The sequence below is a fragment of the Pseudochaenichthys georgianus genome, chromosome 18 (genome assembly GCF_902827115.2).
Source record: "Pseudochaenichthys georgianus chromosome 18, fPseGeo1.2, whole genome shotgun sequence".
NCBI classification, from domain to species: domain Eukaryota; kingdom Metazoa; phylum Chordata; class Actinopteri; order Perciformes; family Channichthyidae; genus Pseudochaenichthys; species Pseudochaenichthys georgianus.
This window is the reverse complement of record NC_047520.1, coordinates 3971484-4043572: the sequence shown is the minus strand read 5'-3', so window position 1 is coordinate 4043572 and position 72089 is coordinate 3971484. Positions and strand designations below refer to the sequence as shown.

At 39.3% G+C, this 72089-nt stretch overlaps 5 protein-coding genes across 6 annotated transcripts in view; 3 read left to right on the top strand and 2 right to left on the bottom strand.

Annotated features, from left to right (window-relative positions):
* The window catches only part of LOC117463675 (E3 ubiquitin-protein ligase TRIM39-like), a 14002-nt gene extending 10340 nt beyond the window's left edge, over window positions 1-3662 (bottom strand). Inside the window, exons 1-2 of one of the 2 annotated variants that reach the window (XM_034106046.1) lie at window positions 3596-3662; window positions 2225-2459 (exon numbers count right to left, since the gene is read on the bottom strand). In XM_034106046.1, coding sequence (XP_033961937.1) covers window positions 2225-2451 — 227 coding nt within the window. In that variant the 5' untranslated portion in view covers window positions 2452-2459; window positions 3596-3662. Of the gene's footprint in view, window positions 1-2224; window positions 2460-3230; window positions 3563-3595 lie in introns of those variants that run through there. The other variant, XM_034106045.2, reaches the window with a different exon arrangement.
* A 9817-nt stretch (window positions 3663-13479) lies between these two features.
* LOC117463676 (E3 ubiquitin-protein ligase TRIM39-like) lies at window positions 13480-18631 on the top strand. The gene is made up of 7 exons (XM_034106047.2): window positions 13480-14049; window positions 15778-15873; window positions 15981-16214; window positions 16311-16458; window positions 16578-16604; window positions 17276-17451; window positions 17707-18631. The coding sequence occupies exons 1-7, from the start codon at window positions 13480-13482 to the stop codon at window positions 18076-18078; spliced, it is 1623 nt and encodes a 540-aa protein (XP_033961938.1). The 3' UTR covers window positions 18079-18631.
* A 6521-nt stretch (window positions 18632-25152) lies between these two features.
* vbp1 (von Hippel-Lindau binding protein 1) lies at window positions 25153-29119 on the top strand. The gene is made up of 6 exons (XM_034106474.2): window positions 25153-25262; window positions 26309-26433; window positions 26547-26613; window positions 27069-27167; window positions 27335-27473; window positions 28773-29119. Exons 1-6 carry the CDS (start codon window positions 25182-25184, stop codon window positions 28847-28849), a joined length of 588 nt encoding a protein of 195 aa, XP_033962365.1. The 5' UTR covers window positions 25153-25181; the 3' UTR covers window positions 28850-29119.
* A 1841-nt stretch (window positions 29120-30960) lies between these two features.
* LOC117463514 (ras-related protein Rab-39B) lies at window positions 30961-43813 on the bottom strand. Its single transcript, XM_034105775.2, has 3 exons — window positions 43370-43813; window positions 36163-36343; window positions 30961-34967 (listed from the first exon to the last, which is right to left on the bottom strand). The coding sequence occupies exons 1-3, from the start codon at window positions 43582-43584 to the stop codon at window positions 34722-34724; spliced, it is 642 nt and encodes a 213-aa protein (XP_033961666.1). The 5' UTR covers window positions 43585-43813; the 3' UTR covers window positions 30961-34721.
* Window positions 43814-48389: 4576 nt separating this feature from the next.
* On the top strand, window positions 48390-55803 carry LOC117463513 (ras-related protein Rab-38). Its single transcript, XM_034105774.2, has 4 exons — window positions 48390-48981; window positions 50609-50739; window positions 52123-52272; window positions 55211-55803. Exons 1-4 carry the CDS (start codon window positions 48789-48791, stop codon window positions 55406-55408), a joined length of 672 nt encoding a protein of 223 aa, XP_033961665.1. The 5' UTR covers window positions 48390-48788; the 3' UTR covers window positions 55409-55803.
* Window positions 55804-72089: the final 16286 nt, after the last annotated feature.

Below are 72089 nucleotides of genomic sequence, written 5' to 3'. Positions count from 1 at the left end.
ATTCAGCAGCAGCAGGCCATTCTCTTTGATTTGATCCCGTTATAAATGTCATCATTTCGACAATAAATAAATGCTACATAAACGTTATCTTCCACATTTTATCTAACCATCTCTGTTTCTAACTTTCAATATATTTTAAAAGAGATCTCTCTCTCTCACCTGCGTGCGGGGGCGGGGCCTCACAGACACGCTGCATCTCTCTCTCGCTCACAGACATGCTGCAGCGCTGTGCAGTGTGCACACAGTGCTGCCGGTAATGAATATGACATGTTGTGAGGGAACTTTTCCACCAATAATTCCAATAAGTATTCCAAAATGTATTCACTTTACGAAAGTAACTGTAATCAGATTACTCGTTTCTCAAATGTAACGCCAGCAGAATACAGTTAACCTACTTGATTTTTGTATTCTGATTACATAACGCCGTTACATCGGGGATCGGAGCCGTACTTTCTACTTCTTACATGTTGAACCCAAATACCTGTACTTTCTACTTCTTACATGTTGAACTCAAATACCTGTACTTTCTACTTCTCACATGTTGAACACAAATACCTGTACTTTCTACTTCTTACATGTTGAACTCAAATACTTGTACTTTCTACTTATTACATGTTGAACCCAAATACCTGTACTTTCTACTTCTCATATGTTGAACTCAAATACCTGTACTTTCTACTTCTTACATGTTGAACTCAAATACTTGTACTTTCTACTTATTACATGTTGAACCCAAATACCTGTACTTTCTACTTCTTACATGTTGAACCCAAATACCTGTACTTTCTACTTCTTACATGTTGAACTCAAATACCTGTACTTTCTACTTCTTACATGTTGAACACAAATACCTGTACTTTCTACTTCTCATATGTTGAACTCAAATACCTGTACTTTCTACTTCTCACATGTTGAACTCAAATACCTGTACTTTCTACTTCTCACATGTTGAACACAAATACCTGTACTTTCTACTTCTTACATGTGTTACTCAAATACTTGTACTTTCTACTTATTACATGTTGAACCCAAATACCTGTACTTTCTACTTCTTACATGTTGAACACTAATACCTGTACTTTCTACTTCTTACATGTTGAACACTAATACCTGTACTTTCTACTTCTCACATGTTGAACTCAAATACCTGTACTTTCTACTTCTTACATGTTGAACACTAATACCTGTACTTTCTACTTCTTACATGTTGAACTCAAATACTTGTACTTTCTACTTATTACATGTTGAACCCAAATACCTGTACTTTCTACTTCTTACATGTTGAACTCAAATACTTGTACTTTCTACTTATTACATGTTGAACTCAAATACTTGTACTTTCTACTTATTACATGTTGAACCCAAATACCTGTACTTTCTACTTCTTACATGTTGAACTCAAATACTTGTACTTTCTACTTATTACATGTTGAACTCAAATACCTGTACTTTCTACTTCTTACATGTTGAACTCAAATACTTGTACTTTCTACTTCTTACATGTTGAACTCAAATACTTGTACTTTCTACTTCTCACATGTTGAACTCAAATACCTGTACTTTCTACTTATTACATGTTGAACTCAAATACCTGTACTTTCTACTTATTACATGTTGAACCCAAATACCTGTACTTTCTACTTCTTACATGTTGAACTCAAATACCTGTACTTTCTACTTCTCACATGTTGAACTCAAATACCTGTACTTTCTACTTCTCACATGTTGAACTCAAATACCTGTACTTTCTACTTCTCACATGTTGAACTCAAATACCTGTACTTTCTACTTCTCTCATTTCCCAAACAGCTGGTTCCTTTAGTCTGAATGTGTGTTGGTGCATGATCATTATTCTTCAGAGTCACTGCGTGCCTATTGGTTGGAACACGATCCGTGTATCCATCACTTCCTGGTCTTCTCTAAAGAAGAGGGACCAATGGAAACGTTGTCATGTTGCCGTTGTTCAGCATGGAATCATTCATTAGCTAACAATGACATGTTCTATTAATATAAAGGGAGGTCAGGTACTCTTTAAAACAGCTGCTAGTTATGGGTACTTTTTACTGAAGGACACTTCACAGCCTCTTTACTTTCACTTGAGTAAAGAAGTTTAGTCAGTACTTCTACTTTCACCAGAGTATTTTTAAACAGGAGTATCTGTACTTCTACTTGAGTAAAGGATGTGTGTACTTTTGCCATCTATTCATAAAAAATGTGCACATACTTTTTAAATTGATCGGTGATGTCTCTCAAGCCTACGTTGACCCTGAGATCTGGACGGGTTTTGAAGTCTTCTTTGCACAGAGGACACTCAAACTTCTGCTTCGTGTCCCAGAAGCGTTTGATGCAGCCCAGGCAGTAGTTGTGTCCACATGGGATGGAGACGGGGTTTCGGAACATATCCAGACAGATGCTGCACTGAAACTGATCCTCGGACAACGCAAAGGCCATGTTTCTGACTGGAGAATAACATTATTTTACTCACACAAGCTGGAACAACACTTATGTTATAATGTAAACAACGTTGCTTAAAGTTGAGTTTTAACCTAAAGGTGTTGGGAATGTGAGAAAAGTACAAATTAATTTTCTGTAGATACTTTATGCAGACTTCGCTTTAAAAATCAACATCATCCAAAGCAGCTATTTAGATCAACTAAATTGTGTCTTCACATTAAAAATACTCAAAGTGAAAGCGGTGGTTGTTAGCTAGCTACACGTGGATTAAACACACAGAGGTGGAGCATGTTCCTGCTCAGGACGTCATTTCTTCACTGGTACTTTATCAGAATCTATTTAAGAAATGTTACAGGAAAGGGACGGCGCAGATAAAAGTACTAGATATATATTACATAAAGAGGCAATAACCTTTAAAGTAGGTGAAAGGGTTTTGTTAAAAAGCACCTCACTTAAAAAATGTATTAACCTTTGGTTCGTGTCTTTTACAGATTAAATCCGTAAACACTGGTTAAAAGAGCATTTTTGTTTTATTTCAAAGTTAGTGCCTCATATGAAATCCACTTAAATTACACTTAGCCTTTTTTGGTTCATCGTAATGCAATCTTTATAATATCCACTTTGACGTTTCTAGCTGCGAAGCAAATTGTCTTTTAAAAACATTCATGAAAATGTTAGCATTCACGACAATAATGTGTTCAAACTAAAGCATAGACTGGCGATATATATTGTCGTATGCTAATACTCTGTACTCTATGCTTAATATAATGTTTTACCTGTGTGTGTCGACGAACAGATGCTCCTTAAGTGTGTTGCTAGCAGTGTGGATGCAGTCAAAACACATCTCTTAAAATAAACACTGGGTCAAAGATCCTCCCACATTTGTCAAAACGTGTAATTCTGGTTCTCCTTCTCAGCCCTAACGAGGATTCACTTGTTATTGTCTTTAACTTTTTTCCCTAAATACAAATGAGCACTATATTAGCTGCATGTTCCTAAGAGTTTGTTTTAGCAAGCTAACAAGAGCATCAGCAGAACCATGTTTTAATTAGTCAATTATTTTTTACGGAAATGTGAAAAGCTGGCATGAAGTTATTTCTGGCTTGTTGAGTAAATCACGTTGGGAAACAACATGACTCACCTTCATGTTTCTATCAACAGCCACATGACAAAGTAGAATGTGGTTGATTGTTGGATGCGGATCAGAATAGTTTTTAACCCTGGATTAGTGTAAATCTCTCTCTCTCTCTCTCGTTAGAAGGCGCAGCTGGTTCACAATGAGCAGCACCTGTTCTCATCTAATCAACTCCTCCATAAAACCCTGGTCATGTTCACACTCCAGTGCCAGATATTATCTGGCAGATAATTCCGTCTCACTCGTGTCTGCGCGAGCCAGCCTGAGTCCCGCCAGCGTGAACTAGATCCACCTTCATGTTGTGGATTGTTTTTTCCTTTATTAAACTTTGTTAAAAGATTGCATCCATCTGGTCTCTGCCATTGCAGGTCCTGAACTTTTGACCCGGCCCTAACAAATAAAGAATACTTCAATATGTGGAGGATTGCTGTATCACACATACATATAGCTTTTAACCCTGAATTTGTGTAAAAGTAAACAAAATATTTCTTATGTATGCTGATCTTTCTGAACTAACGTATACGCCATTTGTCTGTTATCCCATTAAACCAAATGAAACATAATTCAATATGTTGAGGATGGCTGAATCAAACATAATAGGTTACAAAAAGAAAAACTTAATTGGAAAACTTCCGTAAAGACAGTTTCCAAGTGTTGTCGGTGTGTGGTTCTTTGCATGTTAATGTCCTTTGAATTGTTGACCTATGGAGCCGTTAGAGATTCTGCACCTCTCTCTCTCTATCCTGAAATATTCCTCTTTTGTGATTGGCTGGGCAAAATGCTCCAGACTATCATTATCTTTTATAGTTTCATCTAAATGTAATGTACTTCAAGATGGCAACACCCTGTTTTCTCTGATTTATCACAGAGAGAAAGAAAGATTGTATTCTGAGTTATAAAATCTATGAGAATACCTCCACATTCAGCAACAAATCTAATTTAACTAACATTTTTGTAAATTGTGTAATGTTGTATCTTTAATGTATAAATGTGTGTATATGCATACTTGATGGTTAATATTAAGCTGTCTTTGGCTCTATTCTGATTCTGACCTTTCTGCTTATGGTCGTGTTTGCTTATGTATTTAAAAGACACAATTATTGCTGTGGTACAGTAATTACATTTTTTAAGGTTGGGGGATTGTCCAATTAAGTTCAGAGCAAGTGCTTTTGAAAATTACTCAAAACGTCAAATGTAAAAACATCATTATTTCGATTCAATTGGAACATTTCGTTTGATAAAATCCCCATAGATTAGTCTTTCTTTTAGGGATTTCATACTGTAGTGTTGATATACCTTTTTTTGGCTATTTGCTACTGTGACTGAAGCTAAAATGATTAGGACAAAGGCTGCCAGCCCATTCCACCGTGGGGAAAAAATAATATGTTAGGCGTGTGGCGCAGTGGATAGAGCCTTGGTGCTGGGAACCCTACTGCAGGCAGCATGTCGTTGTGTCCCTGAGACGCTTCACCCCAAAATGCTCCTGTGGGGATTGCCCACAGTATTGAGTATGGAAGTCGCTTTGGATCAAAGCGTCAAGTGACATGGAATCATAATGTAATGTAATTTAATATTTGAGGCTTTGATCTGACTTTTAAAAAGCTTTTGTACGCTTTGTATGGTCGCATGCCAAAAGTCGGTCTGCCATCACATCCCATCTTCCTCTTTAGTGCTGAGTACAACCTGTACATTTCCACAAGTAGTGTGTGTGTGCGTGTGCGTGTGTGTGTGTGTGTGTGTGTGTGTGTGTGTGTGTGTGTGTGTGTGTGTGTGTGTGTGTGTGTGTGTGTCCTGATGGGGATGATAAACTGCGTAAATGACATTTCCTCTATTTTTCAAAAGACAACCCTTTCTCTGTTCTTTGTTCCTTTGCCAGGTTCTCATGAAAGTTGTGTAATACCTCCCTTTATCTTTTTGTGTGCCCACAGAATTCATTAGCTCTCTCTCTTCCTTGTATGCATCGGTGAGCAGAAGATGCGTCGCACTTCAATCCTCCAGTCATGTATCTCTGACTTTTATCTGTTGTTTATTTAGCCCTTTTCACCGGCATCCAAACAGTCCTGTTTATTAAGTGAGCTACAGCAGTTTCTGACTCCATCAGGCAGCCCAAAGTCATCCGATATCCACAAAGTGAGCACGCCTAAGAAGTCTAACTGCTGTCCAAATTCAAAGTGAAACCATGAAGTGTAAACTGTTATGGGTCTGTGTATAATATGTATCTGTTAACTGTGGCTAACTTTGGTCGGTTTGCCTTACAGCTCGGGCTTTTTTTCCCAATTGGACCTATTTTTCTTCAGCAATTTTGCCTTGCTTGTATTAGTAGTGCAATATTAGGGTCCATGTGTAACCCACCAGAGGTTTCCATGTCTTAGTTTGGGTTTATACTTGTTCTTCGGCTCAGTACTTGTGCTTTGAACTACTGGGTTAGCTTTCTGAACGAGAGTCATGTATAGATGGTAACCCTTGATTTACTAAACCTTGCGAATCTCATGCTGAACGAGAGACTTTGGAGGCGTCTCTCGAAAGTTGACCTTGGCTCTTATGCCTCTTCAACTTGTTCCTCTTTACTGCTCTTGATACACAAGTGAACACAACAATTGCTTCTGCAGTTGTGTGGATGATGTAATGGGAATTTATCGTTATTTTTGGTTCATTGTGTTTGAGATGTTTTGGCCACACCTTGTGAAAAGTGTCACCGGACTAATGCTTGTAAAATCTGTATGCTTGTTATTTTGCCAGGATGATTTAATTAAAGACAAAGGAGACACAGGAAGTCCCTAAATTATGCAAAAGTCAATTAGTGTGAACATGTGTGCACAATTGAATAGGGCTTTACAACATACTTTCTCTCACGCTCTCTTTACTTGCATATCCAAAGTATATTTTGTGTTGAATTCAACCACTAATTATGTATAATTATGAAAATATTCCCAGCCGTACCAGGATTGTGCACATGACATGTTAGATGTGAACTTAATGCAGTGTTATTCCCACCCATTACAACAAAAAGAAACGTCTGACTGAATTGTACTTTATTGCCACCGAGTGGAGCTGTCAGGAAGTGCTAAAATATCTATCGAATGCATTCATTTATTCAATTAACTTCTGATCCAGTAGCGGTTTTGAAATGATTATTATTGTTAAAATAAATACTTTGTGCAGCTGATACTTCTCATACTTTCATTTTGATTCACTTGTGGTTCTTTCTCATGAAATTCCTCATCAAAATGAGTCGATCATTTACAGAATATGCACTTGAATTTCATGATATGTGTCTCCAAATGATCTGTTATTAACAGGAACCCTAAACTATGAAAATATATTGAATTAAAGTAAGTAAGAAATAAGTTATTCTTTAACTTAAAAGCTTAAATCGAACCCCAACATAATACATGCAGCACTTAAAGGTGGGGTAGGTACATTTGAGAAACCGGCTCGAGATCGCTAGAATTTGAAAATACACAACCGGAGAAAATCTGCCACTTCCTCACAGAGCCCCTCCTCCAACACACACGAACGCGCACATGACCAATGAGGGCACGAGATCAGTTTGTGCCCCGATGGAAGGCTGACAGGCAGGTAGGCCATCGTTGTACTTTTTACAGTATTACGGCTTCTACAGATGACATTTTTTTATGGATTTTTTGTCAAAGCACTTCAGATATTCATTGCTATCGGGATGTTAAGAGCATTCCATGGAATATAACAAAAAGTGTATCTCGAGCCGGTTTCTGAAACTTACCTACCCCACCTTTAAGCACATCAACAAAGGTAATGCAGGACTTAATTAAGCACATGTTGTAGCTTATTGTGTATTTGTATCTCCTACTTATGTCACTTAAAGCAGATCTTGTTTGAACGTTATGGACTTTTTAAAGGTCCCATCACACACCTGTCACGTGATCTCTAATCTGTCAATGAGCAACTGTTTCCAAGCGGTTCCTTATAGGAGAACTCGTGCTTTGTTTTACATGTAATGATGTGTTTAGAGGCCTTAACCTAATCTGCTTTTCTTCTTGGTGTTGATTCAGGCATAAATAAGGAAGTATTTTACGAGTAACCGGCCGACTTACAGCATTCCTCAGTGCAGGCTGTGGTCGTGTAAACTGTGTTTCAGGTGTGTCATAACGTGGAAAATGTTAACCATTGGACTCAAACACCACACCCATGAGGCAAACACACAACTTCCCTGTGTGAGAGCCGCTATTACTGTATTTCCATGATCGTATATACACACACTGATGTCTTCCACAACATGGGAGCGTTGTAAAATACACTAACTAATGGAAGGTTGTGCCATAAATGCTGCTATTTAAAGAGTAGGTAGCGAACTGAGAGAGAAACCAGTGTTTTGCTCGGCAGAGGGAGGGTTGGGGCTGATGCATAATGTGTTGACGTTAGTTTCACAGCTGTCTTCATACTCATTGGTGAAGCAGGAGTGTCACCTGCTCCGTCACAGAGGACAAGAGAGACGGACCTTCTTCACGGGAGAAAAGCAGCTGTAAGTATGAGAGATATGAAATACTAGATCTGTTTGGTTGTTTAGTGGTTCATTTATATTCACTAATGTTAGGGTGCGCACAACAAAGAGACGTTTTTGTGTTTCTGTTTGTGGGGTGAAGATCTGGAACAATGTGAGTGAGGAGCCAAAGGGATGTCCAAACATCAAACTATTCAAAAAGAGGCATAAAGACACAATTCTCACAAGGTGCAGGGACTGCTAACCATGACTGTTTCTATTCGTGTTTTGTATTTTATTTATGAATTTGTGTTTGTATGAATTTGTGTATGTACATATGTATATATATATATAGAGAGACCATTCTCCTAACTTGCCTGTATATATTATATGAATGATTATATAAATTATTCAAGATTATAAGTATACATTGATATTGTATGTTAACATATGTTGTAATAAGATAACATAAGATGTTAAAAAAAGGGAGAAGGGGTCGGATTAAATAAGTGTAAACTTCTTCCGACCCCTTTTCGGACGTGTAATTGGCTAAAGCTTTGTTGTTTATTGATATCAGACAATGATACTACCGATTATTCAATTATTAATTAAATATTTCGTTTTGTTATTGCATTCATTTGTATAGTACTGTATCATGTCTGTATCATCTTTTGTTTCATTTGTATTTTCTTTGGTTTTACACGCTCGAAAAAATAAATAAAATAAACTAAAAATACAAGGCAAGGCAAGTTTATTTATATAGCACTTTTCAACACAAGGCCATTCAAAGTGCTTTACAAAAAATGAAAGACATTAAGCATTAAAAAAGAAAAGCTAATAAAATAAACATTAAAAGGAAAAATACATGGATAAAAGTTACAGTGAAGTTTAAGATATGAATAGTTCAATTAAAAGCAGCGACAAAAAGAAAAGTCTTCAGCCTGGATTTAAAAGTAGTCAGAGTTGCAGCGGACCTGCAGGTGAATAAAAGTTACTTAGGGAAGAGATGAATGGTTTAAGAGGGGGACCAGCGCTTTTATAGTCTGAAAACTGACAAATATGCCACTGTATGTTCACCATGATAATTGGTTGCTATGTAAGGTGTGTGCTTTGTCGTGGTTACCTTCAAAATGTTTAAATGATCCACAATGACAGTTTTGAACCAATAGTTAATTCATTTCATATTTCCTGATTATTGTGGGATTGAAGGATGAGAGGAGCTGCTTTTTAGGTTTGATGACTCAGGTCTGTGTAAATAAAGCCTTACTTTGTTTTAAATATGTGTGCACTAAGGGAATAGGCCTATTTAGATTCAAGATAAACGACTTGTTTTAAGTGTTTTAGTGTTTAATATATGCCTGCTATGTTATCAGTGTGTTTTAGATATCCTGCTAAGTGGATTATGTTTGCTTTAGGAGATAGCCAGGCCAGCTGTTTAAAGCCTTAATGTTAAGCTAAGCTAACGCGTTGCTAGCTGTGTAGCTTCATATTGAGTGGACAAAGCTATGCTAGCATGCTAACATGGGACCTGATTAGATTAACAATAAAAAGAGACATAACTAACCTGTAACACAAAATGCTGTTTAATCAGGATGGAATATTTTGAAGTAAATACTACAAAAAACATACCTCAAATAACAAAATATTACGATAATAATGTAGTGATCAGAAAGTGTTGGCTAGTTAGCATATTGGGTCTTCAGAACTGCATGAATACTACCAAATCTGAAATATATCTCTGTATGCATAAATCCTATAATTACCAGAGACTGGCATTTGAGTTTAAATAACCCTCTAAGCATTTCAGCAGTTTTATAGGCTACAACTTTAACACTATTTGTTGTACTTCCCATCAGTAATGTGGTGTTGATGCACTTAATTATGTGGATACTTTCTGTGGGAAGTGAGGGTGTGTCTGGTCTGTCGTGTGTATTTAACCTAGAAAACTATGACTAATAGTTGCAAACCAAACAGTGCAGGGTGTACAGTTTAAGTCCTGAATTTCAAGTCATGCATCGAAACTCAAAACAGAACACAGAACACACACAAAAGTATTGTGTTTGTTTTGAGGATATAAATCGTTGCATGCACTTCCTCTCTATCTGTTCCTGTGCACCTAACTTCCTATTCACAATATAGTACAAATACTTCGTTTCTGTACTTAAGTAAATTTTTCTGGTATCAGTACTTTACTCCACTACTTATTTTTCTGACGACTTTTTACTTTGACTTCTTACATGTTGAACACAAATATCTGTACTTTCTACTTCTTACATGTTGAACCCAAATACCTGTACTTTCTACTTCTTACATGTTGAACACAAATATCTGTACTTTCTACTTCTTACATGTTGAACCCAAATACCTGTACTTTCTACTTCTTACATGTTGAACTCAAATACCTGTACTTTCTACTTCTTACATGTTGAACACAAATACCTGAACTTTCTACTTCTCACATGTTGAACTCAAATACCTGTACCTTCTACTTCTTACATGTTGAACTCAAATACCTGAACTTTCTACTTCTCACATGTTGAACTCAAATACCTGTACTTTCTACTTCTTACATGTTGAACTCAAATACCTGTACTTTCTACTTCTTACATGTTGAACACAAATACCTGTACTTTCTACTTCTTCCATGTTGAACACAAATACCTGTACTTTCTACTTCTTCCATGTTGAACACAAATACCTGTACTTTCTACTTCTTCCATGTTGAACACAAATACCTGTACTTTCTACTTCTTACATGTTGAACACAAATACCTGTACTTTCTACTTCTCACATGTTGAACTCAAATACCTGTACTTTCTACTTCTCACATGTTGAACTCAAATACCTGTACTTTCTACTTCTTACATGTTGAACTCAAATACCTGTACTTTCTACTTCTTACATGTTGAACACAAATACCTGTACTTTCTACTTCTTACATGTTGAACTCAAATACCTGTACTTTCTACTTCTTACATGTTGAACCCAAATACCTGTACTTTCTACTTCTTACATGTTGAACACAAATACCTGTACTTTCTACTTCTTACATGTTGAACACAAATACCTGTACTTTCTACTTCTTACATGTTGAACCCAAATACCTGTACTTTCTACTTCTTACATGTTGAACACAAATACCTGTACTTTCTACTTCTTACATGTTGAACACAAATACCTGTACTTTCTACTTCTTACATGTTGAACTCAAATACCTGTACTTTCTACTTCTTACATGTTGAACCCAAATACCTGTACTTTCTACTTCTTACATGTTGAACTCAAATACCTGTACTTTCTACTTCTCACATGTTAAACTCAAATACCTGTATTTTCTACTTCTTACATGTTGATCACAAATACCTGTACTTTCTACTTCTTACATGTTGATCACAAATACCTGTACTTTTTACTTCTTACATGTTGAACCCAAATACCTGTACTTTCTACTTCTTACATGTTGAACTCAAATACCTGTACTTTCTACTTCTTACATGTTGATCACAAATACCTGTACTTTCTACTTCTTACATGTTGAACACAAATACCTGTACTTTCTACTTCTCACATGTTGAACACAAATACCTGTACTTTCTACTTCTTACATGTTGAACACAAATACCTGTACTTTCTACTTCTCACATGTTGAACTCAAATACCTGTACTTTCTACTTCTTACATGTTGAACACAAATACCTGTACTTTCTACTTCTCACATGTTGAACTCAAATACCTGTACTTTCTACTTCTTACATGTTGAACACAAATACCTGTACTTTCTACTTCTCACATGTTGAACTCAAATACCTGTACTTTCTACTTCTTACATGTTGAACACAAATACCTGTACTTTCTACTTCTCACATGTTGAACTCAAATACCTGTACTTTCTACTTCTTACATGTTGAACTCAAATACCTGTACTTTCTACTTCTTACATGTTGAACACAAATACCTGTACTTTCTACTTCTCACATGTTGAACTCAAATACCTGTACTTTCTACTTCTTACATATTGAACTCAAATACCTGTACTTTCTACTTCTTACATGTTGAACTCAAATACCTGTACTTTCTACTTCTTACATGTTGAACTCAAATACCTGTACTTTCTACTTCTTACATGTTGAACTCAAATACCTGTACTTTCTACTTCTTACATGTTGATCACAAATACCTGTACTTTTTACTTCTTACATGTTGAACCCAAATACCTGTACTTTCTACTTCTTACATGTTGAACTCAAATACCTGTACTTTCTACTTCTTACATGTTGATCACAAATACCTGTACTTTCTACTTCTTACATGTTGAACACAAATACCTGTACTTTCTACTTCTCACATGTTGAACACAAATACCTGTACTTTCTACTTCTTACATGTTGAACACAAATACCTGTACTTTCTACTTCTCACATGTTGAACTCAAATACCTGTACTTTCTACTTCTTACATGTTGAACACAAATACCTGTACTTTCTACTTCTCACATGTTGAACTCAAATACCTGTACTTTCTACTTCTTACATGTTGAACACAAATACCTGTACTTTCTACTTCTCACATGTTGAACTCAAATACCTGTACTTTCTACTTCTTACATGTTGAACACAAATACCTGTACTTTCTACTTCTCACATGTTGAACTCAAATACCTGTACTTTCTACTTCTTACATGTTGAACTCAAATACCTGTACTTTCTACTTCTTACATGTTGAACACAAATACCTGTACTTTCTACTTCTCACATGTTGAACTCAAATACCTGTACTTTCTACTTCTTACATATTGAACTCAAATACCTGTACTTTCTACTTCTTACATGTTGAACTCAAATACCTGTACTTTCTACTTCTTACATGTTGAACTCAAATACCTGTACTTTTTACTTCTTACATGTTGAACTCAAATACCTGTACTTTCTACTTCTTACATGTTGAACTCAAATACCTGTACTTTCTACTTCTTACATGTTGAACTCAAATACCTGTACTTTCTACTTCTCTCATGTTCCAAACAGCTGGTTCCTTTAGTCTGAATGTGTGTTTGGTGCGTGATCATTATTCTTTAGAGTCACTGCGTGCCTATTGGTTGGAACACGATCCGTGTATCCATCACTTCCTGGTCTTCTCTAAAGAAGAGGGACCAATGGAAACGTTGTCATGTTGCCGTTGTTCAGCATGGAAACATTCATTAGCTAACAATGACATTATTGTTCTATTGATATAAAGGGAGGTCAGGTACTCTTTAAAGCAGCTGCTAGCTATGGGTACTTTTTACCACATGTCGAAGCCCATACTTCTTTACTTTTACTTGAGTAAAGAAGTTTAGTCAGTACTTCTACTTAGTGTCTTTGAACACGAGTATCCGTCCTTCTACTTGAGTAAAGGATGTGTGTACTTTTGCCATCTCTGTCCTCAGGTAACATGTTACCAGAAAAGCAGTTCCAGTGTACCATCTGTCAGCAGCTGTTCACCGACCCCATCACCACTCCCTGCGGACACAACTTCTGCCAAACCTGCATCGAGAATGTTTGGGACAGCAGTGATGTCTGCCAGTGTCCCACCTGCAACAGAACCTTCCTCTCCCGTCCTGAAACAAGCGTCAACACCGCCTTCAAAGAGCTGGCGGACACATTGAGAAACATCATAGCGTGTAAGTCTGCTGCCCCGCCGTGTGCAGCCAAACCAGGCGAGGTGTTGTGTGATGTCTGCGCGGCCACCTCCGTGCAGGTGAAGGCGCTGAAGTCCTGCCTGGTGTGTCTGACGTCGTACTGTGAAACCCACCTGGAGCCTCACCAGAGAGTCGCCACCCTGAAGATCCACAAGCTGATCGATCCGGTGAAGAACCTGCAGGAGAGGATGTGCAAGAAACACGAGAGGCTGCTGGAGATGTTCTGCAGGGACGAACAGAAGTGCGTGTGCCAGTTCTGCACCGAGACCGAGCACAAAGGACACCAGGCCGTCAGGATAGAGGACGAGAGTGCGGAGAGGAAGGTGAACTGTTCAACGTAGACTGTGTGTTATTGATCAAGTTATAGAAAGTCAATGCAAAGACGCAAACCACGACAACACAGGCAAAGGTTATCCTGACCACAAGCAGAGGTGACTGTATTGTCTATTTTACTCTAAACTGTGACTAGGACTCTTATGGCGCGTTTCCACTGCAGCGGGTAGCTCGCTTTAAGCGTGCCGAGCCGTGCGGGGCCCGTTTTTGGTTGCGTTTTCACTTGGCCTAGTTTTGGCCCGGGGCTACTTTTTCACCTTTTTTCTGGCCCGACTAAATCGTGGTTCTAGGGCCAGGAACAACCGGGCCGAGTCGGGCTGAGTATGCTAAACTAGAGAGAGAATCGCTGGCAAGGGGGCTACAACTACAACAAGATGAACATATTTGACCGTGATTTAATTGTAATACACGTTTCAAAATGATGCCGAAGTAACAACATACTGATACCGGTTAGTAAAAACCATGAATTAATGCTGTGACAAGTCTGCAGACAGACGGCAGAGAAACACCTTTTAAAATGCGTGTTTTCTAAATGGAGCTTGGCTAAGCTAACGTTATATATGCTCCGACTGTCCACACTCCCAACAACGGCCTGCAGACATAAATAAACCAGCGACTGTATTCTCCATGACACAGGCAGTCTGTGGTTTGGACTTGTTTAACTTGTGTCTAGTTTCTGAACAGATATGAAGAGCTGTGAGCTCTGAGTGCTAAGAGCTAACGGCTGTGTTGTTTTTCTGGGGCTCTCATTGAAGATGACGTCACGGCTCCGCCTACACTGCGTTACTATAGTAACTGCCCCAGTTCCTAAACTGTAATGGAAGCGCAGCGTTAAAGTGAGCCGGGCCTAATAAGGCCAAACCAAACCGAGCGAGGCCTGCAGTGGAAACGCGCCATTACTTCTCTAAAAATGGACAACATGCTGGTTTGAAGAACTGTTCGAACAAGCTATAAAGACTATAAAGTCAAAAGGAAAATCTTTACTGTGGTAATAAATCAAGTGAGAAGTAGAGTCAGTTGCTCATAGACTTTTATACAATTGGACTTCATCCCCCTGATGGAGATAACGCAGAGTGACGCTTTGAGGCCTTCAGCATTGGCTCTACAGGCATCTAACTGAGGTACTGAAACGTGTTCGAACAGTCAGTCAGGACCTTTATCCTTGGTGATAGGAAATTAAATACACAACAAAACAAAGCACACGCATAATTCAGTTTAAAAGGATGTACAGAAACACTTTTTTGGAAAAATATGAGAATGAAGAAAGGTAATTGAAGATGAGAAATGATTGTATGTGTATGTATAAATGTAAATGTATGTAGGAATAACTTGCATAATGATTTAAAGGACAATCATTGATCAAGTAAGGGGTGGGAATTAATAAGCATTTGCTTCCTTCTACTCCCTTTCGGACACATATGATTTATTATTATTATTAATATGAAGAAATGTTTTTGTTTTTTTGTTGAATATACAAATATTACCATGAATATGGATAAATACTGTATTATAACAATACGGTATTCTGTTTTTCACATTTGTTATTTTTTAATCTGTTCGAAATAAAGACTGAAAGAAAGAAAGAAAGAAAGAAATTATTTATATTTACCTATTTCTGTTTTACATGTTTGTCCAATGGTCTCATTTGCTAGTTCTGTTGGTGAAAAACGTACTTTCTTTCGACTGAAAGTTTCAATTTCTGTTCTTCCTAAAAACAGGTAAAAATAAAGAATACTGAAGCAGATTTTCAGCAGATGATCCAGGAGCGCATGAGGAAAGTGGAGGAGATCAACAACTGTCTGAAGCTCAGCAACGTGAGTCGTAATCAAGTTAAATGCCTAAATATTTGTATTTTAACTGCACAATAACACTTTTTTTCAAATGTAACATATTAATGTTTCCATTTCTTATGCCGGTCCAGACGAGCGCAGAAAAGGAGCTGAAGGAGAGCGACCGTCTCTTCACGTCTCTGATTCGCTGCGTCCACGAGAGACAGACTGAAGTCGACACCGAGATCTCAGAGAAGCAGAAAGCAGCCGAGAGGAGAGCGGAGGAGCTCGTCGGTGATCTGAAACAGGAAGTCTCTGAACTGCAGAGGAGGAACGCTGAGCTGGAGGAGCTGAGGGACTCTGAGGACCATCTGCACGTCTTACAGGTTAACACTGGATCTTCAGGTTCCAGTTTAGGCTTCATAAACACCTTTGTCACCATGGTAACATTTACATTTCTTCACCGTGTTTCCCTCATATAGAGGTCACCCTCTCTTATGTCCTCTCCACCCACCAAAGAGTGGATGGAGATCGCTATTCACCCCGAACTCTGTGTGGGTACGGTGAGGGCAGCCATGTCTCAACTGGACAACACTCTGAGTAAAGAACTGAATAGTCTGAAGAAAGAAGGTAAAGTGTAGAAAAAGTCCTCACTGAAATTAAACATCATCCTTCTTATGTCTTCATTTAGCCTCTCTAAAGTTTTGTTTCAATTCCATATCTAAAATGTCTCATTGTCTTCTTGGCAGAGATGAAGAAGATGCACAGATATGCAGGTAGGACTTCACTTTAATCGATGTTTGCTTGCCATGTTTCGGTGAAACGCACATATTGGATTGCTATTGGTAGGTAAGGTAATATGGCAGGACTTTGCTGCCCACTTGTGGTTGTGTCACAGAATGACAGAAACCTGAGGAAACCGAGATAATAGGGCTGAAAGCAATCACTGAAACAGTCCCATTTTCCTACCAACTAACCATTATGGCACCGGAATAATTTCAAAGATACTTTAATTGCCTTAAACGTCTGAACATTATGTACAAGCATGGAGAAAAGTGGTAAATGACTCGTAGTGTAGAAGTGATCGCAGTGGCAATGGTACTATCCTGTTGGTTATTTGCCCCCAAGGTCAGTTCTTGATTGGCTGCTCAAAGGTATATTTGCGATGTAAACATTTTCCATGCCACCTTAACATGCATAATATTTGGTTTAGAACTCTATATTCAACTTAAGAGAAATAGCATTATGGGAGTGAAGTCAGAAATGCTCCGATTATTTATGAAAATCTGTACTATTGTTGTAAAAAGTCTGATCAGTCCGTGTTAGAGTAACTGCACTATATGTGTACAGAAACAGACTTAATCAGTAGCAGGAAGTGGATGCAGAAGAGATGTTTTTTTCAGTTTCCTTTCTATTAATTAAACGTTTCTCCATCTTATCTCCTTAGTTGATGTGGTTTTGGACCCAGAAACCGCCCATCCAAACATCGTCCTGTCAGCTGACGGGAAGCAGGCGGGTCGGGGCGAGCTTCTGCACATCGTCCCCGACAACCCCAAACGTTTCGACCCCGTTATCTGCGTTGTGAGCAAGAGAGGCTACCTGTCCGGGAGGTTCTACTTCGAGGTCAGGAACCTTTTGGTTGAATGAACCTTCAGAATCTTCTCTCAAGGACTCAAAGTCAAAGTCAACTTTATTGTCAATCTTCCAGTTTGTGTGTACAGACAGAGAGATTGAAATTCTGTTTATTTATTATGTCAATAGAAATAGTGCAAGGAGAGTCTATATACGAGTAATTGGAATATTGTTATATACAAGTTGCAGACAGATGGATGTTCTTTCAAAAGTTCAGGTGTTCAACAGTCTTGCTTTGACCATCAGGTTGCAGTTGGGCCAAAGACCTTCTGGGACCTTGGCGTGGTCAAAGAGTCGATCAACAGGAAGGGGATGATCACTTCCAAACCGGAGAACGGCTATTGGACGGTGCGTCTGAGGAACGGAGAAGAGTACCGAGCGTTGGACTCCCCCTCGGTGCTTCTCTCCCTGAAGAGGAAGCCTCAGACGGTGGGAGTGTTCACGGATTACGAAGAGGGAACCGTGTCGTTCTTCAACGTGGAGGCCGGGTCTCACATCTACACCTTCACCGGGTGTATGTTCTCCGAGAGGGTCTTCCCCTTCTTCAGCCCGGGGGTTTTTGATGATGGGAAGAATACAGCGCCATTGGTTATCAAAGCGGTAAATCATGAGACATAATGTCGAGGCTTTGAATGCTTTCTGGTGCTTCAAGAAACCAACTGAACGGATTGAGAATTCAACAGGTCTTGTTGTCTGGGTTTCTACTGTACGTACACCAACAGTTTCAATTAAGATCGTTATGAACCACAACCTCAATACAAGGACATTTGAACCTTAAGGCCTAATGGGAAATGTTTAACTGTTGCTACCGAACTATAGCCAAACTATTTCCTAGTTGGAGAGAAGATAGATCTCAAATGAAGGAAAAATAATATTCCAATCCAGGACAATTGTGCGCCATGTTGCCAAATGCCGAACCTAAACTAATCATCAAACTTGTGCTTGAATATAAATATAGTATAATAAAGGTTGTGTGGTGCTATGGACTCGACAGGCTTAGCATAGCATTGTTGTTTCACTGCAGCCTTTTGAGCGAATTATTTACATCTTTGACATTACAAAGACTATTGGGGACGCTGATTACAATTTAAGATACACAATGTAATGAGAATAATGCTACAGCTAGCATGTTTGGCTAGCATATTTGTTTGTGTCTTGTTTGTTTTGTGTGTCTCACCTGGTGATTCGTTTTTGAAATAAAAAAACTAGTTTAAATCCCAGAAACCTTTTATGTTTTGCAAAACCTTTGCATCCGTCCCGACAGAGCGACCCTGTTTCCATGTGCTTTGCATTGTTAGAGGACATACGCCTCATGCAAGGAGGATTAAGTAAGACGCATTCATTACATACAAATATAGAGCGCAGTATTCTTTTACTAAGTCAGTGTCTGTGCAGCTCTCACTGCTTTCTCTCTTGTAAAGACCGTCTGATTTCTTCATCACAGGTACGTTTTACCATCACAATTATATGATGTCATAGTTAATCATCCATTCATTTGTTTTGAAGATAATCAGTCTTGAACTTTCTTTCTGTGTGTTTTATTTTACTATAGAAATTTTAAACCATGGATAGAAGAATGTTTGGCATTTTGCTCTTCTCAGGTGAGGTGAAGAACATCTTGCTGTAACGCATGATTATTAACGGCCTAGAGATAGTCTTTTATCGACCTTTACCATACTTTTGCATTCTGCATTATACATCTATTGGGTACTTGTACTTTGACTTAACAGATAACGATACCTTAAAAACTAAGATTTCAAATAAAAGAACACATGATGAGTTTATAAAATACAATAATCTGTTAAAGATTAAACCAGGAGTTTCCAACATATTGGTTTGTGACCATGAATTCTCTGAAGGTCGTCTTGCCCTCTTTACTTCTAACATTGATCCAATTAAACACCTGTTTAAGGCTCAAAAGCTAAATAATCCAATATCTCTAGAAAAATAAGAGAAGTCCAAAGTAAAAATAAAATGTATCAAGCAGAACTTTTTTCTACTTTTCTAGGCCATACATGTTCTTAAAAAGACATTGGCGGGGAAACATTGTCTAAACATTGTTGTACTTATTAAGGGAATATCTATAGTTAAGTACATTTATTGGGTACTTGTACTTTGACTCAAGATACTTTTAAAACTAAGATTTCAAATAAAAGAACACATGATGAGTTTATAAAACACAATAATCTGTTAAAGATTAAACCAGGAGTTTCCAACATATTGGTTTGCGACCATGAATTGCAGTTTCTCTGAAGGCAGTCTCGCCCTCTTTACTTCTAACATTGCTTCAATTAAATACTTGTTGAAGGCTAAACAATTGATTCCAATATCTCTCAAAAAATAAGAAAAGTTAAAATAAAATAAAACTTTTCTAGGACATACATGTTCTTAAAAAAAGCATTGGCGGGGAAACATTGTTTATACATTGTTATAAAACGGACAAGTCAAATCAAGCAATCTGATTGGTTCTTAGCCGTGATATAATGAGGGTAGAATTGTAGTTACTTTTCACAACAAGTCAGTATCCCTCCGCGTCTGAGAAAAGCTACAACCGTTACAACTGTTACATTACGTCCGTTACGAAACTAACTAACTAACAAAACTTAAGATGGAAACATGTAAGGGATAATGTGCAGCAAGGACTTATTGACCGTTGTTAAGGACGCTCACATCTGCAGAGAGAAGTCCGGTCGCTTTGCGTCGGGCCGAACCACACCCTTAGCTGTGATATACCACGGCCTGTCGTGAGCTATTGCTTAATTGTACTGGCCATCAAGCTCTAACTCTTCACCCTTCAGAAGGGAACTGAGAACTTCCACACCACCACTATGTGCAATATAAATACCATTACCATCATTACAAAACACGGTCCCACTTTACAATAAGACTACTCTTACGAATAGTTTGTAATTAATGTATTAATTAGGTTGTGAACACTTAATAAATCATTAATAAGCTTTTATAAGACATGAGATAAACAGGGCAACTAACTGTGACCGGTTGCTTGCCAAATAGTGAGCCCACATGTATCTGTACTGCTAAGCCTTATACTGGCTAGCTTACTTCGTCTTCTTCATCAGCTAGCATCCTTGGTACCTGTTGTTCACCGAGTTGATTCTCACTAAGTAGCCAATATAAGGCTTAGTCATCTTGCCAAATAGTGAGCCTGTGTTGATGTATGACTATAACTATGTTAGAACTGGTTTACAAATGGTTCTTAATTATTAAAGTGTTTACAACCTAATTCATAACCTAATTATAAACCCTTTATACGGGTAGTCTTAATGTAAAGTGGTACCCAAAACACTCGCTGCTATATAACGCTGCTATGTGCAATATTATTATTATTAATAATGTATATGATAACGTGCAATTACATATCCGCCACTACGTTTTTTTCTACTAAATATTGGTAATAATTACATATTTACATAATTATGTGACATCTAGTTTCCTGTAGATATTTAATGGCTATGTTTACTGCACTGTTAGTGGCCTACAGTTTTACTATATGCTGCTGTGTTTATTGTATTTTTGTAACTCTGGAACAATAATTTCCTTATCTTTATTATTATTATATTATTAAAAGTCCCATGTCATGGCCATTTCTACTGATCATAATTCCATTGTTGAGGTCTACTAGAATAAATGTATATTGTGCAATTTTCCAAACTCACATTGGTTTCTCACAGCATCTCTGTATAGTATGTGTATTCCCCCTCTGTCCTCAACGGCTTGTTGGAGCTCCTGCCCCCCCCGCTCCTCGCAACTTCCCGCCGAGTGTGTGTGTGAGGAAGTCCGCAGATTGGTCCAAACGTAACGGCTCCGTGGATTGGTCAATTTGGACCAATCAGCGGAGCCGTTACGTTACGTCACTATACCCAAATACGTCACTATACCCAATAAGTAAACAATGGAAAAAGAGAACTCTCCAACGAGGCGTTCTGGGGCAGCAGACAGGGCTTCTCTGTGTTAGAGTTGTACTCGCTACAGGGTGCACTTTGAGGGTCTGTGACTCTGCAGACCGTTCACATGCAGAACAACCTTCATAACACACAAGGGGACGGGTAAAGATAACCAGAAAAGCATGCATGGGACCTTTAAAGGAATATCCTAAAACTTCTTCCACCCCTGTCCACAGGTGTGTTCCACGTTGCGTTCCCTCTTCATCGTCCTCGGTACAACTTCATCAAAAAGTCCAAAACGTGGCTCGAGGCCCGTCAGCACTGCAGGGAATATCACACCGATTTGGCCGCCGTCAACGATGAGCAGGACCTCATGGATCTAGGTAGTCTCGTGGATTCTGAATTCTCACAGGTCTTCATAGGTTTGCAGAGAAGTTGGGGATGGTCAGTGTCCGACGCTGACAACCACAAAGAGGGAGATCCGTCCTACTGGAACTGGGCGAGAGATGAACCTGAAGGAGCCAAACATTGTGCGGTCATAAAATTCACTGGAGAGTGGTTTGCTGCCAGTTGCAACACTCGTAGACAATTCATCTGCTACAACGGTAAGTATGCTCTTTGGTCCAAACACAATTACACTTTGGTTTAACAAGTTACATTTCATTGAAAAATGTAAAAACCCACTGAAACTAAACCAGAGAAACCATTATTTATTTTATTGAATTTTACCTCCTTGTGTCTATAAAATGTTATATGTTGCAGCATGTACCTTTTTAAAGTTCTTATAATAATCTGAGGGGAATTTCTTGTAGTTCGTTTTGAACTTGTGATGTGTCTTTTGTAAAGCACTGCATGTGTTGTAGGAAAAGTGCCATATAAATAAAGCTTTATTATTATTATTATTATTATTATTTGCAGAATCCACGACCGATCTCTCTGAGAGGATTGTTTTAAATGACGACTTCATGGACTGGGCCTCGGCTCAGGCGTACTGCAGGGAGCGGCACACAGACCTGGCCAGAGTTAGAAACCAGCTGGACAACGAGGCGCTGCAGGGTTTACAGATTCTCTTCTGGACGTGGATCGGGCTGAATGCAGAGTCCTGGGCGTGGTCCGATGGGAGGGAACCATCCTTCATACCCTGGAGACCTCAGGAACTCTTGGGAGTCGCTGATTGTGCCGCACTGGATGTCAACAGCAAACCTCTGGGAATAGTAGACAAGGATTGTGCTGAAAAACTGCCCTTCTTCTGCTACACTGGTAATACGTTTCTGCCATCAAACCCGACTGTATGATATAATAATAATAATAGATTACATTTGTGTATAGCGCCTTTCAAGGGACCCAAGGCCGCTTTACATGGTGAACAAACAAATAAAAGGGCAAATAATAAGGTAAAACAAATTGAAAACGCAGTAGGAGTGGAAGCAGGGGCACGGGGACGGGTTAGGGGTCAAAGGCCATGTTGAACGAGTGAGTTTTTAATGAAGACTTGAAGATGTCATGATGATATGCTACATCTCAATATGTGTAGTGATGAGAAATGCTACTGATATGCATTGTATATGACAAAATTAAGATTTTTTTAAAGGGGAATAGGGACATTATTTTTCCATTATATCATATTTTACATATCCAATCCAGCTTTATTTATAGACCAAAGTGCTGTACATCAATACATATATAAAAAGCAGCATAAATACTTTTAGACAAACCGATAGGATATATATATATATATAGACTCTCCTACTCTTGGTAAAGATGAGCATACTTCCCCAAAATGTTTTACTATTCCTTTAAATAGGCAAATATATTGTCCCTTTTTTCTTTTTTAAAGAGCCAAGGAAGAAGTATTTGGTTGAAGTGAAGCTGACGGCTGACGACTCTGTGGACATGACGGATCAAAATGTGTTGGATTCAATCTTGAAAACGGTGACTGTTCACATTTTAACCTTTGACAACTTGTACGGAGTCATTCAATTGTTCGAAAAATCTCAAATCCTCCCTGACAAAACCCCTTTAAATCGATGAACATATGTTCAATATAGCATTTTATACCTCTTTTTTTATGCCTAGGTGGAAACTAAACTGGGCGCCACTACAGATGTCCAACTGCGCTGGAAGAAGCTTCCAGAGATGGAAGAAAACTCAAAACAATAGAAGACTGAAACACCTGATTTACAATGTGTTCCATAAAACACACATTTAGTTTGATTTTGTGTCATATTCCTCGAGGGCAGGGGTGTCAAACTCAAATACACAGTGAGCCAAAAAATAAATAAATGGGTGCTAGTCGAGGGCCGGACTGGTTCAATGTTTATTGCAAAACTTATTGAAATGAACTTATCGCACATTTTAAACCTGGAACTAACAAAGCTTAAATTATTGCCTATAAAAACAACTTTAAACATTAAATAATCAGGTGCATTCATTTCTTATGGCTCTATCTGCAGCTTTTCCAGAGTCATTTCTTATGATTACATTTTCCCACAGGCCAACAACAGCTTCAACAAAACTATTCCCCTCAAAGAAAAAACCAAACATGCCCTGTTGTCGTGAGAAAGAAAGTGCAGAAGGAAGCATCCATGTAAACTCAGTGTGCTGCTCTGTGATGCTAGCTCAAGCAGATACTTGGCGTCTCCTCTCGGGTGCAAGGTCATCAAAGTTTGGGGTCCGGCTCTGAGCGGAGGAGACCCTCAGGATTGAGCGAAGGTGTGCGTGCAATATACCGGCGGGCCAGATCTAATAGTAATTAGAAATTATCCTGTGGGCCGAAATTAAATCCACCAAGGGCCTGATTTGGCCCCCGGGCCTTGAGTTTGACACATGTGCTTTAGGGTGATGTTATATCTGAAAAAAACCATATTTAAACATTAGAAAATAACAGAATTATTGTAAAATGTATGCTACTTTCAATTAGTGTCTTCATATTTAAGTAATGTTAGTTTATATAACAGATGTACAATATCCAGAAAGTAGATGCAAAAATATTGTATGATGTTTGCATCTACAACCTTTCCCCTGAAAGAGTGTCAAATGTAAGGACCGTTTTCAGTGATGACATTAATAAAGTTTTACAAAACGCTTGAAGACAGATGTGTTTCATTTGTCCTAGCAGTGAGAACACATTTTACATTCAATTTAAATCTTACTATCTGCTTTGCATCCGGATCAGTGACAGTACATTTCCATTTGTCTTTGCATCCTGGTGCTCAAGCCTTAGAGTTTTTTTAATAGATCAACCATGATGCTGGAATAATTTAAATATAGTTAAAATCAAAGATCAGGCTGCTTTTAGGGGAGAATATATAGTAATTTAAACTAAAATCTATCTCATGGACCTCTGCAATTGTAGTCGTTAACTAGAATTGGAGTCCGTTGTAATTACTTGATGCCCTGAATGTTGATATACTTTGTTATTATCACCTGCAGATCAATATTCACACCCTCTGAATCACCGAAGATAAAACTTGCTTTTTCTTTGCACGACATGCAAGACAAGTTAGTTAGCATTGGCAACTTTTATGAATGGGTGATATAGTAAGTTGAGTAGTAGTGGTGACGAGCCATTCGTTTTAAGTGATTATATATACACTAATGAGCATAGTTCAACTTCATATTACATGAAATCTCTGCCAATAAACACCACTTTATTCTACACATAGCATAGGTCGTGAAGGACCACATGGTTCTGGTTTTTAGCACCATACTACAGTCTGCGGTCTGCCTTTACGCTGTTTTAAGCATTTGACGTAATGACGCAATGACGCATAGACTTGTACGTAAAGAAGGAGGAAGGTGTAGCCTCTCTCCAACATGGCGGCGACCATAGATACCAGCAATGCCGTTCAGGCTACAAAGAAAAAGCATCTCGGGATCCCCGAAGCTATTTTTGTGGTGCGTAAAACGGGCATGTACTGCTTTAGGTTGTCAGAACTCCACATTGACGTCTGAAGGGTGAAAACACAAGTGTTATTGTTGTGGTTTGTGTGTGGGCGCGTCATGCTGGCTATGAGCTAGTTAGCTTAATGCTAACCCTGCAGTGTGTGCAGGGCGGCTCCTCACGTCCATCTATGGACATCATCCCAGAGTCTGTGTGTGTGTGCGAGCTGCTTCTGCATTCTACTGCACCTCTTTTCCTCTGTAGGCTTTTAAACAACTGCAGTTAGCTACATGTTAGCCTAATAACTCTGCTAATTACAGTCTGACTAAATTAGCATTAGCTGCCTCCAACCTCTTCCCTTTTTCAGGAAATATCAATCCTGTGGAAGGATAATTCACATTTAGTTACTGAAGTAAAAGTATACTTTCAATTCTCCACTACAGATTAACGTCATGCATTAAGAAGTAACTTATCAACATTATGTGAAATTACTGAGACAGTAGAATGTGTCAAGTCAGTGTTTTCCTAATATATATATGACGTTTTTGGATTGATACTACGATAGCATCATTAATGTATTGCACTACTATATATCTGTAGATGTTTCACCATTGTAGTAAAGAAGCATGAAAATAATGTATCAAGTAATAACATTCACTCAAATTGTATGTACTGTATTGTAAGTACCTCAGTTAATCATTCCCTTTCTGTATACAGTAGAACACATGTACCTCCTGATCTGGTGACACCATGACGTTGGAAGTGTTCATATATAGATTTAACATTTACCCATATAAAAAAAGAAACATCGTTTTTTTATTGGTGAATTGTTTAACTAAGGTGCACAATTTTCAGTAAAGAAATTATAATGATATGTTAATGTCTGAGGTAGTTTTAAAATGGTTTTGCTATGTCATCGGAAGTACCCAACAGTCCGTTCTACCTTTGCTGCCTTTGACAAATGTTTTTACGGCAACTCAAAGTGACCCAACTTAAAATCTATGCTAGATAATTTCTCTGCTAGGTTTGAATGTCCCGTCTCTTCTGATGTGTCCCACAGGAGGATGTGGACTCCTTTATGAAAAAGCCTGGCAACGAGACGGCAGACTCTGCGCTGAGGAAGCTGGACGAGCAGCACCAGAAATACAAATACATGGAGCTCAACCTGTCCCAGAAGAAACTCAGGTAACGCCAACAAAAAGAGACTTCGCCTACTCGCGTAAAATAAGTTGGAACTAGTGTTTGATAACTGAAAAAACTAGACCGTCTTACTGAAATGTTTTATTCTTGATGTGTAGGTTGAAAAGCCAGATCCCACAAATCTCACAGACGCTAGAAATCCTGCGACACATGCAGAAGAAAAAGGTGTGTATAGCTTTTATAAACTAACATTAATATAGCAAACTCAGTATCCTAACTGATGCTATTTTTATAATTATTTAATCATGTTTTTATATTGTATCTGCCATTTTATTTAATTGTATTTCTTTTTTTTACTATTTAAAAACTGTGTTTGGATTATAAGACCCAAAAAACCCAGATTGATAAATGCCAAGATATAAATATCGGTACATTTTCCCAATATTTATCTTAAAATTCTTAGTTTTTCAGCTTCACATTCTTTAAAATGTAACAAAAGAAAATATTTATAAGCTGCAAAAACAACCTAAATATGAATGGTATTTTCTTTAGATCTTGTTGTATATTTCTTTATAAACATTTGCAAGGCTGTCAATTAGATACAAGTGTCAGCGTAAATCAATCTGAGCATTGAAAACAGGCTCAGCTAAATAATTAAAATGTGTTTATTTTGTTCTCAGGACACCAAAACTCCCATGGACACGCACTTCCTATTGGCCGACAATGTTTACTGCAAGGCTTCAGTGCCGCCCACCGATAAAGTGTGCCTATGGTTAGGGGTGAGTAGCGCTTAGATTAGAGTCGGTTGTATTTCCTGACGTGTGGTCCGAGACCCTGCATGAGAGCTGTTTTACTGAGACATAGGAGAGGGGAAGTCGGAGAACGCCATAACTGAAATCCTCTCTTCCTCTTTCACTCCTTCCCTCCCCGACATTTCCCTCCGAAGGCTAACGTGATGTTAGAGTACGACATCGATGAAGCCCAGGCTCTGCTGGAGAAGAACCTGTCCACGGCGTCTCGTAACTGCGAGACACTCGAGGACGATCTGGACTTCCTGCGAGACCAGTTCACCACCACCGAAGTCAGTATCCTTCCACGATGTAGTCCCCTCAGGTTGGGCTTACCGCAGATTCTAAGTTCTGTGGAGGTGTTTTTTTTTTTTTTACAGGTATTTTTCAACACAAATGTTTTAATATTGATTTCCATAAAGGTGGGTGTGCATTTGTGTTGAAATGGTGCATTGTTGAGGAGCTTATGATTTAGAGAACGGTGACATCTGCTGGTTAAACTTCAATGATGGATGGATACAATCAGTTGGGAAGGGGGACCCAGTTACTGTCTTTCTATTTTGGTAAAAAAAAAAAAAATGTTCCAGAAGCATTAAGCCCCATAAAGGTTTAACATATATTAAAGGTTAGGTAAAACAAATCTCAATTGAGTCAGGTTACCCACATGTACACACTGCCCTGCATGATACTTGAGGTAAGGGAACAGTTTTAATGAGCTGAACCTTTTTAAAGATGTTTTTTAATTTGTCTTAAATATCAGCCCATTTTTTAATTAAGGAATGCCAGAGTGAATAACCATCTCAATTTTCTCAAACAATGTCGATATTAAAATGTATGAAAACAGACAATCCTCACATTTTAATGACCTGGAACCAGTTGTTTTTTTCTGAAACATTTCTGGTGGTTTTATTATCTTTGATCCATGCATCTCATGCAGTGCTTCAGCCCAAATGTAACCCTAACCCTCTTAAATAAAAAAAGTAGTCTTGCAGGGTTCTTACGGTCATTACAAACCTGGAACAGTCATGGGAATTCAAAACGAGATTTCCAGGCCCTGAAAAAGTTACGGAAAACAATATTTTTCCCAACGTTTTGGAAAAGTCATGGAAATGTAACTAAAGTTGTATCAAATATAATTTATATTTTATCTAATCGCCGACATAGTAATACTATAATGTTAATAAATACTGTATCGTATCGTAATGAAATGTAAAATGGCGTTTAACTCACGAGGTGTTTTGCTGGTGAGAGATTTGAGTTGCGTTAGCGTGTCGAAGCTAGCAAGCTACTATTGGATTTGTTAGATAGGCTCAACATGTTTCAGATGCAGACCTTATTTTCCTGTTCCATGTTAAAATAAACCATTTTCAGGGGAACGCTGAGAAATTATTTTTGGTCATGGAAAATGAGGTAAAGGTCGTGGAGAAGTCATTGGTGAAAAAGTGTATGAACCCTAGCCTTTGTATTTGTAGATCTTACAGGTTACATAATCCTGCCTTCAATACATTATAAAATAAAAATGCAAAACACTGTTTTTTATTATGAATGATTCTGCCACATCCTGCTGCGGTCGTTCCTCAACTCCCGCTCCCTCAGACATGGCACGAGTTTACAACTGGGACGTGAAGAGACGGAGCAAAGAGAACCTCCTCAAATCTGCAGAAAAGTCTTAATACCGACGGCGTCCACATCCCGTCTGCTAACTATGTTCTACTCGCATAACGACCCAGTCCCCTTCAAGTCATGTGTATGTTCACCCCAGAGCTCGGTGGAGAAGAGGGCATATTTCAAATATCAAAGTTGATTGAACTCATCGAGATTAAATCACTCTTCATTTGAAATATGCCCTCCGTGAAGTCAAGCTTCCACCACTGCTGTTTTCAGTTGATTTGTTACTTTTTAAAGTATTTTTTTCAAGTAAAAAATAACAAAAACAAAGGCAATTTTTTTGTATTCTTTTGATTGATTTAAGTTACTCCTATCTTTGGCAGATGTGTGTGTGAGGGTTTTCTTGCATCGTCTTCCTGCTCCTGCTTTTCCCTCCTTACCGACCTGCACTTATTTTTGTTGTCCCTTTTCCCATTTTTTTTACCCGAGTTGTTTATTGAAACACATCCATTATACTCGGTAGATTCAGACTTATAGGATGATGACAAAGTGGTTCCGTTTTCACTCCGCCATCTCTTCCTCCTCAGCCGCTGTTCTGTCTGTATTTATTTGTCTCTCACTGTATTCGCTATACGATGAATGAAGTAAAAGAAGAACATTTGGGCAAAGAGAAAATACCTTCACCTGGTGTGTTTATTCCTCTGATTTGAACAGATGGGTTAGAACATGTTTTTGAACCCTGTGGTTTTTAAGCATGATCAGTACTTAAGTGCAACATTTATTTACAGCAACTTACGTACAATTAAATATGTCCGGTATATTCCTCGGGTTTCATAAGTAGTCTTGACATTTTGGCAAATTCATTCAAGAAATTAAGGACACTTTTGAAAAATGAACCCTTTATTTTCACATTTTCTTTGTATTTGAGAAACCCGGGAAGGAAACCACAACAAAATGTATTCCTCCAGCTCGGGGATCAATCGTACTTATGTTATTAGATGTTTTATTTGTTCCTTTTGTAACAGCGATCAATGGTGGACCTTTTGTAGAAATAAATTTAAATAATGTCTATTAACCTCTTGATCTAACTATAATGTTAACAGAGGGATCATTGTTGCAATCTTCTGGGTTTAAACAGTAATATATTTAACACCGATGTAGATAATGCTTACTTAAACACTAAAGATAATAAATTCAGCTGCAGGAAATGCAACAACGTTACTGTAATTACTCTTAATTATAGTAACAGGGTTGCAAATCTGATTTTAAATCTACGTTCACTCATGGAAACCAAAAATATCAATGAAATATTTCCTCGTTGTACTCTTCCATTAAGTCAAACGTGCTTTGCTTCCTCCTGTAGCTTTCTCCATAACTTTTCCTTCTTCCACTAAAACCATTTTCCTTTCATGCATCTTGTCCTTTTGCAGGTTCTTACTTAAGATGGAGAATCCAAATTAATCTTCAAGTAGAGGAAACATTTGAAGGCATTTTAACGGAACACAAATGTGCAGAAACCTGCTTCTCAGTTTTTTAGGATATCAGATGGTGTTGTGAAATGTGTATGCCTCAGTGCTTCCACCCAGTGGTAATGTGTGGAACTACTCCACAGCAAGCATTTGTTCTAAGTATGTTTAAAGATGAAGACAGAGGGAACTAATTGTAATTGCATCCTAATGATCAAAAGAGAAATACTTAGTAAGGAGGTCATAATATTTTTGACTCATGGAAGTTAAGTTTCTCCAGCTCTCCCCAGGTTGGCAAAAAAATGCATCAGATTGATGCTTTAAAATATGGAATATTCAAAATGTTCTTCCGGGGGAGCATGCCCCCGGACCCCCCTAGAGGGATAATATCCTTCTCACCTTTTTCACCCTGACCCGTTTTCATGCCTGGAACCACCACCTTCTCGTGAAAGTGACATGACAAGATAACGCTTTTTTTTTTTACAATTCTATCTTCAATCATATCTGTTGATGTATTGATTTTAATTGATGTATCATCTTTTAACACCAATGAGTTAAGTCAATCCCATTTGGAAATATGTGCTTGTAAGATATTCCTATTTAATGTCAAACACTTTTAAATCTTAAATATCTAATTTAAACTGCTTAAAATGACATGAAACACATTTCCTCTCAAATACTCTACGGTAAAAATTCACAATGACAAAATGTTAATTTTTCTAGTCACATTTTATTTATTTTTAGTACATTTCAGTTTGTTGAGAGATAACTAGAGCGGAGCAAGAGACTGTCCGATGTAACCCAGCAGGATTGAGGACAGTGATGTTGTCTGTATCTCCGAGGGTTGAAAATAAACGAGTTGTCGTACCAGGGCTCATGTGAGAAGAAGGGTTACACTGAGGGCAGGGAATAGCTGTTGTCACCCAACAGATTCATGCTTTTGATGTGTGTGTGGCAGGGTAGAAAAGACAGCTGGATGTTCCCTTCCTCCCCTTTAAACATATCTATGTGCAAAGTCAAATTAAAGAGTAATTTGGAAAGGCGTTTCATGTGCAAAATGTTAACAACTCCCAGAAATTACACACAAACATGGACATTCATTTCCCATCCTCCGTAGGCTCAACAGATACGTTTCCTTTTACATCATGGACATGGAAAAACATTTTAAATATTGACCAGGCTTTAAAGGATTTCAATGCACATGAGCTTCTATGAAAAAATTACACCAGTGGCATGTCGGTAAATATGAAGCAACAAACAGCAGTCTACTAGATTAGTTTACACAAACTAGGTAGCAAATAGTGTGTTGGTCCACAAGCAGTCTTAAAAAGTGAGTGAAACTAGCCGTTTTACCCTGTTTTCACTTTTATTGCTAGGCTGTCTGATAGTGTTAGCTTAATTCTCAACACAAATTAGCCCCAGTTTGTGCCTCTTTTGAATAAGCATTACAGATAACATAAACTTAAGTCACAGAAATAACCCTAGCTAAGCCTTTTAAATGAAATCTAACAATATTTCATGATGGACTCAACTTGGGGCTAACTGTGTGTGATACAAATAAAGCTACAGCTAGCAGCTTGTTAGCTTAGTTTAGCATGATGACTGGAAACGGGTAAACTGCGATTTTCTGTCCAAAATCTGAAACTCTACCTATGACAAGACTCATTTAATATTCCAGCACATAATTCCCTTTCAAAAGTAAGATATGCCATTTTGACTTCTTGTTTTGTTGTAGCTACAGATTAAACAAAATAATAAATGCTAAATCCTCATATGAGACTTTCAATCTGAATCTCTACATACATTTGACTAGAGTTACAGCAGCACCCTATTTTCAGCTTGTGTGTGTGTTGATAAAGAGCTGTTAACTTGACATGTTCAGTAAATTAGGCAGTGATATGTATTCTGTGTATGAAAGCCTCAGTTAGATCCTTCTTGAGAACAGTGCAGTGCCAGTAAATCACCCTGTGCAGTTAGTTCCTCTGGAAACGAGTGCGGCTTTCAAGTTCAGAAACCTCATGTGACTTACTGAAAGGAAACATACTTTATTTGCGTCATGTGAGGCCAAAACATTAACAGCATATTGCAGCTTCTGTCAGAGAAGAGGCCTCTCAATTAAAGGAGGTCTTTAAGCTGTAATTGCAGGCTCAATGTTTCACACACTGATCGAATTGGGTTTGACTAGAATCAGCTGTCTGGGGTTAACCTGACTTCTCTCGTTGTTCTCTTCCTTTATCCAGTCAATATGTCACAAAATAGACAGTATGACGGCAAGAAATAATTCAAATCTGTCACTTAAGATGTGTTAATTACAATCGTTTAACAGTGAACCAAGAGAAAAAGCCAAACACATTTAATTTTCAGAATCGACAAGATTTCAATGTTTTCAACAACAGTTAAAAATACATTGTTACGTCATGGAGTCTGATATTACAATCTGGCATGACACATGAGAGACGGATTAGGAAATGTAACTCGATCAAGCATTTCTTCACCTCACCTTAATATTTGCATTAATTATTTGTTGTGTTGCCATGATCTATTAATTTTCAGCTTGCACTTTTCTTTGCATTATTTAAAGACTCAAATGAAATGAGAACCCAAATCAATATTATATGAGAAGGCAAAAATCATTATTGACTGGCAAACAAATTAATAAGGATAACACAATATTTGTTAGAGATGTATAGAGGACACAAGAGTATTTTATTGCAGGTATTTTAAACGAGTGAGTGGTTGTGGATAAAAGTATTTAAGTATTCAGTACTGGTGATAATACAGCAAACTGTTTATAAGGAAAAAACAATATTAAATGTCAAAAACACAAATATTTTATGTGTTATTATTTCTGGAATGAATTTAAAGATCATTACTTGAATTACATTTTTCTTATGTCTGGAAGTATTTCACTCTAAGATATTGCGCGGCGCTTTTCTCCAAGCTTTTGTCAGACAGTGTTTTGCATTGACTCGTTCACACATTTCTTTGTGTAAAAACCTCACCTTTCCCCTGCTGATACATTCATGTAAAAATATAAAGCAGAAGGCTTTGGAGACGTGTAAAAAGAAGGCATACAGTTTGGGAAAATGTAACTGTAATTATGAGCTGCAGGGGGAAAGACAGTGGATAAATGGATTTCAAAAAGAAAGAAAGAAATAGAACAGACATCATAGCAAGGATAGGCAAATCAAAATCCCAAGTAACCGTGCCGGGTACATCAACCGGTTGCATTTAAGTATTTTAAAAATGAAAATAAATGTTTGTGATATTGACTTGCGCACAAACATAAAAGGCAAGTAAACCACTGAATCAGGTTTGTAATTTCCGTCTGCCTGTATCTGTGTTGATTTAACGCCAATTGGACATTCTTTGCATGATTATATTGCCTGTATGCGTGCATTGTGGATATTGTGGCCCTTGTTGTTTGGAGTCCATGGTCTGGTCCGTCTCTTTGCTTTCAAGGAATACATTATCTCTGTGTTCGTCTGTAGTCCCAAACGAGGCTCCACAGTTAAGTTAAACTTGGCTGTTAAAGTGCTTTCTGGCTCCAACACTCCTATTAGTCAATCTTAACAATTCCCCAGTTCAAGGCATACAATGAGGCGTCGTAAGTTAGTCCACCTCGGTCCGTTTAGCTGTGCACTCGTGGTCTTATCCTGCTAAAGGAGTCCATTAGGAACTGGATGGATGACAACGTTTTATTATAGTGCGGTATTTAGCAGAATGATACTGGATATTACCACGAAGTCAATGTCATTGAGCTCACAGGAGGCCTTAATTGCTTCAAAGAGAAATAGTGTTCCCGCTCCAGGAAAGGAAATCCCTCATTAAACGCAGGCCCTCCAGGACTCCTCCATTGACCCCTGATAGTGGAATGTGGAGCAAAATGTCAGCACAAGAGAAACAAGACTCTTGTGAACGAGGGATCTAAGGGTGCCCACTTGACTTTTTTTTAAAATAATATGTGCTCTGAGGATGTTGCACCCCAACGTAAAGTGATCATTTCCTAAGTGATCATGTAATTGCATATTGGAGGAGAGATTAGTGGAAGGCGAGGTGAATGTGAAAGAAAGATTAGTCTCAAACCCAAACGGATCCTCTTCCTAAGGCCTTTCTAAGATGCTAAGGGTGAGATATTCAAGCACAATGCCCAAAACAAAACAAATCATTTGAGCCCTCGTGAGTAAATGAGCATCTGTTATCCTTCCTCTCCGGGAAATAAAACAGATATGGGCACAACCCTTTCGTGTCCACCCACGTTCAAGGTGTTCTTGTCTGGTTTTTACCTTTTATTAAAAGTCCTCAAACCTTTCGTATCCAGTCTGAACCACAGAGGGTTAAAGTCAAGAGGGCTGGCATCTCAGCCCACTCTCCTCTGAATCCTTCCTGGATCCCTTCCTGGATCCCTTCCTGGATCCCTTCCTGGATCCCTTCCCTCTTTTCATCTTCAGTTCCCAAAACTCTTGCCAGATCAACACAGACAGCGGCGGTCGCTCTTGGTCACTTCCTCCGAGGAGTGAACCACATTGGGGACGAAGCCACTCTTCACGCCCTCCCATCCCTCCTGGATCGTGATGTCTCCGGTCCGCACCAGAGCGAAGATGTCTCTGGTCAGCTCGGTGAAGGCGTGCTCCACGTTGATGGCGTCACGGGCCGACGTCTCGACGTAGCGCATCCCGTACGCCCCCGCCAACTTCTCTGCTTCCTGCCGAGTTACCTAGAAGACCAAAGGAGATGAGATGAAGCTTCCCAATGTGGTAGGGCAGTGAATAGCTCGTACCAAACCTCTGAAGGCAAGGCAAGTTTATTTATAGCACTTTTCTCACAACAAATTAAAGAAACTTGAAATGCGTCATTGTGACACACAGGAAAATGGCATTGAAAAAGGTCCTATATTTTGAGATCTCAACAAACTTGTTGCTAGTCGGGGTCTGAACTAATTAATTGATTGTCAAGGTGTCAAAAGGCGCATTCACACCGCAGTACTTTTCCCACAAAGGTTCATGAGAACTTAGTTCATGAGAACTCTTTAGTTCTCATGAACTAAGTACAGATCGCGTTCACACCGGAATAAGTTCCCTGAGGGTGGATTAGGCAAATGAAGCCGCTGACGTCACTTCTTCTTCTTCTGCTCTGGGTTTACTGGCAGGCCGCAAACCACTTCACGGCATATACTGCCACCCGAAGTCCCCGGCCGGAAGTCCCCGGAGTTGGGGACTGGCTTCAGTAGAAGCTGCTGGGAGTCCCAGCAGCTTCTACTGAAGCCTTCCGAGTAAATCGCCAGAACGCCGACACCTCCTCATCTCCACCGCTCCCATGTTTTATTTTGTGTTGCCATAAGTTAGTCTCTCTGCGTTTCTGCGCTGGGCTAATGCTAATGCTAATAATGCTAATAGTGCGAGGATAATAAAATGGCGGCTTCACAAAACTTTTTGGGGAGTTTTACGGGGCGTGGTTTGCAATCCGCCCAGCCAATCAGACATAGGAACCTTTTTCTCCCACGAAAGTACCTTGGTATAGGAGCTTTTTGTGTCTCGAACTTGCAGAGTATCCCTCCTAGTTGGAAGAAGACTTGTTCCCTTTGCTGATAAGAATGAAGTGGCTTAGTTTGGACATTTTGAACCCTGCTGAAACATTGCATCTTGAGTTTAGACTCACTGCTCTTCAGAGCATTTGACAGTATCATCCAAGTCTTAGTTTCCATAGTGATATGTTTGCTTTCTGTCTGCCAGCTGCCCCAAGAGAATTAAACAAACAAAGACGACAAACAAATGCCTTTGATCTAAATGTGAACACAAGGTTATTTTTACTGCTGCACACTTTCTTAAACACTCTGTATTACATAACATCCAAAACACTTTCCCCAACAACTCGACAAAGCTTTGTTTCGTTCAGTTTTATACTTTACACACCTGGCGCTGTGCCTCCAGGTCACACTTGTGGCCGACCAATAGGAAGACGATGTTGTGCGGCTGGACGTGGCTGCGAGCTTCCTCCAGCCAATCATGGACGTTCTGGAAGGAGCGACGGTTTGTGATGTCGAATAGGAGGAGCCCGCCCACAGAGTTACGGTAATACGCCCTGGTGATGGACCTGAAGGGGTGCAAAGAGGGGAAGGAAGGTAAGGACACTGGACACATAGGGATGCACTCGGTACAAGATATGCATGAAATCAATTATTGCAGCGTAGATGTGTCCTCGTATTTAGTATTAGGTCTCAAATGTAGGATCAACTTCAAATCAAATTGACTTCTTGGCCTAGACCCACAAGAAAGTTGTTAGATTTATGCTCGTGTTTGTATTTTTGATTTGAAGAGAAATTAATGAGGAACCACTAATGATTTTGAAAAATGTAATGCCATCTCATTACATTTTTCAAACATATTGGGTTAGCAAACTAGTTAGCCGCATGCTAACGTTTGCAGGTTTTGCGCTTACGCTTCTTAGACTTTTTCTTTTAGGCATTAGTTTACTTAGCCCTGGTGATGGACCTGAAGGGGTGCAAAAAGGAGGAGGAAGGCAAACACCAAAAGTAGAGGCAACACAGGATGCTTGACTCATAGCGAAAAGCCTGTCACAAGTACACCAAATCAACTTATTGCAGCCGAAGGTGTCCTAGTATTTAGTAAAAGGACTGAAATGTAGGACGAACTTTACTGTAATTGAACCCTATTTAGTTTATATTTTGACACAAAAGACAGTTGTTAGATCTAGGCTTGTCGTGTTTGTATTTGTGTGTAATGTATTCAATTTTAAGGAGAAATGGATGAACAACTAATGATTTTGACAAATGTAATGCTACCTCATTACGTGTGTTCAACCTATAGGGATAGGTTAGCTAACTAGCTAGCCATGCATGCTAACGTTTGCAGGTTACAGCATGTAGTGGACATTTGTATTATATCCTTATATGATTAAACCAAATGCTTCTCAAATCATTGTAAAACACCTATATCATTTCCTGAGATGTGCTGTTTTCTTCTCATACTCTAATGTGGGGTTTTATTCCCAAGCGCCTCAAGGCCACAGAGCTGATTTGGCTACTAGGGTGAGACTCACACAAAGTCACACAAGAACTTCCCTATTCTGGGAACCGTTATGCTACCGCTCAAGGACAGGTGTCTAGTGTGAAGACAGACTTCTAAGCTTCCCGCCCTTTCCTGTATATAAGCTTTGCTATTATATTGTACTGCGCACACTCCTGCAGACTATCCTATACTCTGTGAGACCTGGGACTTTGTATTGCGTTTTTGTATTTGAAGCTTCAAATAAATAACCAGAAAGACAAATGATGAATACGCTTCTTAGACTTTTTCTCTTAGGTATTAGTTTTTAGGAAGACTATCACCTGTTTTTAGGATGAAGATAACAAGAGATAAAGGACATCCAGTGCAATGGTTAGTAGAACAGGATAAAGGGAAAGCTTCTCACGGCGAAACACTGATGTCAGGAGGTGTGACAGACAGAAAAGGAAGCAGAGGTGTCGGACGGAGGAGCTGAGAAGTTAGGAATACATTATGTTGACAGTGGAGTGTGAAGGATGACACATTAAATGATCGTTTTGCTAACTGTGGAGACAAGTTTTGATCAATGATTTAAAAAAGAAAACAGATGGTTTTAATGCACGAACGAATGGTCAGTTTATTATACTGTATGTTTCGGAACAAAGAAAGTGTAAAATATGTTTTTGGAGAACAAAATAAAATGAAATAACAGTTTAAATTTGTATAATAATACTCTGATTACTAGCCATTTGACAGTTCATTCAAAGGACCATTTCCTGTGACGAATTTAAATGTATTCAATTTTTAATGCACTTTTTGTGTCTACTACTAGCATTGACTAAATTGAACTAAATGTGAAATGGTACATATCACAGGGTCTATGCAGGAAACCGGAAGTCAAATGTAAAGCCTTTCAAGACCCTTACCATACATTTTAAGACCTCATCGCCACTTCGAGTTCTAACCGGTTACCTTGGCGACACACTTTACCTCACATTGACTATATACAGTATTGATTGTCCTTGTGACTTGCATTTCCCCATAACGATGTTGCTTAGCAACCGGCGTAAACGGACCTTCGCGCGCCATCAAGCAGTGAGCGAGCGATGTCCTGTTCAGATGACGTCAAACCCAACGGGATGCCATCAATAAACTCCACAGAATCACACTACACACCTACGCCATGACTACATTCAGGCAGACGGTAGAACACAACCTCTTTGGACCATTTATATACTTATTGAATACAAGCTACAAAATGTGACACCTTGGAAAATGCCCTTTAATACTTTTTAATAGCCTTACTTGTTAAGACCCCGCGGACACCCTGTATCAGCACTGCCAATTCATCTATAATAAATAACTGTACAGGCATTGTTAACGTGCAACAATATCAATATCGACCTTTAAAAAGCTGCTTTCCGTTGAGCTGTGGGATGAAAGTGTTTGAGTTTAGAGAAACAACACTGCAGCCCAACTGGGAGGAGAATAGCTGTTAGATGTTGACAAGATGTGACACCCTGCATGAGAACAAACGCACCCCAGCCCCCTCATGATGCATCTATATTCCCACAGCAGACAGGAAGGACAGACGTGTAATGAAAGACGAAGAGGGGGGATTAGTCGACGGAGAGAAATACAGCAAGAGACGCAGAGTAGGTGGAAAGATTGTGAGTGATTCATTTGATCCAACAGTGCTGAAACGCACATATATATATATTTATGCAAGGAAAGAAGCACACAGAAAGAAAAACAATGACTAAGATGATATTGGGATGAGGTGGATTCAGATCAGAGGCTTTACAGTTATGTGTAGGAGAAGGAAGAAAATGGCGGTCCCAACATAGAAACATCACGACTGGATAAGTTGTTTTTTTGTCACAATGGCAACCTGAATGCAGTCATGAAAGTATATTGTCTTGAAGCTTAAATCCAAACTAAAACTACATTACAGAAGAGAAGAGACGCAGAAGGGACGATGGATGACACATTTAAGTTAAAGCCCTTGTCTGTGCTATTATAGAGTGGTTCAGTGATGACGTATTGTTGCAGTGAATAAGCTCTGTAGCAAACACACGTTTATGATACTTACACGTTTTGTTCAGCAGGATAATCTCCACATATTAATTTAAAATCACTTTTATAATAGCTGAAGTAAAGTGCAATTGCCAGAAGTAAATAGCTAGCATAGTGCTATCAACTCGCTAAGCTAAAGGTGGCTAATGTTCGACAGGACGATGTGTAGCAGTTTCAGTTAGCCACCTGTTAGCAAGCCGCTTCTTTAAGCCATGTAACAGCTTCAGGAATCCTCTAGTGTGGTATTTACTGATATATTTCACATCTCTAAGCAAAAATATAATAATAACTCCGGGACAAGGAAGCCCGAAAGTGCTAAAATGCTCATTCCCAGGTTTGAAACTCATTCCTGCACCACCCAATTGAAAATAACATGTTTTTTCGAACTGTCCAGAAACCCCACCGAAAGACCAAATGTGTTCGTCCTTCTCTCAGTACTTTTTAAACAGTCTGAGCTCCATCTTTAAAAACTCTCCCAGATATAACGTTTGATGTTCTCAAAACGCTGAATAATTCCCAAAACATCAGTTGTATTTGATGTTTAAATCATCTCTGGGGGGACATTTATATCTGATGCGTATCTGATGGGGGGGGGGGAATGTGTCAGTGTTGCCATGGAGACACTAATCACACTGACAGGTGAGACCAGTTCCCTTCTGTCAGCGTGATGAGTGTGTGTGTGAGAGTGTGTGTGCAAGAATGTGTGAAGTTGCATTTGAGATGATAAGACATCGCTATGTATATTTTACTCTTGGTTTTAGGGATTAGGGATCCTTTCAATGGCGTAAAGATGTTTTATTAAAAACAGCCTCATGAGTAGATTGACTAAAGTAATATATTTATCCAGTTCTTCTGATGCTTCATTTGACAGCACTGACATTGACGAATGCAAATTACGCGTCAAAATACTATTTTGAAAGACATATTGCGGTGCTGCAGAGATATATCTGCCTACAAATCATACAGGCTTAAATGTTAACATAAACATTGAATTTGAATCGTAGAGGGTACTAAAAAAGCATACGAGCGACCTTGGGTCCCTTGAAAGGCGCTGTGGAACGCTCTCCCCGACCAAATGAGAGCACCACAGACCGTGGAGGCTTTTAAAAAAGGCCTCAAAACCCATCTCTTCAAAAGAGCCTTTGCCCTTTTTATCACCCTTTTATTTATTTTAATTTTTTGTATTGCTTTTTTATTAATTCTACCGTGTTGTGTAATGTTTATTTATACTGTTCATGCTCACTGCTTGTAGCACTTCGGGGTTTGAAATCAAATATGAAGTGCTTTATAAATGGAACCCATTATTATTATTATTATTATTATATAAATCCAAGCTATTATTATTATTATTATACCTCAAATAAAATGATGTGTAAACAGAGAGCATTACATATACTCTAGTAAATAAGAATTATTTTGGACACATTCTGCACCTTTTATAGTGGGATAAACTACGTTTCTATCACAATACTGTCCTTAGTGCTTGGCAGGTGCATACAGTATGTGGATCATTTCAATGTTAGCTCTGCCTACTTTCAATTTAAGCAAATATTTAGTCAGCTTTTATAAGTTGGAACATCTGCAAGGGTGTGCAGAGCCCCTCGTCAGTCTATTATTATTATACTATATTGTATTATAAATACTGTACTAATATTAAATATAAGATCATGACATTATGGTGTCCTTCCAGGGGCCTATACTGCGAAGCTGGTTCAACCTAACCTGGATATGTTTGAGTTAGCCGGTTGGCCTAATCCAAAACATACGCGCTGTCGCTAAACGGTCCTACGACGCGGGTTATCAAGTGGATCGCTCAAGCCAGCCGTGTCCTATCTAGTTAGGTGCGCGTTCACATGAGAGGGGTGGGATTTGGAGCATTCGACCAATCACAAACATGGAGAAGCGCACTGACAGCTCAGCGTCATACTTCCTGAATGAAAAGTGAACTTTAATACTAGTCAAAAATGAAGAAGTTAAACTTTAAACATCCATGACTTAAACACTTTATCCAGGATAAAAGCCACAGAGCTGCACCTGCAAGGTGAATACAGCTGGAACAGAACACGTGTTTGAATGCGTACATTAACAGGTTTATGATATCACTGCCCCGTCTAAAACACGATCTGACTTCAATTACATTTGTTTCGAGTGTTTCGTCAACGTAATGTGTTGCTTAAAATAATACTTCTGCATCCAGTATGTGACGCTGTGAGTGTTGCACGGCCAGATACGGCTCAGCTGACTCAGATAAGGAGATATATGATACATTATGAAGTGATATGCCGCGGACTGTACTTAATGTACTCTGATCCGGGTACTTATGTTGTGGCAGATATTTAAGTAAGCTTTCTTAACGCTAATGTTATAACAGTCAGATTGCTCTGAAGATGGAGGTGATATTCTATTAATGTTCACGTTCACACAGTCGGTGATTTTTGCCGGCCGTCTTTCCTGCGACGGCAGCTTTTCTGTATTTCCTTTCTCCTGTGATATGACTTGATCGCTTTAAACTCCGCACACTGAGCTCTGATTGGTCAGCAGGCGGTGCTTTCACGGAGTTGAGCTCTTAGCCTGCAACCTAACCTGGTCCCGACCAGGTTAGCTGCTTAGCATATATTACCATGGAGATCTAGCCTGCTAAAAAGAGAACCAGCTTCGTAGGACCGGAAAGCCGGAGTTTTCCCTGAATTTAGCCGGCTAAGCGAAAATCCTGCTTCGCATAAAAATACTTTTAACAGTGTGAAAAAAAGCAAGTAGTAGGGTGCCATTTCCACTCTTCATTTCGGCTGTTAGGAGCACTGTCATGTGTTTATGAATTAGAATCAACCCCTCCAGCAGTTTTCTCTGCCAGTATCACCTAAAAGCTTGTTTCAATAACTGCTCTCTCTTTTTATGGGCAAACAATTTAGTCACAGGTAGCTTTTCAAGTTTTAAGACCTCGAGGCTACATTACTCAAATATGAAGCGTTTAATATCATTAACGTCCATTCTTTTAAAACTTACGGTGTATCTTTTATACTTGGATACAAACTACCAGTTCCTTTTATGTATTTGAAGAATGAGGAATATACAATTCATTTTCTATTGATTGATATTTTAAATGCGAGTCCTGATATAGAAAGCTACTAAAATAGTGTTGCTAGTCCACAATCTAACCTGTGTAAAGTTGGATTTTCTTTTAAATCTCTATACATCTTTGTACTTCAGCAGAGAGGTCAGAGGTCGGCCACGGGTCTTTCCAAAGAACAAGCGCATCTACTTTTCAGTTCTTTAAAAGCAGCTGTTTTCCTATTAAATATCGAAAAAGCAGAATTAAAGTTGTGTACCACAATTTCCTTATTTGGGACACCTGTGTTTTTAGCTGTGATTCTGAACTACATTTCCCAGAAATCACTTGTGCACTTTGAATTCTCTTGACCTGATTTCTGTGAATTGTGTACTAAGTTAGTTTAGTTCTGAGTTTCAGTTGTATTTCCCAGCTCTTCTTTCTGTGTTAAATCCAGAAAATAACATGTAATGCTTGACTTCCTGTTGCGCAACAATTATCATCTTTAAGTCAAATGGTTTTGATTTACATTCTCAGAACACCCGCCTATACGTTTCTAATAAACCCTCTTAAAAGGTCTTATAATCTGACAAAACATGTTAAGAACTTTAATATAAAGAGTCATACGTTTACTTTTCGTACTTTAGGTACATTTAGTTAAAAAATACGATGGTAGAATGCACTATATTTTTCTTAAAACTGAGTTTATGCTTAATATCTTATTAAGATATGCGGATACGCTTCTTTCTAAGAGCTATAGGAACCTAATAACATGTACACAAGTAATACCTTTACCTATACTTTGAGTATATATTTGATAAAATGGTAGAAGGTTAACAAAAAATGTACTTTCACTTTTGCTGCCATGTTTTACATAACAATGAATGCAGCTCAAGGGGCAAACAGGTGCAACTATATTAAAACAACATCATGATTTAAAACCGAGTAACACTTTATAATAAACCCAGTATAAAGATATATGTATTTCCAAACCTGAATCGCTCCTGCCCCGCGGTGTCCCAGATCTGCAGCTTGATCCTCTTGCCCGGCTCGATCTCCACCAGGCGGGAGAAGAAGTCCACGCCGACCGTGGGGTCTGAGACCTGGGCGAAGCGACCCTCCGTGAAGCGGCGGATCAGACACGACTTCCCCACCGTGGAGTCCCCGATCACGATCAACCGGAACTGGTACAGCCAGATGGCCTCCATGCTGTCTGTCTGGCTGTCTGTCGCTCTCCGGTGTCTCTCTCTCCCCGGTCTGTCTGTCGCTCTCCGGTCGGTCTCTCTCTCTCTCTCTCTCTCTCTCTCTCTCTCTCTCTCTCTCTCTCTCTCTCTCTCTCTCTCTCTCTCTCTCTCGGTCTGTCTCCGGTCTGTCTCTCGCTCTCCGGTCTGTCTCTCGCTCTCCGGTCTGTCACTCTCTCCGGTCTGTCTCTCGCTCTCCGGTCTCTCTGCTCAGGTGAGCGCCTGCAAAGAGAGAGAAATCATTAGGGCCACATGAAAAAAAAAAAACGTGAAGACATTTTTTTTGTTTGCTCTGAGAAAAAAGTCTGAATTCTGTTAATATGCTAAATTACCATGTCATAATATGGGTTTAGATATTCAGCTGTTCATAGAGACATACAAATTAACCCCACATCTGCTGGAGGCAATAACATTAATGTAATGCATCCAGTAGTATAATATTGCCTATACTGTTGTGAGGGTGGCAATTTTCATTAAGACTACTTTTTGTACTCCTCTTAGGATATATCTAAATCCTTTAACCGTTGTATAATAGCAGTATCATCATTAAGAGACGATGCTTATAGGTACTGAACATATCTTATATTTCTTATTCTGTTATTCTTTTGATAACATGACTTATTCTGCGCTATCAATGTAGTACTTCAAAAAAGGTCTTCTTCATAACTTATCTTTCGATAACATGAAGGATTCTATTATTGAGCACAAACACCTCAAATGAATGTAATTGAAATATATTCCCAGCCTTCACTGTCTGACCTCTGACCCCTGTGATTGGCTCGTTGCCCACTCCACACACAGAACCGCTTCATTGTGTTCGGTGCGTGATTCAATCAAAGAGAAAATCCTCTTGTGCTTTTCCCCTCACTCCATGGCGTCAAGTGATATTTGAATAAGCCTGATTTCTGGATTATTGGCCGCTGCCTAATGCCCTGCTTTATACGAGGCTTTGGCATTTCAATGTGTGACCTTCTGAATAATTAGACAGACCTATAGTATCATATATACTGCTAGCTTTTTGTTTTACATAGAGGGATCATAGGAGCACTTTTTTTATGTCTGCCAGGATTTTAGTACCACTTCCAAACAGACACCATTTTAAGTCTTTGTACTTTTAGTTGTATTAATTTAGCTTCATTTTGAAAGGGAATATTGCTCTTTTAACTCAAGTTTGTGTCAAAGAATATTTCTGTCTTTACTTTAGATATTTAACCTATTCTGTGTGTTGACGTTTACGTTTACCCTGATCATAATTTTATTGTTGAGGTCTACTAGAATAGATTTATACTGTGCAATTTTCCAAACTCACATTGGTTTCGCATACAGCATCTCTGTAAAGGATGTGTTTCACTCTCTCCACTAAACGGCTCGTTGCAGCTCGTTGCAGCTCGTTGCAGCTCTTGCCCCCCCCCCCCCCTCCCTGTGAGCCCAGTGTGCTCCGATTGGTCGGGACCAGTCGGGACGTTGTGAATCGCGCTGAGCTCCGTGGAGGTGTGATTTCCTTGTTTAGCGAAACACAGCGAAACACATACTCACCAGAGAATTTCGCCGCGATCCCAACTGTCTGTTATCAGCTTGCAGCCAGGAAGGAGAAATCAGCTGAGCTGCCTGCACTGAGTGCGTGAGGAAGTCCGTGGATTGGTCAATTTTGACCAATCAGCGGGGGCTTAACGTAACGGCTCCGCGGACGTAACGTAACGGCTCCACGGATTGGTCCATTTCGTTCCGGGGACGACATGACATCATGATGTACCCGGAAGAATCAAATGGACAGTGACGTATCTCCAACGAGGCATTTTGGGGAGGTATTTTTTAGAGTTTTACTCGCTACAGGGTGTACTTTGAGGGTTTTGACTCTGCACACCGTTTACATGCATAAAAACCTTCATAACACACAAGGGGACGGGCAATAACCGGAAAAGCATGACATGTCACCTTTAAGGAATGTGAGGCTCCAACTATCTTGATAACCCAGTTCAACTCTCGGTCACAAAATGGTTTACGACTGTGAGAACGCTGGCTTTCTAAGCTCCACAGATGTTTACGCCTCCCCCCAATATGCTCATTAACTCTCTGTAAACTAAAGGTCTATCGAGAGATAGGCTGGGCAGAATTGACATGACAACCCACCCGTGCAGTCAGAACCTTTTGCTGCTGTGACTTGTGATATGAATTCTCCGGCCGTTTGACTTGTAATAAACATCATTGTTTGACATCAAAGCTCCAACTCTCCTCATGCCTCTCTGAGTCCCATTGCTGCAGAAGTTTCCTTTACAGTTTGTGCACTCAACTTTCCCCTCTGTGCTACTTTGTTCTTCTATTCCACTGCATCTCAAAGGTAAATAAAATACATATATTTTAACTCCACACATGTGTTTAAAATATATATACTAGAACACACAGCATGCTCTGTTACAAAGCAGCAACCTCCTCAATCTACCCCTATTGTCCAAAGGGCCTATTGAAGAACTTCAACATAAAAATGCCCATGTATTTCTTAACAGTATCAAATAATATCCTCTAATCTTTTTTGAATGAACCGTTTTGCTTATGTCAGTAGCATCATTTTTGCTAAATTACATTTTGAATTTAGGACTTGTACTTGTTGTCATTCAACTTTTGTACATTTGTCTTGCATCATCAGTGAGTAAAGTTAATTTAGCTACTGATAGTCTCTCACAGCCTTTCTGAGTGTTCCTCCGCAATATTAAGGAACATGTCGTTACAAACCTCAACGTACAGTAAGGGTAAAGTGTAAGTGTTGTGTACCTATTATATATCTCTATCTCTCTTTACAGTACAGTTGCACACCATGGCCAAACACATGCCCCCCCCTCTCTCTGGTTGCGTAGCTCGGTCGGTATGCAAACATCAGAGCTGAATCCCCAGAGCGCTGCAGCCCGGGGAATCTCACACCGGAAGTGATGTCGGGGGTGATTTAGAGGTCCACCCCGCCACAGAGGGTATCACATATCCCACATTTAAAGGTCCCAAAACCCTGTCCCATCATGAACAGTACCATATCTCCATGTGGGGCTTTATACAAGCTGAGGTTGAATCATATTGCTGTTTCCAAAACGTTTTTTTTATACAGCTTTATTTGTAAAGCACTTTAAAACGTGCTGGGAGACATAAATACGAATACAAAAATCACACGGCTAAGCTCACAAACCATAAAATAAGTAACAAATACAACAACAAAAAAAGGTAAAAACTAAGATAAACAAGAATAAAATAATAGCCAAAACAATTAACCATTTAAAAGAAGTAAAACGTACAATCTACAAAGTGTGGAGGCCTGTCTAAATATATTAATCTAATAAAGAGTCTCCTAGCACAGACAGTCCACAGGCTATTATTAGACCAGTGCACATAATAGCAGAATACAGGCCTATGTGCTTTCTTAAGATCACTTTTAGGCTTAATAGCATGATAAATAAGATACATATATGCCTTTAATGGTCAAAAGAAAGCAGCCTACTTGCAGCAGGAGTGGACTCGGTTCCTCTTCTGTTCCCTTTGCGCTTTTCAGGAGGCTGGCGTGGACTCCATGGCACCGATTACTTGCACAAACTCCTCCAAAAGCTCGATGTTTGTCTCTGATCCTGCACACAGACGCTCGTGCACAGCAGGCCCTGGGGTCGGCACTGATTTCCTTGTTGATGTCAGGCCCGATCGAGAGCTTGAGAAAGAAAAACGCATCCAGAGCAGGTGCAATGAAAATCGGATTTTGCGCTTTCGCTCCTAAGCCACCCAGAAATGCGCGTTTCCACGCCGGGGAGCAGGGCTGTTTTGGGGGGGCTGTCAGAGGGGAATCCCGCGGTATCACTTGTGTGTTTGCTGTGTGTTTGTAGCGTTTCGCTGCTGATGAAATGGCAGCAGCAGCAGCATCATATAGCCTGACTCATCCCGCATCAGTACCACTGCCGTAAAGCACCGTGCAGAGGCGCAACACTGAAGGAAAACCATGCACTGTGGTCCATTTAAGAGAGAGTTTGGAGGGAGAGAGAACTCTCAGACATATACTTAAGATACGTGTTAAAATAAGGAATATTGTGGACGGTTTATCAGTAGGCTATTATTATTCGTTTTTGTCAGTAATAGTTGGATTAACAAAATACATTGGTGCAGTTTGCTGTTAGGGACATAATGGCAAGGGTTAACTGTGAATATATCTTTAAATAAGTAAATAAAAAGAACATTAAACTCATTGAGGCTTTACTTTGGTAAATTATTATTATAATGTTTTTTTTTTACGTGTGTATACTTCAGTAAAACCAGAGCTGCACACTCATTGCTCCCGTGCGCTGTCAGTGTGCGCATATCTCAGTGCGCAGACACGGAACTGGACGAGTTGCAAGCTGGGAGTTGTAGTTTCTTCTAATGTCGCCCTGAACTACAGTTTGTAGTATTTTCTACACGAAGGTCAGATTTTGAATATGTTAGGTTAAACAAGTACATGTTAGGTTGTATTATTTTTCAATGAATATGCTAATCCAAATTCTGGATAGCCTTTGTGCAATATCAGACATTTCCAAGAAACATTTGAAGTCCAGTCAGTAGTCTTTCTCGTTCATTTTTTTTTTTTACAATAGTTTCTTTTCTTTTCTTTGTTTTGTAATATCAGCAGATCCTGACACGCAGACTCACACTATGGTTTTTGGGGGTGTGGTCGTTCTCTCTCCAGCTGTCTCTCTCAGCACAGTTTGCTCTCTGGCAGCAAACCAAACAGCAGGAGATGTGCACACAGACCGCAGGCTGAGCAGATAACACTTTCACTTGGACAGGACACGACAGCAACTTCTCCTTTTTTCTCTTAAACTTTTTTGCACTTTTTGCAATGTCACTGCACGATGACAAAACGACACCTTGAACCACATTGTACAGGTTGTTGCATCTGCAGGACCCAAGACTCTGATAAAAGCGACTTTCAGATACATTTATGGATATATGTCCTCTCCACATTTTTATTTCTAATATTATTTCCGCAAAATAGTTCCTTTTTAAAGCTTAGTTTTCTTTCCAGCGTCAAATATTGCACGTATTTCAGTTTTGCAGCATCCACTACAGTATTCCACCTCTCAGTGGCCAAACCCACCTTCATGCCAGTCCCATAATTGGAGACATCACCGTGCCATCCCACTCAGCGCGCGTCCTCGCCCGGAGCAGTAATGCAGCACGATCGCCTGCTCAAAGTCCTGGTCATCGGAGATCTAGGAGTCGGTAAAACGTCCATCATAAAGCGCTACGTGCACCAGGTGTTCTCCCAGCATTACCGCGCCACCATCGGGGTGGACTTCGCCCTGAAGGTGTTGACCTGGGACCAGGGGACGGTGCTTCGGCTGCAGCTGTGGGACATCGCTGGTGCGTAAAGATGACCGTGTGTCTGCAAGTGAGATGTCATGCTAGGGTTGTGTGTTTAACTAGCCAGAAAAACATGTATTTATTTACACAATAGCTTGTATTCACAGTTTATTTGCATACTCAAACAGTTTCAGGGCATATATCCAAACTTGGTGCAAGGTTGGGTCAAGTTTAATAAAATGGTATCATTGTTAAATACAACTGAATTAAGAGAATAATACACTGTCCTTTACCACTCGTAAAGTAAATAATACTTGTAGTTGCATAAATTGTAAATATCATGACTTTTTTTACAGGATTTGAACCATTTAAGATGTATCTTTGCATACAAGTTTATTTTTGATGAACAGATTCATTATTTAGTCAGTAATTGGTACGTGTATTTTTTAAAATGCTGTCACAACTTGCCAGCATTTTTCTGTATGAAAGTTGTAAGACGTTTTTTATTTGGACTTCTTAGGCGCAGCAAATAAATGGCAAGCAACAAGCTGATCCTCACTTGTCAAAATGCATTTATAATTGTCCTAAATTAAAGCTTTGTCACATCATCAATGCTTCTTTTGTCCCCTTGTGGTTAATCGAGTATCAACGTTGAACTGTTCTGGTACAATTCAACCGACAGCACAAACACACATCCAGTAAACTGCATTTTCTCACAAGCTGGCTGCATCTTGCTGACATCACCCAACGATGATGATGCATGATATGAAAAGAGACCGCCTAAATGTGGTTAACCTTAGTTTCTGCAGAACATTTCTTGTTTACCCTCCAGTAAACAATTACCTTTTAGACTAGCCATTTTTAAAGAAAAGCTACTTGTGTTCTGCTTATCAAACCCACCATTCCTCCCTAATTGGATGTTCTCTTTTCGTCTCACAGCTGGTTCACACACTTGCTGACTGTCTGGGTGTTGAACATGCCCGCTGATAAGAAACATTCATTTCCATAAAGACTTCCATCTGCTGGACTTTAGACCAGTAATGAATTCACACTGAAGTCCTTGCATAGCAGGCGTTTAAACAGTGGTACATTATTCTCGTGCTTTAAAGGGATAGTCGTATCATTAGTTGTTTTGTGTGTGTAGCTAGTGGGGCAGATGGTGTAGAATCGATGTATTTGATGCTTACACTTGTTGCTAATAAAATAGGCTAATCCCAATGTTTTGATGCAAGAAGTTAGCTATTTGATCTAGAAAACACACTTAGACCTGGGATGAACTTTCATTTTGTTGGTTTATAGGTGTTTGGACCAACCGTATGTCTTTACAAAGTGTGTGGAGCCACACAAGCAAAACCATATGCCATATCATCTTAAACTGTGACTAATAGCATCATTAAGTGTCTAATTACACTCTCAGAAAAAGATAATATCTGCTAGGCATGCAAGTCAGACGCTGTTTTTTTTATATCAGCTGTGTTTTGCTGCGTAGGTCATGTGCGTGTGTGTGCGTGCCAGATGCTCACTTGCTGATTCACCACTCTATTGGGATCATGTGAAGGAAGTTAGGCAGCAGGAGAGAGGCTTATTCAGTTATACACGCATGTGGCCATACATACTTGCACGCAACAACAGATGCCTTTTCTCAAGTAATTATTGTGTCATCGCTCTTCTTCTACTTCTTTATTAGGGCAGGAACGCTATGGCAACATGACCCGGGTGTACTACAAGGAGGCGGTCGGGGCCCTCGTCGTTTTCGACATGACCCGACTGTCCACGTTTCAGGCTGTCCTCAAGTGGAAAGGAGACCTGGACTCAAAGGTAAATAGGCAGTTTAGTTTTGTTAACTTTAAAATTGTGTTCCAATACAATTACTAATTAACAGTTAAAAGACCTAATTAAATTCAAAATGTGAAAAAAGACAAAAAAGGAATATTGCTGAAATGTCACCAGTTCCCAAATACATTTATTCAAATTAACTTACAATTTCGTGGTTTTTCCTCCATTATGTTTGCACTATCTACATTTTGACGTGGTTCACTTTTTCCAGGCTGGGATACCTCTGGGCAAATATATTAAAAAAATAACTAGATGAACAGGAAAGTGTGCAAACCATCCTGCTTTTTATATTTTCCCATATTCTGCTTTACACACAGATACAGAATAATACAAAAAGGGTTTTAAGGCCTACAAGCCTTCTGATAAGCTGAAACTGAAACTTTCTTGAAATATCTGTGTTTATCAAACATTCACTTTCCTTTGTGAAGAACTCGGAGGTGTTTGATTAACAAAAACACATCTTGGTGCAATGTTCCTTTCTTTTAACACTGAATGTGCCGTTTTGTTTCAGCATCTTCTCTCCGCTCTTCTGCCTCATGAGTCATGACTAGCCAATAAACCAGGAAGTCTTTTTATAACCTCCACAGACTACTTTTACTGCATTGTAATCTGCAACAGGAAGCTTGTGTTGGATTTTTTTTTTACATTACCTACATTTGTGTTTTTCCATTTCATCCCAAATGGTAAAAGTCAATTGAAGTTTGAATATGTCAAAGTCACTTCCCCTTACCTGACTTGATTATCTCCTTCTTACAAATTCAACAGTAAACATGCGAAATAGTCGTGTACAAATAAACATGACCTCCCCTTCCTCAAAAAAACAGTCCAGCCTCACAAAGACCAACACTAATGGTGCATTCAGGGGCTCTGACCAACAAAGTGTCAACAAGTGTTCAGATACCTGCGTGAACAGACTGCCAGTTGGTTTATATTAGTGGTTAAAGAAATACTCAGATCTTTGGAAAACTATTGACAAATACTCAACAAATAATTTTATTTAAAACCCCTCTAAATCTTTAATAAAAGTAAAAATAGGAAAATTACAAAATGCACTGAACTATATTTAAAATAAAAACAAGCTATTATAATTACTTATATCTATCACCCCATTATAATAACTTATGCATTTATATGTTAATTATTTCTACTACAATTCAACTTAACCCATAATAATACATTGTAATCTATTGGATGAATATAGATTGAATTAAAATGCAAGTGACTTAGGTTATTATTAAACATAATGTAGTAGAAAGTAGCTCAAACAGAAATAGCAAAGTATATTTTGAGCAACTTGCACTTCAGTTAAATACCACAGTACTTTGTTACTTCCCCCCTCTGTTTAACACACCTTTCTTCCTATAGGTCGCCCTGACCAACGGAACGCCGGTTCCTGTCGTCCTATTGGCCAACAAGTCAGACCAGAGGAGTCAGGGTCTGTGCCACAAGCTGCCCAAAATGGAGAAGTTCTCCAGAGAGTACGGCTTCGTGGGCTGGTACGAAACCTCCGCCAAGGTAACATGTGACTGATTTTTGGGTTTATGAATCCTACAAATATTGATTCAACCTGAAATAAGTCTCTATTGCTCCTGGCTTTGTAAACACATTTCACAGCAGAGTATTTTCTAATTCAGATCATTTTAAGTGTTGTGTGCAAAAGTCACCATGCCAGCCTGTCTCCGCACACAGGAATAAGTAGAGACACAACAACTTCAGAAAGAAAGCCAGGAGTTGTCCCTTGACCCAAGATAAACTTGCTTTATTATGACCAATTTCAAAGTCATGCAAGGTCACGTAACAGCCATTCACTCTTATTAATTGGTAATGTCTTCAAAATCCAAGCGGCTCCCTCTCGCAGATGCCGATGCCCTTTAACATGTTGACATGCTGCAAATAAAATTAGCAACACTAAACCGGGAATTCAATTCAAAGCCAGAGACTGTTAGTGAAGTTAAATGGTGGACAAGGAATTTACTTTTCTGCAAATGTTCTATTTGATATTTTTTTCATCTTCAATGTATTTATATTTGGAGCCACAAGATTGAAGCTTTTTATGGAGCGCACGGTAAAACCTTTAAAGCCTCAAACTTCTTCATCACAGAGAGGACTTGTTTAAGGGGAATTAATACAACTAATAAACCCATCTTATAATAACCCAATATTTGTTGGTATTGTACAAAGATAGTTGGTTATACAGTATCTACTGTAAATGGGCTCGAGATTTTAGATAAATCAATAAAAAAGCATCAAATAATTTCAATGTCTTAGCTATTGGCTTGCGCTCCAACACATTGTACGTGATAGGCTAAGGGGCGGGACATCTCTAAGAGGTTGACCAATCACAACAGAGCCGACCAGCTAACAAATCAGAGCAGACTGGGCTCTGGTTTCAGACAGAGGGTCAAAGGAGGTGCTGCAGCACAGTATGAGAAAAATAAAGAGCTTTTTGAACATTAAAGCATGGAGACACTACATACTGATATACACCTGAACATCAGCAGGAGAGGACTCTTTAAAGTAGAGACACTACATACTGATATACACCTGAACATCAGCAGGAGAGGACTCTTTAAAGTAGAGACATTACATACTGATATACACCTGAACATCAGCAGGAGAGGACTCTTTAAAGTAGAGACACTACATACTGATATACACCTGAACATCAGCAGGAGAGGACTCTTTAAAGTAGAGACACTACATGCTGATATACACCTGAACATCAGCAGGAGAGGACTCTTTAAAGTAGAGACACTACATACTGATATACACCTGAACATCAGCAGGAGAGGACTCTTTAAAGTAGAGACACTACATACTGATATACACCTGAACATCAGCAGGAGAGGACTCTTTAAAGTAGAGTCCCTACATACTGATATACACCTGAACATCAGCAGGAGAGGACTCTTTAAAGTAGAGACACTACATACTGATATACACCTGAACATCAGCAGGAGAGGACTCTTTAAAGTAGAGACACTACATACTGATATACACCTGAACATCAGCAGAAGAGGACTCTTTAAAGTAGAGTCCCTACATACTGATATACACCTGAACATCAGCAGGAGAGGACTCTTTAAAGTAGAGACACTACATACTGATATACACCTGAACATCAGCAGGAGAGGACTCTTTAAAGTAGAGACACTACATACTGATATACACCTGAACATCAGCAGGAGAGGACTCTTTAAAGTAGAGACACTACATACTGATAAATCAGCAGGAGAGGACTCTTTAAAGTAGAGACACTACATACTGATATACACCTGAACATCAGCAGGAGAGAACTCTTTAAAGTAGAGACACTACATACTGATACATCAGCAGGAGAGAACTCTTTAAAGTAGAGACACTACATACTGATATACACCTGAACATCAGCAGGAGAGGACTCTTTAAAGTAGAGACACTACATACTGATATACACCTGAACATCAGCAGGAGAGGACTCTTTAAAGTAGAGACACTACATACTGATATACACCTGAACATCAGCAGGAGAGGACTCTTTAAAGTAGAGACACTACATACTGATATACACCTGAACATCAGCAGGAGAGGACTCTTTAAAGTAGAGACACTACATACTGATATACACCTGAACCTCAACAGGAGAGGACTCTTTAAAGTAGAGACACTACATACTGATATACACCTGAACATCAGCAGGAGAGGACTCTTTAAAGTAGAGACACTACATACTGATATACACCTGAACATCAGCAGGAGAGGACTCTTTAAAGTAGAGACACTACATACTGATATACACCTGAACATCAGCAGGAGAGGACTCTTTAAAGTAGAGACACTACATACTGATATACACCTGAACCTCAACAGGAGAGGACTCTTTAAAGTAGAGACACTACATACTGATATACACCTGAACATCAGCAGGAGAGGACTCTTTAAAGTAGAGACACTACATACTGATATTAACCTGAAAATATGTCAGGACCTCGACACAAACTGATGAACCCAAATGCACGACCCAGAGACAAAGTCTTGAATATATAAAAAAAGTATATTTATTTTCACAGTAAAGGTAATCCCTCTGAACAGAGTAGGTGGTGGAAATAACAAAAGGCGCTCACAAGGAGGAAAAAACTAGCTTAACAAAAATAGGACTTAATAAAAACTTAAGCCAACAAAATAAACCTGAGAGAAAGCGATCCTTTCTGAGCCGAGGCTTGGCACGACCATTCGGGGAAACAAACAAGACGAACTGACACGGGACAGGGGAGAGGCAGGACTGTTTAAACATGAGGGGAGTGGGATAGGTGTAAATAATCAGGGGCGGGGCAGACGCTGATGATGGCGGGAAAAACACACAGGGGGAGGAAGAAACAGGTAAATACAAAATAAAACCAACACATTTGACGAGACACAACTAAATAAGCACCAAATGGCGCCTTTAACCCTTCACCTCCCCATCTCTCTGCAGGACAACACCAACATTGACGCCGCCATCACTTGTTTGGTGAAGAGCATCATGAAAGCGGAGGATGAGAAAGCCTCGGCGGGGAGAACTGAACCTGAAGGCAGCGTCCTGGTTCTGCCGCACTTCGACTGCAACGTCAAGGAGAATAAACTCAGCGGGTGCTCGGGATGCTCCTCGATCAAAACCAGATACAACGACTGAAGGAGGGACGTCTGTAGCAGCAAGAGACTGAATGTTATTGTGTTGAAGGGTTATTATAGTTACAAAGATGCATCCACGTTGTCCTCACAGCACTTCTTCAGAGAGGAAACTATTAAGCAGTTTGGGATTCTTCAGAAAAATCAATTAAAAGATAATGTTATTATTCTATTTTCATAACAGACATGGAGACAGATAGTGTTCCACTGTTGAGAAACGCTTTGTTTTTAAAATGATACAAACATGTACCCGTACACATAGTGTTTATAAAGATATTTTAATATTTGTATATAGCACAGCAACATCTTTAATGTTTGAGACTGATGGATTTGTTATATAATGACATGTTTTTATTATTTCATGCTAATTTTGTCAAAATGTATGCTTTATTTTTAGCTTCAAATAAAAATTTTTTTTAATTATATTAAAAATCGACTTTTTACAACTGTCTTTCTAATATTATGTCTAGCGTTTTTTCTGAACACTGTGCTAGGTTAGCAGCTACTTTTTTGATGCCAGACTTATTAATATGTTGATCTCTGGTTAGCATTTTCTTTACATTTGTTTTCAGTATTTGTAATGTAAAAAGTGTTGATTCCATTGTTCATGGTCTCCTTAAAGCACACTGTGTGTAATAATGGTCATGTTAGTCAAAGGTAGGGTAGGTAAGAATGGAGAAAGCAGCTCGAGTGCGCTAGAATTTGAAAATACACAACCGGAAAAAATCTTCCCCTTCCTCACAGAGCCCCTCCTCCAACACACACGAACGCGCACATGACCAATGAGGGCACGAGATCAGTCTGTGCCCCGATGGAAGGCTGACAGGCAGGTAGGCCATCCAGTTACTTTAGCCGGCCGGCTCAGATGATTGGTCGTGCTTTTTACAGCGCCACGGCTTCCACAGATGATTTTTTTTTAAATGTATTTATTGTCAAAGCATTTAATGTATTCATTGCTATCGGGATGATAAGAGCATTCCATGGAATATAACAACAAGTGTTCGTGAAGTGAATTACCTACCCCACCTTTAAGGAGGTTCATCATGAGACGAATAACAAAGAAACAGTGACGTCTAATGGTGAGAGTGAAGAACTCCACGAAGCCTTCAGTGAGCCGATGGAGGACAAGGCAAGTTCATTATGTGTTCCTTTTTCTGAAAAGTGCACAAAGGATTTTCACACCTGATCTCACAGATGTCAGCTCAGCCTTTCTCAGGGAGCAGAAGTCGAACATGTCTTTTGAAATCTTCGCTGACAGCAGGTGGTGAGATGAGTTGTTCAGAGAGGTGTCTGACTGAAAATGTCACAGCACTTCCACACATTCAGGCTAGTTTCACATTCTTTCAAGTCCTTCAATAACCCACATGTAAGTATGCACATTCAAATGGATGTACTTGGTGGTCTTTGTTATCGGACCTCGCCTCTATACTGCCTGCTAAACACATACTTTCAAAGTAATTTCAATGTAAATGATGGGAAACACAATTTACGACGATCTTGTTGAACATGAACAGAGACTATCTGAAAATAAAAAAAAAAAAATTTTGGTTTGTTATTATTTGTTTTGTTGGTACTTTGTTATAATTATTAATCTGAGTGAAAAAAATAGAATATATATATATATATATTATTGTTATATTTTTTTGTTTCTGACATGTTCAATAAATTGACTAAACTAAACCTTGCAAAAATGTACTTTGAATTTCATCTGAAGTTAATTTGAGGTTTAAGTGAGTCAAGTGAAGTATGTGTTCCAATTTAATTGATTAATTTACTGCAGTCTTTTTAGTCAAAATACCGACTTAGTTTGGAACTTTCTGTCATATCTCGGCACGAAAAACAGTGGAAGTGCAAAAAAAAGGACTATAACTTAAAATAAATACTGACTTAAGCCAGCGCTCATCATTAATGAGAAAACGTTGATTTGATTCAACTGAAAAATATACACAGACACAGAATCAACCTGATCTCACCAGAATGCGTGACTCCACCACGACTCCTTAACACCACAATACGTGGTGGAGTCACGAACTTTGTTACATTTGCGTGTCGGCACCACGCAAACAACCCCAATGTAAAGTGAATGAGGCTCCTTTGTCGTGGTGCACACACGCATTTCTACAACGTGCATTGTGTGTAATGCAACTGTTAATTTTATTAAATTAGTTTGTTTTTAAGGAAGGCCAGAGCTTCAGCTGTGTCAAATAGATTGTTCCCTTTAGTTAACGTTATTTAAAAGATAATGATCATGTCTTGTATTACGAGCGTCCATTCCCATTGGATAACGGAGAATTTTACACCCGGAAGTAAGTAGCCTATTCTCCTTACTGTCGATTGATTTTACAGTGATATCTGCACTACTCATCGACTAAAAAACACCAAATTGTCCTTGTTAATTACACAACATTGATTGGTTTGAATTGTGTGCAATGCTTTTGTATTTTCCCCCTTCGATTCGGAGAAACAAATATATTTTCGGAGTTTTTGGACGGCAGAAGACACTACACTACCCAGAATCCTCAGCTATCGTTTGGGACTACACCATGAACCCCGTGATCAGTCCTCAAGTTCTTTGATTGGTTGACCTCCAACTGCATTCCATATAAAAAAAACGTTTCGTAAAAGAGAAAATCATACTTTATTCAGCAGTGCTTGCTTTACTCTTTGATAGTCATCACATGAATGCATTGTAATAAATGGTTTGGCTGCATTAAATATTACACATCTGTCTTAGTTCTTTATTTATCTACAGAGATCGGGCATCAGAATACACCGGAAACTATTCTTTTACCGTTCTGTTTTAATTTCACAATAAAGTTAGTAGTAATATTTTGTTTTGATATTATTGTTTTTTATTAACTACTAGACGACTGGGTCATGTTAAGACCATCTTTTTTTGGTTGCTATGGGTTTTTTCCATCGCTTTTGTGTTACAAATATCAAAACAATAACAAAATAATATTCGTCGTAAACTAAACCGGAAACAGCAGTATATTTTATTTTGTTAACACTGTAAACTTGACAGCCTTTTAACCTATGCTTTTAACCCAAACCACCTACTGGTTAAAGCACGTTATTACACGTTTAGAGTAATTGCAATGCAGGAAGATTGTGTTGCTTTTTAATGACTGTTTAAAATGCCTTTTTCGTAATGTCTTTCATTTTTGTAACGCACTTTTGAATGTGTTATATTTTATGAAAACATTCAAATATTAAGAGTACATACAAAATAGTGGGAAAGTAGAAGGTCAATTATATAAATATAGAATAGAAAATATCAAGAAGATACTCAAATGATATCTAGAGTAAAACAGTTTAGTGCCTGATAGGATGATGTGCTAACTAATAAGGCTTTATTTAAAGACATGTGCAGAATACGACAGTGTAATGGTGGAAGTATACACACATTGATAGATGTCTTGTAATGCACTGTTGATGAACCTGTGACCCAAGTTGTTCATTCATTGCATAACTACACTGTTGTGTATATGATATGTCAATAAACCTTAGAAAATCTTGAAATCTTGAAAGGGATGTGCAAAATAGCAATTATATACAGTCTTTAATGAACTATTAGAGAATAACGAGTAATGAATATGCTTTAAACGGATCTGCAGATAAATATTTAGTCTTCTCAAGCAACCAACTATCAAATATCTCGCCTGATTGTTGGCACTTGACAATCACCTTCACTGAATTTCATTCAGGTGTAACTAAAGTCTGATTTAAGGGTTGTTTATATTTCACACCATTAATCCAAATCTGTAAAGTAACTAAAATAAATGTAGTGGATTAAAAATACCAGGTTAACCTTAAAGAAAGCCCTCAGGATTATAAAAGACCACCATCACCCCAGCCACAAACGGTTCTGTCTGCTGCAGTCTGGCAGGCGGTACCACAGCATTCGGACTAAAACCACCAGACACAGAGACAGCTTCATCCCACAGGCCAGAAGACTATTAAACACCTGAACTTAGAAATAACATTCATCTGGCTGCTACTTAGAAATTATTTATCTAATATATCATATTCCAATCACTTGTAGACTCTTATTGCATTATTTCACTATTTTTTCTGTGCATCTGTTTTATTGCGTAGCACTGTTGGAGGAGCCTGTGACCTAAGGGGGGGAGGGGGGTAGGACACGTTCGATTCCTGTTTTGAATAGTGTGCCGTAGATTGGTTTCATTCCATTTCAAAGTCCTTTTGGACGCTCTGTGTAAACGTCGCGCATCCAATCACAGAGGTTGAGGACTGATCACGGGGTTTGTCAAGCTAAGCACATGGTGTAGTCCCAAACGATAGCTGAGGATTCTGGGTAGTGTAGTGTCTTCTGCCGTCCAAAAACTCCGAAAATATATTTGTTTCTCCGAATCGAAGGGGGAAAATACAAAAGCATTGTACACAATTCAAACCAATCAATGTTGTGTAATTAACAAGGACAATTTGGTGTTTTTTAGTCGATGAGTAGTGCAGATATCACTGTAAAATCAATCGACAGTAAGGGGAATAGGCTACTTACTTCCGGGTGTAAAATTCATATCCAATGGGAATGGACGCTCGTAATACAATACAGGGGACATGATCATTATCTTTTAAATAACGTTAACTAAAGGGAACAATCTATTTGACACAGCTGAAGCTCTGGCCTTCCTTAAAAACTAACTAATTTAATAAAAATAACAGTTGCATTACACACAATGCACGTTGTAGAAATGCGTGTGTGCACCACGACAAAGGAGACTCATTCACTTTACATTGGGGTTGTTTGCGTGGTGCCGACACGCAAATGTAACACAGTTCGTGACTCCACCACGCATTGTGGTGTTAAGGAGTCGTGGTGGAGTCACGCATTCTGGTGAGATCAGGTTGCACAGAATATATTTCACACTTTATTTTCGATTGTTTTCGATCTTTAAGCCTTGAATATTTGTACACGTACATGCCCAGAAAAGAACATGACAAAACAGCCATGTATGCAATGAATCATTATACAAAAAAAACAATATGCACTTGAGTTGCAATCTCACAGACAATCTTGTAGCTCCTTCTACTTCCGACCCATGGGACCTTATTTCGGAAACATTTGTAGTGAAGTCAATGGGGAGAGAAAACGTATCTTTCGATCCCGTTTGAATTGTGCCACGAATTACACACATGATGTTTGTCAATCTTTACAAATAATTTCCATGTCAAAAAAGTCACAGTTTGTCGTAAAACTGTTGAAATATAAGACTATGTAAAGACAATATAATTCATGTTGTGCTGGGATTTTAGAAAAGTGCAGCTGTTTTGAAGCATGACGCATTCGTTGGACTAAAACGATACCTGCCTCTGCTTTTATTTCTATCTTTCTTATTTCCATCTAATGTTGGCAAGTCCTTCATCTTCCATCCTCTTCTTTGCTGCTTTTCTTGAGATTGATCTCTGTCCCCTACTCTCTTGCTGTCTTTCTTCTCTGGATGCGGTTGCCAGTTTCTACAGCTGTGTCGCTCTGGAGATGAAAGCTTGAAATCAAACCCTAATTACATGAAGGATTCCTGAAAGCAGTGTGTTGCTCATCTCTTCCTGATGGGTGAAGTATACAATTCTGCGTCCATGGGAACATATCCCCCATTCACTGGCCCTGTGTGTGTGTTTTCACTGTCTAACCTTGCTCTATTGTAAGTGCTTTGAATGGCAGTGATATGGCAAATGTACACTAATTAGAAAACATTCAATGATATGACCTTCTCTCTCCTGGAGGACAGTGTGGCTTTAATCTTATTTTCTGAATCAGTGTGCAAAATCAAAAAAATAAAGAATTGAATGAGGACATATTCCGTTAATTTTCAGGTGCATATTAGTAGTGTCTCTACTTTAAAGAGTCCTCTCCTGCTGATGTTCAGGTGTATATCAGTATGTAGTGTCTCTACTTTAAAGAGTCCTCTCCTGCTGATGTTCAGGTGTATATCAGTATGTAGTGTCTCTACTTTAAAGAGTCCTCTCCTGCTGATGTTCAGGTGTTTATCAGTATGTAGTGTCTCTACTTTAAAGAGTCCTCTCCTGCTGATGTTCAGGTGTTTATCAGTATGTAGTGTCTCTACTTTAAAGAGTCCTCTCCTGCTGATGTTCAGGTGTATATCAGTATGTAGTGTCTCTACTTTAAAGAGTCCTCTCCTGCTGATGTTCAGGTGTTTATCAGTATGTAGTGTCTCTACTTTAAAGAGTCCTCTCCTGCTGATGTTCAGGTGTATATCAGTATGTAGTGTCTCTACTTTAAAGAGTCCTGTCCTGCTGATGTTCAGGTGTATATCAGTATGTAGTGTCTCTACTTTAAAGAGTCCTCTCCTGCTGATGTTCAGGTGTATATCAGTATGTAGTGTCTCTACTTTAAAGAGTCCTCTCCTGTTGATGTTCAGGTGTATATCAGTATGTAGTGTCTCTACTTTAAAGAGTCCTCTCCTGCTGATGTTCAGGTGTATATCAGTATGTAGTGTCTCTACTTTAAAGAGTCCTCTCCTGTTGATGTTCAGGTGTATATCAGTATGTAGTGTCTCTACTTTAAAGAGTCCTCTCCTGCTGATGTTCAGGTGTATATCAGTATGTAGTGTCTCTACTTTAAAGAGTCCTCTCCTGCTGATGTTCAGGTGTATATCAGTATGTAGTGTCTCTACTTTAAAGAGTCCTCTCCTGCTGATGTTCAGGTGTTTATCAGTATGTAGTGTCTCTACTTTAAAGAGTCCTCTCCTGCTGATGTTCAGGTGTATATCAGTATGTAGTGTCTCTACTTTAAAGAGTCCTGTCCTGCTGATGTTCAGGTGTATATCAGTATGTAGTGTCTCTACTTTAAAGAGTCCTCTCCTGCTGATGTTCAGGTGTATATCAGTATGTAGTGTCTCTACTTTAAAGAGTCCTCTCCTGTTGATGTTCAGGTGTATATCAGTATGTAGTGTCTCTACTTTAAAGAGTCCTCTCCTGCTGATGTTCAGGTGTATATCAGTATGTAGTGTCTCTACTTTAAAGAGTCCTCTCCTGTTGATGTTCAGGTGTATATCAGTATGTAGTGTCTCTACTTTAAAGAGTCCTCTCCTGCTGATGTTCAGGTGTATATCAGTATGTAGTGTCTCTACTTTAAAGAGTCCTCTCCTGCTGATGTTCAGGTGTATATCAGTATGTAGTGTCTCTACTTTAAAGAGTCCTCTAGATCAGTGTTTCTCAAACGTTTTCATACCAAGGACCACTTAACAAATATCCAAAAACACATCGTTTTTTTACAAATTGCCTGAAAATGGTACAAACAAGTGGCAACATGTGTGATGAAGGTGTTTATCTGGGCTTTATCATGCAATCGAAAGTGAAACTTAAACTCGCTCCATTGCGGAGATATTCCCGCGAGAGTGCGGAAAACTTAAATTTATTTATTTATTTCAAATGTGAAATTGTACCAATATACTCACGGACCACTAGGGGGCGCTCACGGACGACCAGTGGTCCGCGGACCACACTTTGAGAAGCACTGCTCTAGATGAACGACAGAAAGCCAGATGGACCGAGTCACCTGCCGATATCCTGCCAATCCTTTCATGGAAAGCGCCCCCTGCAGTTATAAAACATTTGGTGACATCAAGTAACAACTAAGGAATCATATAATTCATAAATTGTCAAAGTATTGATTTTATGTTTGCAGGAAATTACGATTATTCACCTGTCCACTAAAGTGGACGTCATGCATCACTGGCTATATTTCAACTAAAATTCATACTGTTACGGCCCGTCCACACTACAGCTTCCACAGCTTCAAAAACGGTTTCCAACGCATCTGCCCATTCACTTTGAATGGGGTGACGTCACGTTGCCTCGCTTTTCGCCGAACTGAATTGTGGGTAGCATAGCGGTCCGTCTCCGGCGTCAGAAGTTGAACATGACGCCGGAGACGCCGGAGTAGCCAGCGCTAGCCAATCAAATCCCGTTTCTGAAAATCTGACAGCTCAAGCCGTAGCCAATCAAACCGCGTCTAAGCTGAGAGAGATATCCCGCCGTTCATTTCTATATTTCAAAAAAAGTCGGAGGAGAAACTAACTATCGCCGTAGCAAATCACCTGATTTTGTATGACCAGACCCTCTTCACCTACCGGGATACAAACCTGAGGAGCCAGGCATGGAGGGAGGTGGCAGAGACAGTGGGGGAAACTGGTAGGTTTTCGCCTGTTTGGGGAGTTTATATATATATTGCTCCCATAAAATCCCCGGGGTTTTTTGCTTTGTATGTCGGGGGCGGGAGATTCATGTGATTGGTTGTTGGTCGCATTGCTCGAATAAAATCCCCAAGCTCCAGACACGCCCAGCTCCAAGCGTTTTTTGAAGCTGTAGTGTGGACGCTCCGTTACTGCTACTGTTCTTCTTGAAAATATTTCATTTGCAATATCTTTTTGGGCCTTAAATCAATATACTTGTCTGTCTGTGTTGTGTTTTGTCTGTCTCTGGTTTCCTGTTTTATTTTGAAAAGTGTTCACCCCCCGTCTTGTCTATTGATTCCTGTCTCTGTCCTCCTGTGTCTGATTGTGTTCACCTGTTGCCCTTGTGTCTGTGCCTCCCCTGCCCAGCTGTGTCTTGTCCTGTGATTACCCTTCTTTGTATTTAGTCTTGTCTTCCCCTGTCGGTTCATTGTTTGTCTTTCCCTTCACGTCACGCTCCATGTTTGTCCCTGAAGTTTTCTGATCCTGGATTCTTTACTCGTGCTTCCCTGATTTGGTTTGTTTCTCGTTTTCTTTTGTCATCGGCTTTTGTAAAATAAAGCTCGCTTTTTGTTACCCCTTAAAACCCGCTTATCCTTTTTAATACTGCATTTGGATACCCTTTCCCGAATCCTGACAATACTTATGTTATTAAAATGTAATTTTAAGTTTGCACCTCTTTATTTATCATTTTTTCCAAATGTACAAGTTTTGAAAGTGAACATATAAAACTTTTCTTTTCTAAATTTGAAAAAACGTTAAAATCTTGTTTTTCATGTAAAAACACTTTGTAAAAAAATCCTGAGTGAGGCTTTCATAGTTCATGAATGAAAGACATTACCTTTTACATACAAAAAATCCACTTTTCTTTTGTAACGCTGCAGGAGCGAGCAGTTAATTATTCGTCATCTCCGGGGAGCTTTTTAATAAAGAGGAACTAGTCACAAGTGGAAGAAAAATATTCTCCCGCTGACTCACGGTGAGTGAGACCTGTAAGCAGCCCTTCTTCTTCCACTATGTTTCTATTTCTGCTTTCTCTCTCTCACATTTTCTCTTGGGTTTTTTCTCCCCCAGCTGAGTGCCATTATCAGCCTTGTGCATGAGCGTCTAAAATCACCAAGGAAGCAAGGATCCCACTGAGTCTAATGGGGGAGGAGGGGTCTCACATCGCCTGCCTGCATTAGTTGTTTGCTGTTGATTCTCAGTCGTCGATCTGAGCAGATGCCGAAGCCGAATCCTCCAAACCTAATTGATTCCTGATGTCTTTTTGAGAAGAAATGGATTATGGGTGCTGGGATTTTCTGACGAGGAACCTGTTGCCTGTTGGAAGATTGAGCTGCAGCGACATCTCCGATTCTGGTCCTGTGAGTCAGGGGGAAAGAGGATTTTGTCACACAGCATGAGATGGTTTTCATGCAGGTTTGTGTTTCACCTCTAACATTTATTATCTGATCTTTTGTTTGGCGATAAGCAAGCATGCCGTGTGCTTTTTCAAGTCGGCATAATACAAACATGTGGCTTCTTTCTCCTGTGTTTACGATATCGAAAAGTTGAATGTAACTGTTTATTAGTGTAAAAGAAGAATTCGGATACATTTAGCTTACATTTTGGACTCTGGGTTCATAGAGAAACCATTCTAAAATATCCTTGTAGTATTAAGATATTGATTGTCTATCTTTCTATTTGAATTTCAGAAGGCAGTCTTGTCCTTACACCTTCATATGCATTTTAAATATGAACAAATACATTTCCATATTTCAGTGAAAATGCATATATTCATATCTTCTCTAATATGACATATACACCTATAACAGATTTTTAAGAAAGCCAAAAATGTGTTTTAGATTTTGTAATACCAAGTTAAACCGTGCTGTCACTTTTACACAAATACGTTTATATATAATCAGGTGCTTTTTCGTTATTGCCTTTATTTCTAAGCAGTGAATATTATGTCCAGATGCCCTCAAAGTGAATCCAGTCAAAGATGAAGATGTCGGCTGCTGTTAAAATGGTCCTCAGTCTGCTGCTCACCCTACACTTAAGCAGAGGTAAGTCTTTTAAATCCTTCTTCAATCAGGACTATAATCATGTTTGATAATTATCCCACTTGTGTTTTGATCCCTGTGGGCGTAAAGAGCGGTGTGTGTGTGTTAAATGAAAATGCAGAATTAATTTACACCATGATTTCAGCAAAAGCACGCCATAATTAATCATCCACATAATCACAGCAAAGTGCTATTTGACTTTGGTGAACTTGCAAATACACTTTTACTGTAAGATGTACTGTAATAAATATTTATTTATTTATTGTACATTTAAGACTAACTTTTACCGTAAAAGAAGGATACACACCAAACCATTTGAACACATTTTATTGTAAATCAATTTTGTTTGGAGTATTTTCTCCTAACTTAAAGAGCCTGTGACACGGTTTTCCCCCATCATCCAAACCCATCAATTTGAGTACATATTGTCCCCTTGAAAACCGTTACTGAACTGATTTTGGATATTTGTACTTTGTACTGACAATTTTCTGGATCTTCTCGCGGATTCTTCAAGTCCCGCCAAATGATGGGTGACGTCATTGCGGGCATAGCGCTCCAGCTGCACCGTCCAGGATCCCAGCATCTGCATGTAAACCTTTATATATATACAGTCAGATGTAAACGCACGACGGCGCACACAGCAGCAAGCTCAGACAGCGATGACAGGTTAATGTTGAACGTGTCTGAGAGCTCATATGAGGCTGAAGGATCGGTTTATGTTGTATCTTCTAAGTTTAAGAATGAGGTGCGTCAATATGGGCGATCATATGGTCATGTAGCCAGTGGTGGAATGGGACTAAAAATCATCCCGGGACTCTCGACCGGCCCACTTCGGTACCGAGCTGTCAACGGGGGGAGCGGGGGATGTAAAATACAAATATAATGTCTGTGTCTTTGACATTAGCGCTGCTAGCCACCTGTGCCCTGTACTACGAAGCCAGTTCAACAGACCCTGGATATGTTTGAGTAACAAACAAACTAACAACAACAAACTAACAAACGAGATCTCGCTAAGCGGTCCTACGACGCTGGTTATCAACTCGGTAAATCAAGCCAGGGTTTCTCTCTCCAGCTGAGAGCGCGTTCACGTCTAAGACACGAGTGGATCTGACTTTAATTACATTTGTCTCGAGTGTTTCGTCAACATAATGTGTTAAATAATACTTCTGCATCGAGTCTGTGACACTGTGAGTGTTGCACGGCCAGATGAGGCTGGAGAAGCTGACTCAGATAAGGAAATATATGATATATTATGATATTATCTGATCGATGATCTGATTGATGATGTAATATGAATGATAAGTGCGACACGTCGGCGTCTTCTCTGCATACGGCAGTTTAAACTGTATTTCCTTTATCCTGTAATATGACTTGAGAGATTTAAACTCCGCACACTGAGTGGATCTCTTTTCTATAGACGCCGGAGGCGGGCAGCGTCAGGTAAAAGAAGTTATTTAGCCTTCTCAAACCTGAGCCTCACGCGCCGCCTATGGGGGATGTGCTAGTTACTTATCCGACCGGCCCACTTCGGTACCGGCCCATCGGGATTCGTCCCGATGGCCAGTCCGCCACTGCACCCAGCCCACGTAAACTGTCAACGGGGGGAGCCTCGCTGCGGGGAAACGGTGGACCTAGTGTCCCGATCGGAGTGGGAATAATAATAATAATCCGTGCATTTTATCCATTAATTTCCCCAACATTGTGGTAAAAAACCACACGTTTAATCCACGTTGTTGGTGTACTACAACTACAAAAAGCATCGGTTTGTTTTCTCATCAGTAAATGCAGACCGGCTCAAACAAACGATTTTTAATCATCATCCTCACTCATCATTTAATGTATCATATGTTCGCCGAATTGACATGAAAGCACTAATAAATGTAGTTTCATCCACTTGAGTTTATAACCACAAAAATAATCGATTTGTTTTTATATCACATCCGATGGGAGGAAATTCAGCAGCTCTCACTCCCGATTTGTAATCCTAATGTAATCATCATCTTCACCACGATCATGTATATTTATGTCGCCGAATTGACATGAAAGCACTGACAAATATGAATATACTGTAGTCAACTTCATTAAAACGTTATTAACGTGCCTAAACTCAGTAATTCACCATTTCTACGCATGACAACACACTTTGTCCGTGTTTGGCTCTCGAAGCGTTCCCGCATTGACGTCACTTCCGGCTTCCCCCAAAACTTCAAAATGAGTGAAGGAATTTCCCCGCGATGTTCGAAATTATTGATATTTAACGAAACGGTATCGCTTTTTCTTTTTTAAACTGACGGTTCGAGATTACTAGTAGCCCAATATTTCATTGCACAACAGTTGTTGGGATGGTGTCACAGGCTCTTTAAGCAAGATGTGTTTTTCACGGGTTTTGAATCAGTGCTTCAGAACGAAAGACAAATTGCCCGTTGCCAGAAAACGTATCGAGGAAGATATTATTACAGATATTATGGTTCTGCTTGATTTTGTAACCATAACCCACACAGACCACACTTTGAAATCAAGATGAATGTGAACATGCGCATCATTTTTTAAAGTATGTGTTGGCCTTCCATCAACAATAACAGCCACATGTGAAGGAGTGGATGCACCTACCACAGAGTCGGTGATTGCATTTCCATGTCTCAGATTCCCTACCGGAGAAAGCGTATTTCTTTTTGCAGGAGGCCCTTGGGAGGATAATGAACCAGCTTCACCTCTCACCTCACCCCGCATTGTTTATGCACCTGGTCATCCTTCTCTCTCAGCGTACAGTAATTGATGTTCTTCATGCTCGCTCCAAAGGAATTCCTATCAGCCTCAAGGAGATAGCTTTCAAAAAGGATTGAACAATCACGTCACTAATCTGTTTGTCTTTCCTTAGCTTTGTGTATTTCTATTTCCTTGTCAACTGTGCTTTTTCCTAGCCACTTATCCAGGCCGGCTAAATTGAAGCCGATGACTGAAATATCTCCACTTTTGGATGAATTGCTATAATATTCGAGGTCCCCAGAGGATGAATCTTCTCCCTGTTCCTCTTACACAACCATGAGGGTGATATTTGTCCACCCTTGTTTAGAATAGAATAGAATAGAATTCCTTTATTGTCATCGCACCAGGTACAACGACATTTAAAAAAGCAATCCTCGCAGTGCATTTCCACATAAAACGAATAAATATATTATCTATATAAACATATACACATTAAACATGCTCACACATCCATACATGCCCGCACATTATTTAAATACAGTTTACAATATAAAAAAAACAAAAACTAGTGAAACTATTCGTCTTTTAGATGAATTGGTTTCAAAATGATGAACCCTGATGACTTTGATTATTGATTTGTGGTCTTTTCTCCTTGTGAAACCATGTTTTTCAGTTAAATATCTCTCTTTTGGAAGGATTGCTTTAATATTCGAGGTCCCCAGGGGATGAATCCTCATGAGACTGTTGATCTTCTCCCTGTTCCTGTAACACCATGAGGTTTATATTTTGTTCACCTATTTAGTGAAACGTATCGTCTTTTAGATTCATTCATGGTCCCCACAGGATCAACTGCCGTACATGTAGGTTACAGTTTTTTGGTACCGACATTCGTGGTTGCAAGATGGTAAACCCTAATGAATTTGATGATTGATTTTTTGGACTTTTCTCCTTGTGAAAGCATGATTTTGAGTTAAATATCTCAACAACTTGTGGATGAATTGCTATAATATTCAAGGTCCCCAGAGGATGAATCCTAATGAAACTGTTGAGCTGCTCTCTGTTCCTCCATGAGACCTGTTTTGCTTTTAAACGAAATGTCTCAACGACCTTTAAATGGATTTAGATTTACATTCATGGTCCCTTCAGGATTAACTGATCATTTGGACAGCCCTTGATCCCAAGTCCCAGTTTATTGGGGCAGGCATTCATGGTTCCCAGATGATGAACCCTAATGACTTTGGGTGATTTATTGTTGGTCTTTTCTCGTTGTGACACCAGGTACGGCATGGATTACCATGACATTTGTTGCACATTCATGTCCCCCTGAAGATGAATCATAACAATGATTCTCTGACTTAACTTCTAACATGTCAAAACAATGCTTAATTTCTCTAATACTGTTTTACTGTCCCTCTTATTGAATATGAAGTAAACATTTTGCTTTAGTGAGATGTCGCAACACCCATTGAATCAATTTGAGGATTCATTCATGGTCCCCACAGGATGAACTGCCATACATTCAGGTTACGTTGTACAGAAATGTTTGTGGTTGCCAGATGCTGTACCCGAATAACTCTAGTGGTTGATTTGTTTGACTTCTCTCCTTGTGGAACCATGGTTTTGAGTGACATGTCGATGTGTTTTGGTAATTAGCAAGTGTTCGCTCTCTAAACTCAGTAAATATTACACCTGCTGAAATAACCATGCGGGCATTGTCGCTGTTAGCCTGTTAGCATTTAGCTCTAAGAGCACTGTGCCTATGTGAAGCCAGTGAAGGCGGCATTTCCAGAATCTGGTGATCCCTGGTAGACCGACTATAACCCCTGTGACCCCATTACAATGTACAATTCCCCGCTGTTGGACGAACACATCTAATCAAATCAAGTTTTATTTATAAAGCACATTTAAAAACGATTTTTGGTCGAGCCAAGGTACATGTAATAAAAGCACACGACAATAACATGAGAAAGAAAAGACAATCATTTACAACAGAAATATAAAGACGAAAAGGCAGGAGACATGAGGCGACGCAACGGCGGGACGTGTTCGTTGGTGTCAGTTTGGTGTCATGTTGATGTAGAAGAGACATGAAGAAGAGGGGACACATGTTGATGTAGAAGAGGGGACACATGTTGATGTAGAAGAGACATGAAGAAGAGGGGACACATGTTGATGTAGAAGAGACATGAAGAAGAGGGGACACATGTTGATGTAGAAGAGACATGGAGAAGAGGGGACACATGTTGATGTAGAAGAGACATGAAGAAGAGGGGACACATGTTGATGTAGAAGAGACATGAAGAAGAAGGGACACATGTTGATGTAGAAGAGACATGGAGAAGAGGGGATACATGTTGATGTAGAATAGACATGAAGAAGAGGGGACACATGTTGATGTAGAAGAGACATGGAGAAGAGGGGATACATGTTGATGTAGAAGAGACATGAAGAAGAGGGGACACATGTTGATGTAGAAGAGACGTGAAGAAGAGGGGACACGTGTTGATGTAGAAGAGACATGAAGAAGAGGGGACACATGTTGATGAAGAAGAGACATGAAGAAGAGGGGACACATGTTGATGTAGAAGAGACATGAAGAAGAGGGGACACATGTTGATGTAGAAGAGACGTGAAGAAGAGGGGACACATGTTGATGAAGAAGAGGGGACACATGTTGATGTAGAAGAGACATGAAGAAGAGGGGACACATGTTGATGAAGAAGAGGGGACACATGTTGATGTAGAAGAGACATGAAGAAGAGGGGACACATGTTGATGTAGAAGAGACGTGAAGAAGAGGGGACACATGTTGATGAAGAAAAGGGGACACATGTTGATGTAGAAGAGACATGAAGAAGAGGGGACACATGTTGATGAAGAAGAGACATGAAGAAGAGGGGACACATGTTGATGTAGAAGAGACGTGAAGAAGAGGGGACACATGTTGATGAAGAAGAGGGGACACATGTTGATGTAGAAGAGACATGAAGAAGAGGGGACACATGTTGATGAAGAAGAGGGGACACATGTTGATGTAGAAGAGACATGAAGAAGAGGGTCACATGTTGATGAAGAAGAGGGGACACATGTTGATGTAGAAGAGACATGAAGAAGAGGGGACACATGTTGATGTAGAAGAGACATGAAGAAGAGGGGACACATGTTGATGAAGAAGAGGGGACACATGTTGCTGTAGAAGAGACATGAAGAAGAGGGGACACATGTTGATGTAGAAGAGACATGAAGAAGAGGGGACACATGTTGCTGTAGAAGAGACATGAAGAAGAGGGGACACATGTTGATGTGGAAGAGACATGAAGAAGAGGCGACACATGTTGATGTAGAAGAGACATGGAGAAGAGGGGACACATGTTGATGTAGAAGAGACATGAAGAAGAGGGGACACATGTTGATGTAGAAGAGACATGAAGAAGAGGGGACACATGTTGATGTAGAAGAGACATGAAGAAGAGGGGACACATGTTGATGTAGAAGAGACATGGAGAAGAGTGGACACATGTTGATGTAGAAGATACATGAAGAAGAGGGGACACATGTTGATGTAGAAGAGACATGGAGAAGAGGGGACACATGTTGATGTAGAAGAGACATGGAGAAGAGGGGATGTTGATGTAGAAGAGACATGGAGAAGAGGGGACACATGTTGATGTAGAAGAGACATGAAGAAGAGGGGACACATGTTGATGTAGAAGAGACA

What these genes read in the sequence shown, in the direction of transcription:
- LOC117463514 (XM_034105775.2), bottom strand. Translation starts at nt 43,584, where the DNA reads ATGGAGGCCATCTGGCTGTACCAGTTCCGGTTGATCGTGATCGGGGAC. An exon ending in GCGGGGCAGGAGCGATTCAG is followed by an intron (nt 36,344 to 43,369) that starts GTTTGGAAATAC and finishes GCACCCCTTCAG; the next exon opens with GTCCATCACCAGGGCGTATT. An exon ending in ACCTGGAGGCACAGCGCCAG is followed by an intron (nt 34,968 to 36,162) that starts GTGTGTAAAGTA and finishes TTGGTCTTCTAG; the next exon opens with GTAACTCGGCAGGAAGCAGA.
- vbp1 (XM_034106474.2), top strand. Translation starts at nt 25,182, where the DNA reads ATGGCGGCGACCATAGATACCAGCAATGCCGTTCAGGCTACAAAGAAA. An exon ending in GACACATGCAGAAGAAAAAG is followed by an intron (nt 26,614 to 27,068) that starts GTGTGTATAGCT and finishes TTTTGTTCTCAG; the next exon opens with GACACCAAAACTCCCATGGA. An exon ending in AAGTGTGCCTATGGTTAGGG is followed by an intron (nt 27,168 to 27,334) that starts GTGAGTAGCGCT and finishes TTCCCTCCGAAG; the next exon opens with GCTAACGTGATGTTAGAGTA.
- LOC117463676 (XM_034106047.2), top strand. Translation starts at nt 13,480, where the DNA reads ATGTTACCAGAAAAGCAGTTCCAGTGTACCATCTGTCAGCAGCTGTTC. An exon ending in ACGAGAGTGCGGAGAGGAAG is followed by an intron (nt 14,050 to 15,777) that starts GTGAACTGTTCA and finishes TCCTAAAAACAG; the next exon opens with GTAAAAATAAAGAATACTGA. An exon ending in ACCATCTGCACGTCTTACAG is followed by an intron (nt 16,215 to 16,310) that starts GTTAACACTGGA and finishes TCCCTCATATAG; the next exon opens with AGGTCACCCTCTCTTATGTC.
- LOC117463513 (XM_034105774.2), top strand. Translation starts at nt 48,789, where the DNA reads ATGCAGCACGATCGCCTGCTCAAAGTCCTGGTCATCGGAGATCTAGGA. An exon ending in GCAGCTGTGGGACATCGCTG is followed by an intron (nt 48,982 to 50,608) that starts GTGCGTAAAGAT and finishes CTTCTTTATTAG; the next exon opens with GGCAGGAACGCTATGGCAAC. An exon ending in GGTACGAAACCTCCGCCAAG is followed by an intron (nt 52,273 to 55,210) that starts GTAACATGTGAC and finishes ATCTCTCTGCAG; the next exon opens with GACAACACCAACATTGACGC.